Source organism: Primulina huaijiensis, chromosome 9 (assembly GCF_012295235.1).
Source record: "Primulina huaijiensis isolate GDHJ02 chromosome 9, ASM1229523v2, whole genome shotgun sequence".
NCBI classification, from domain to species: Eukaryota; Viridiplantae; Streptophyta; class Magnoliopsida; order Lamiales; family Gesneriaceae; genus Primulina; species Primulina huaijiensis.
In genome coordinates this window covers 3,473,689-3,545,777 of record NC_133314.1, presented here as the reverse complement: position 1 = coordinate 3,545,777, position 72,089 = coordinate 3,473,689, and the positions used below count along the sequence as shown (strand labels likewise).

The 72,089-nt window shown below is 34.0% G+C and overlaps 6 protein-coding genes across 7 annotated transcripts; 5 read left to right on the top strand and 1 right to left on the bottom strand.

The window, feature by feature from the left end:
• Positions 1-2,593: 2,593 nt before the first annotated feature.
• LOC140984574 (uncharacterized) lies at positions 2,594-7,385 on the bottom strand. 2 transcript variants are annotated; one of them, XM_073452103.1, is made up of 8 exons: positions 7,210-7,385; positions 5,375-5,853; positions 4,737-4,902; positions 4,602-4,652; positions 4,324-4,506; positions 4,090-4,189; positions 3,178-3,911; positions 2,594-3,092 (listed from the first exon to the last, which is right to left on the bottom strand). In XM_073452103.1, exons 2-8 carry the CDS (start codon positions 5,836-5,838, stop codon positions 2,730-2,732), a joined length of 2,061 nt encoding a protein of 686 aa, XP_073308204.1. In that variant the 5' UTR covers positions 5,839-5,853; positions 7,210-7,385; the 3' UTR covers positions 2,594-2,729. The 2 variants fall into 2 exon arrangements, with proteins under 2 accessions (XP_073308204.1, XP_073308205.1); XM_073452104.1 differs by having other exon boundaries at positions 5,375-5,850; positions 7,210-7,373.
• A 7,057-nt stretch (positions 7,386-14,442) lies between these two features.
• On the top strand, positions 14,443-17,146 carry LOC140985370 (uncharacterized). The gene is made up of 5 exons (XM_073453214.1): positions 14,443-14,916; positions 15,039-15,240; positions 15,527-15,595; positions 15,730-15,862; positions 16,048-17,146. Exons 1-5 carry the CDS (start codon positions 14,685-14,687, stop codon positions 16,666-16,668), a joined length of 1,257 nt encoding a protein of 418 aa, XP_073309315.1. The 5' UTR covers positions 14,443-14,684; the 3' UTR covers positions 16,669-17,146.
• Positions 17,147-29,657: 12,511 nt separating this feature from the next.
• On the top strand, positions 29,658-32,950 carry LOC140985034 (O-fucosyltransferase 20-like). The gene is made up of 6 exons (XM_073452766.1): positions 29,658-30,486; positions 30,638-30,806; positions 31,522-31,611; positions 31,693-31,976; positions 32,111-32,369; positions 32,449-32,950. Exons 1-6 carry the CDS (start codon positions 29,897-29,899, stop codon positions 32,683-32,685), a joined length of 1,629 nt encoding a protein of 542 aa, XP_073308867.1. The 5' UTR covers positions 29,658-29,896; the 3' UTR covers positions 32,686-32,950.
• Positions 32,951-45,783: 12,833 nt separating this feature from the next.
• LOC140984079 (thioredoxin-like protein Clot) lies at positions 45,784-47,717 on the top strand. Its single transcript, XM_073451247.1, has 2 exons — positions 45,784-46,002; positions 47,267-47,717. The coding sequence occupies exons 1-2, from the start codon at positions 45,858-45,860 to the stop codon at positions 47,518-47,520; spliced, it is 399 nt and encodes a 132-aa protein (XP_073307348.1). The 5' UTR covers positions 45,784-45,857; the 3' UTR covers positions 47,521-47,717.
• A 1,624-nt stretch (positions 47,718-49,341) lies between these two features.
• LOC140984815 (chaperone protein dnaJ GFA2, mitochondrial-like) lies at positions 49,342-60,047 on the top strand. The gene is made up of 18 exons (XM_073452454.1): positions 49,342-49,592; positions 49,695-49,788; positions 49,898-49,975; positions 50,624-50,706; positions 50,807-50,890; positions 50,976-51,014; positions 54,958-55,065; positions 55,855-55,899; positions 55,978-56,065; positions 56,256-56,320; positions 56,434-56,508; positions 57,148-57,220; positions 57,756-57,847; positions 57,951-58,022; positions 58,300-58,356; positions 58,645-58,693; positions 59,347-59,413; positions 59,690-60,047. The coding sequence occupies exons 1-18, from the start codon at positions 49,518-49,520 to the stop codon at positions 59,784-59,786; spliced, it is 1,341 nt and encodes a 446-aa protein (XP_073308555.1). The 5' UTR covers positions 49,342-49,517; the 3' UTR covers positions 59,787-60,047.
• Positions 60,048-61,384: 1,337 nt separating this feature from the next.
• LOC140984981 (histone H3.2) lies at positions 61,385-61,942 on the top strand. Its single transcript, XM_073452694.1, has one exon. It carries the CDS (start codon positions 61,448-61,450, stop codon positions 61,856-61,858), a length of 411 nt encoding a protein of 136 aa, XP_073308795.1. The 5' UTR covers positions 61,385-61,447; the 3' UTR covers positions 61,859-61,942.
• The last annotated feature ends 10,147 nt before the right edge of the window (positions 61,943-72,089 follow it).

Below are 72,089 nucleotides of genomic sequence, written 5' to 3'. Positions count from 1 at the left end.
TTCATCATAACTGAACTGATATATGCAAGAATTGATCCCTTGCTTTTCAGTTATTCAGTTGCACATGAGATAAAACCAATCAGTTTTCTTAACAAAGGATTACTTCGAGTATTTTCCACTTGGTATTAAACCAAACTCAATTTGATTCATCGATGTATACATTCTTAGAACATGAGCTATTGTAGCTCATGGAGAATATTGCGTTTAAAACACCTCAAGGTGCCCAGCACACGATCCTTCAATTGGTATCAGAGCTAGATGTTCTAAGAATGACATTTGAAAACTGATTTTTTAAAATATGTTTTAAAATGGTATTTAAAATAGATTTCAAAATCCGCTTAAAAATTTTATATGGATTTACCGTAGGAAGAGAGAAGATCTTGGCACCGCAACTAACATTGTAGCCACTTCTCTCGACCCCTTAATTTTAATGTTCTAGCAGCTTGCAGGGTTCTTGAGTTCAGACTGTCAGCAGAATAGCTAAGCTGATCAGTTGACAAGATTTCAATTGCAAGTTTATCAGTTCAGCTGATCAACAGACGAAACCTAACTACCAGCTGAAACTGATGATTTAAAGTGGAGCTTAATCATCAGAAGTGTCGTCGCTTCATTGTCATATCAGATCAGAGTAGATAATCAATGCGATTCAGCATCAGTTGAGTCCAGTTTGAGTCAGCTCAACCAGTTAGACTGCACAAAGATCAGGTTCAAGGCAAATTAGTTGCTCTTCTAGCAAATAGACTCAAGATCGATACAGCATTCAAGGCGACTAGTTGTCAGTATATCCAGTTCAATTATGTATAAACTAACTGATATTTGATGTTATTTAAAAGTTTGCTATTGTAGTAGCAATTTTCCTTACATTTGCTGGTGTGCATAAATGTATGATACAAAGGACGCATATTTGATTAAATAAACATCATGTTTATCCAGTTAGCTTTCATGTAACTGAACTGTTTTCTTAAGATTTGTTGCCTAAACTGCTTGAATGATGCTAAAACTTCATTAAACGCGTAAACGATTATATTTTTGAGGGGGAGTTTTTAATTCAGTTCTTGAGGGAGAACTTTCTTATCCCTCGAACTAAAAATATTTTTAAAATGTTTTTGATTCTGACAAGGGGGAAAAAGTTTAAATTTTAAAACTTTCAATAACTGCTTTAAAATTGCTCAAGTATTGTGATCATCAAAAAATGAGAGATTGTTGGAACATTTTATGTCTACAATCTTGATTTTGATATTAACAAAACTTGTTATTTTGTTTCTAATAATCTATCGAAGTGTGTAGGAAGCTGAAACTGATCAGTTATCGAGCCGAAACTGATCAGTTATCGAGCCGAAACTGAAGTTATTGAGACGCTAACTGAAAGTGGCAACTGATTGCCCAAACTGAACCAGCCCAACTGATGTGTCAAAGACCAGTTCAACTGAAGACCAGTTCAGATGACCCGTTAAGAGCATCATTTAGGAATCAATTAGTTTACAGAACACGACACTAATGAAATCCAGCCGTGAAGGTCGATCTTGAGAAGTTTTGCTGCTCTTCCCTCGAATGAAGCGGTGAAGTCTCGGCATGCAGAGTATTGAAATCGGCAGTCAAAGAAGATCTATGGTCATCGATCGTTTTATGGCAGCAAGAAGTACTGGAATTTGATTTTTCGTTTTGGTTGTCTTAATTGTATATATATGTTCTGATTCAATATTAATGTTGTGATCGATACTTAGAATTATGTGCATGCATGAGATTATTACAATTTAGAACAAGTAGTTTATTTTTCTGTATGTGTCGAAATCGACTAATTTTGTAAATATGTTATTTTGTTAACACAAATGTTTTACTATATCTAACATATATAGACCTTAAAAGAACTTGATACATGAAAATGCTAGGTCATGCATGATACTCAACAAGAAATTTTTTTTATGAACCACTCTCTTCTTATTTGGTTGCTAATGTTGAGTACCTATAAATGGAGTTAAGAAAATAGTCGATAAGCGGTCAAAGTTGAATTCCTATTACCAATACTTTTTTTAACAAGTTTATCGCACATAGTTTATTCAATGCAGTTTACCTGATTAACGTAATTTACAGACTATTATATTGAACACACCCCTTTATCCAAAATCCATGAATTTCTTGAGTTGTAGGAACTCCCACCTAATGATGAATTCAGCTATAAACCCACACATATCGATAACCGAAACGCATGCTTTGATATTTCATTGGCAAACTAAAAAGGATATGAACTTGGAAATATTAAATCTTTCCCTCGGTTAAAACTATACAGAATTTTGGCTTATTTTTCAATCCCGTTGAGCCCCGAGAGAATAGTACAGAGAGTGTAGCCCCATCAACTTGTATCTCAATATACATGTCATGCTCGAAAATAAAACATTGGAATCACTTTATAAAATACGATCATTTGTGCTTAAAATCGCGTTACTAACGTCAAATTAGTTTCACTACATGGTGAAAATACAACAGTTGATCGCGGAAAGCACTTCTTACCATTCACAATTCATTTGAGCACTCGATTCTTTATATGTTCCATTAGAATTTATTAAAACATTCGATTTTCATATGTTTCAAAGGATTGAAGGGGGAGAAACGAACATGTTAATGCTGATAAAATAATATAGCACATCCATATATCATCCCCCGATTGATTCAAGGAAGTCACTGAAGTAATATATTGGAATATGTGATCAAATTTAGCAATATATGTTGAGCTAGAAACCAGCCCACCCAGCAGGTTGGGGATCCAACTTATTTTCCACGCTCTTCGACTCACCAAATCGTTGAGACTTGCTCAATCCACCGATGGGTACATTTAGCTTTGAGGAATCCAAAGGATCCGCCTTGAAATTCTCGGATCCAAATCCCCAAGCATTGGTACCAGAAGATGGCTCGGTGGCCTTTTTGCTCTGATGACCATTTCTTGTTCTAACAGATTTAGGGTTGTTGTTCGGAGGCAACGTCTGTGGCCTGGAATCATCGGTGAAAGCCTGCCACTGTTGAGGGTCCGGGCTCATAGAACCTTGGTCAAATAAACTGCGTTGCAATTCCCAATCCGTTCCTTCAATCTTCTCATTCTGTATTTCAGTCACACATTAAAGAATTTAGTTTACACGAAATTTGAATACTTTATACGCACATTTATTGGATGGACGAACATACAGGTGGAGTAGTGGATGATTGGATTCTGGGCTGATCTTTACTCGGTGATGGAGTTCTTGCAGCTAGAGCTTGCTTAAGATCCTGCATTTCTTGACGCTGCAACCGACAAATTGCAGAGAGCTTTTCGTATTTGGAGGTTATTTCTGCCTTCTCTATATTGGCATGTGCAAGCTGCTCTCTCACCTTTTTGAGCTCTGCCTCCAAGAACTCTTCCTTTTCTGGTCTCTGACCATTGATGCTGGGACTTTTCTTGTTACCACCAAATTCTGCTACAAAAGCATTGAATGCATCATTTTGAAAGGTGGGTGTTCCCTCTGGTTTTGGGGGTCTTGATCTTTCAGTACTTTGGTTTGAATCATCCGAAAATGGTGAACTTTCAAAACTTGTTCTATCGACTGATCTACCTGGTGTGGTCTTTTGGACTGTAGAAGATTGAAAATTTTGCTCCTTAGATGGAGTTAAATGGGAAGCTGGATGCTTTTCGGGACAGATCTTTTCATGTCCAGATGATGTATGATTGGTTCCGTCTTCATCATATTTAGATCGGCTCTCGTCCTCATTCAATACTGAACATTTTGCATGTTCGGAGGTCCAGAAAGCACCAAAAGGGCCTGCGTTTTCGCCTGTTCTGAGATTATTTGGAACTAATGATACGTTTCGTGCTCCAGCCAAGGGAGGAGGAGGTGGACTTCTACGAGGCATTGGATTGGACTTATTTGCAGGCTTTGGCATGCCTGAAACCAGCCAGTAATTAGAAGAGATCACTAAAAGCAAGGGACCAAAAAATGGAGAAAAAGAAATAGCCTTATCATTCGACCACAAATTTTATTCACACTCGAATACCGTTTCAGCTAACTGATTCGAGGAGTTCATATTTCTAATCATGACATTAAGTCCTGACAACATCGTCACCTGCAAGAACATCAGTAGTCTGTTGCGGCATTTCCAGAGGTCCGTCAGGTAATGATTTCTGTGACCCTTCAGGTAAAAGGCTATTAACACGGAACCAGACCTGCAGCCAAAGGAATCAACAAAAGTAATTGATAAGTATGCGTGCAAGCTTAGCCCTCGTGATAGTCCCGGGCACAAAGAACTACAACTAACCTAAGTTCATGGAGATGAATCAGAATCAAGCAAAATGCTTGCCTGCGTGATATCTGGTCTGTCATTGGGGGAAGATTGAAGCATGTCTCTTACAAGGTCTGTCAGTGATGAGTTATACTTGGGTAAATCTGGGATGCGATAGTTCCCATTCAAAATTTGGAGTTTTGATTCACCATCAAATGCTAACTTGAAGTAACATATGTGAAAAAGGAGACATCCGAGCGCCTGTAAATTAAAAGCTCAGCCCTGGGTGATTAACAAGCTTAGGGAAAGCTGATCCAAAGTTCTGCTGGACCCATTAACAGGATTTAAGAGCTTACCCATATATCTACTTTCTCACTTATAAGTTCTCTGCGAAAAAGATCCCACATCTAAAAATGAGAGGGAGAAAACACATCGGTGGACAGTCATAAAAAATGTATAAGTGAGATATCTGTAGAAGTAATCCATCCTACCTCAGGAGCTCTATATGCTGGTGTTGTATATTTCCTAATATTATCCTCCTCGATGCCCATTTCCTCGGGTTTCTCGAAGCATTTATGATTTGTGCTAGTACTACCAAAATCACACAACTTCCACAATCCATCAGACCCCAGCAAAAGATTCTCAGCCTTCAAGTCTCTACACAATGCAACTCAAGAATGATGAACAGATAGAAACTACAAAATGAGTGGAACAAAATCAAGTGATCAATGCCCCTTAGCAAAGAAGAATCGTGTGCTATTCTATATATCATTTAAACTAATATATAAAGAGCACACAAAATCCATGACCGAAATTTCAGCTATTCTTATTCAGCAGGTCTAAAGGAAAGAAGTAAAGCAGAGAATTTCAGCATTCTTGCCTCACATAAGTGCAAGCAGAAGCAAAAATAAGATGTGAATAAATGCCTGCCACATAAAAAACAGATGAACTACTTTTTTCCAGATGAGACTCAATAATTTTAACAGTCCTTTGGATGTGATATTCTCAATAGAAAGATGTACTATTGGGGTGTTTAAGAAAAGGTACATGCAACACTTGTTGAAAGCACAAATATTATATCAAATCGCAAAATCATGCAGTGATAGATAAGAAAGATAAAGTGCAATACCGATGTGCAATAGGTGGACTGTGGCAGTGCATTGCAAAGACAGCATTGCACACATCCCGGAAAATTGTTAGAACCTGTTTTTCCTCAAAGAACCCAGCCCCCCTGCTCTCAAGCACATTAACCAGAGATTTCTCACAATATTCCATGAGAAGGAGGATCTCCTTGGTACGTCCCATATCAAATACAGCATGCGCACAAAGAGTAACAACATTGGGATGCTCTTTGAGTGATTTCATGACTGATATCTCTTTCATCGCTAGCTCCAGTGACTCTTCATCATTGCATATAATGTGCTTTAAAGCAAATGGCTTGGAACCATGTATTGCATCTCTAGCTGAGTAGACAGATGAGAATCCACCTTCTGCGATGACACTACGAACCTGAACTTTGAAATTGCCAATGTCAATGATGCGACCTTCCAGCCCAGTTTGTTCTTTGTGCGTAAAGGGTTTGAATCTCCACATGATTGGAGGTGACTCCTTTAATGCAGAAAAGGTCAATACATGAAAATAGGATACATTTTCTAGAAGTCAGCTACATGTAATATGAGACAAAGGTAAACCAAATCCAAAATCAAAATGAGCTAAATTAAATCATACGAATCTGAATGAAGTCTATACTGCATTACAATGATTTTTTTATTTTTAATAGGGTCAATAAAATGAAGTCATTGCTACAAAAAGCAGTTATTTAAAATAAGAAAAGGTCTGGATTTGTATGTCAATAAAACTAAAGCTTCAAATGCTGCATGCCCGAAAAACAAAATGGGTAATCACACCTTCTTCGAGCATCAGTATCATGATACCATCCCGCCAAAAATCACCAAATAGCTATGTCAAGAACACTAATTTGAGAAAGAGTCATAACTATGCAGATTTCTTTAATTCAACTAAAGGCAGAATGAACCGGCAGGAGTCCAGAAATTCCAGGTAGAAACAAAGAGGTAAAGATGCAAAAAGAATGTTCTTTCAATTTTTGTATTCAATGAACTGAAAGGATGGAAAAATATATTCAATTTACAAAATTATATCTCAACAAATATGCAAATATCCAGGTGTCCAAAATGATGGGCTCTCAACAAGATCCTCAATGATCATCAATCAACTTCACCAAATACATGCATATTTCAAAACTACCACAGCAGATCAAAGCAATGATTGTGAAGGTTCCTTTAATGAAATTTCGAAAAATTTACCATTTGAGTGGGACGGATCCCAAAATGATCACTATAACCACTTCTACAAAACAATATTCCCAGAAAACCCAGATCAAGGCAACCAAGACAGGTAAGCAAATACCAGCCATAAAATGAACTAAAACAAATTCATGATCACTCTTCTGATTTCAGTTTGATCTCCGAAAGAAAGACCACTACAACTGTCAGGATTAACACAATTAAAGAAATTAACGAAACTCCAAACCAACCTACCGCGTAAATACACATATTCTTCACCTATAATTGTATTCGGCAGAATCTACGAATAGATCACGATTTCATAAATACATAGCTCAACATAAATTTAAAACCAAGAGAACTTTATCTTAAAATTCCACTCTTTCGCCAGATCTAAACACCTTTCGAGTACTTCCAAAACGAAATAAATAACAACATTCATCCTAATAGGTTCCGGTATCAGATGACGCTGATTGTGGTGACGATGGAAAGGACGGGAAGTGGCAGCAACTGGGAGAAGACTGAACTACTTAATCGTTAAAAATAGATACAACAACGATTTGGAACAAGAAAATTTCAGATCTTGAGCTGTGATTCACATGATCGACCAAAAACATTAAAATGCTATCATCAAAATTCACCAACTAAGATTTCTTTATACCTCGTAAGAATGGAATTCGATCCGAAACCCAGGCACGATTCAACGAAGGAGATATGGGAAATGGTGGGTTTTGGATTTTGATGATTGAGTCGTGGACAGAGTGAATTGTTGTTGGGAAAGTGTGCGAGAGGTCATTTAGCTAATTGCGATATCTTTGAATCGTATGCTGACAGTATATTGGGATGGCCGCCTGTATAAAATGAACCAAACCTTATTTTGATGATATTTAATTTAATTTAATTATTTGAAGAACAAAAAATTATATAAATGTTATAATTATTAATGGGATGAATCGGTTTACCTATCAGTATCATTCTTATGCTTTATCAGTTTTGTTTTGTAATCAGTTAAGCTTCTTAGAAAACTTCTTTTTTATGAAAATTCAGTTTTCCTCCTTGAAATCAATTCGGTTAGACATTGTAATTATTCGTTGGATTGTCAATCTTATTCAATCACCAAAACTTAAAATGTTTCAACAGTGTTGTTGTTGTTATAGATAAACCTTGAGAGAAACTATATATAGTCATTTAATACATCTCCAAATTTACGGGAAATTGGACTTCAATCCCCAGCCGTCGTTTTTTTTTTGTGTTCAGGCCCTGGGTACATTTTTAGTACCACATTTTCACATGAAGTGTACCACAATTTGTATGACATAGTACCACAATTTTGTGGGTAGGGAGTGAACCCAAAAAAATGTTTTGATTGGGGATTTTTCACCAACTTCCCCCAAATTTACTCTTATTATTTTTCTAATATATTTAATAATTAATCACTTAAAAACTTATCATATTCTCTTCTCATTGTCTTATTATCCTACGTCCTAATAATATTATAAATTCTAAACTCTTTAGAAAAATTGTGACTGGTATATAATATATATTGGAAATAGTTAGTGATGACTATATAAAACAAATCACATATTGGAAAGGAAATAAGATATTTGAATGTTTATGAGTTGAAATGTATCAAACAAATTGCATTTGGGTGTTGACTAACGTGGAGGAAAACTTTATTATTATATTTAATAGTCAAATATAGGCATTTGAGCACTTATTAATATTTTAATAATTAAATAATAAATTGTGCCATAATAAATTAGAATGAATTAATACAATTTTTCGAATTGAATCAATGTCTATATATAAAGGATTCAAATGAAGAAATGCTTATTTATAAAATGTGTTTGTCTATTAAGAAAGTCGCATCATTTAGCAAAAGATGTTTATATATTATAAATATAATTTTTCTCTAATATGTTACGAAATATATATGTATTGTTATCTATATATTTTTTTTAAAGTTCCTGGTAGGCATGCTTAACGGTTCGGAACCGGTCTGTTAATCTTGGAACCGGACCGAAAACTCTGTTCAATTCATATTTTAATGGATTGAATCGGTCCAGCATGTTCTGAATCGGTTCCGACATGGTTCCAGCCCGTATCCGAATCTAATCCGGAACCAGATCTAGAACCCGAAAATTTAAAATAATATTAAAAGGCCTTGGGGCCAACGGCTATTGCAATTGCAGCCAACTGGCCCAAAGGAGGCTGCAAGCTACAGTTCAACTACTACTGAATCCAATATTTAATTTTTGCGATTTGGCCCCAAAATTGCAAGTTAAGAAGCTGGATATTGGAATCTTTGTCAGTCAGACAAAGTACACCAAAGAATTACTGAAGAAATTCAGAATGAGGTCATGTTCAGCACCACTGCCCCCATGAGCTCATAAGTTATGCTTGATAAAGATGAAGGAGGAATAGCAGTCGAGGTAACATTGTATCGCAGTTTAATTCGTTCTCTTTTATACCTAAATGTCAGTCGACCTGATATCATGTTTGCAATTTGTATTTGTGTTCGTTTTCATTCTGATCCAAAACAATCTCATTATTAGTTTCCATGATAATTTTCAAATATCTTAAAGGAACGCAAAATGTTGGATTATGGTATTCTAAGGACTAATCGTTCAATCTGGTTGGATATTCTGATGTAGACTATGCAAGTTTTAAGCATGACAGGAAGAGTACAAGCGGATCATGTCAGTTTCTTGGAGACTGGTTGATTTCTTGGTTCAATAAGAAGCACGGAAATTGCAACTTCAGCTGCAAAAGCTGAATACCTAGTTGATGGGAGCTGTTATGCTCAACTGTTGCGGAATCAACAAAAACTGAAAGACTATGGAATTGATGCCAAGGAGTCACCAATATTCTGCGATAATACAAATGCAATAGCTATCTTATACAATCTAGTCTTTCGCTCTTGGACTAAGCATATCAATATTCGTCATCACTTCATCCGATATCATGTATTGAAGAAGAACATACAGTTGGAATACGTCTCAACTAAACAACAAGCAGATGATATCTTCACCAAATCCCTCACGGAGAATAAGTTTTCTTACTTTAGAAATATTTTAGGACTTACTAATTTATCATGAATGCATGAATTTAGATATAATACTAAATCATGAAATTCTAATGATAAGACAGTTGTCAGACATGGGGTTGGCCTTCTTCAGAACGAGATCCCCGATCTAAAAATCCTGAGGCTGGATTCGCTTGTTGTATTCCCTCATGACTCAGCCACGATATGCTTCCATCAAAATAATGGTCATTTCTCTCTTTTTTTCAATGAAATCCAACTCCTGAGCCCGGGATTCATCATTCCCCTCCTGATAACTCCCACTCGGGCATAAATCTGACCTATTTTGGGTGGTATCATTGCCTTGAACCCACATACTAAGCTGAAAGGTGTTTCGCCTACAGCTCTCTAGGGAGTATTTTGATAAGTCTACAAAACACTTGGTATCTCCTCAACCCAATCTTTCCTGACTCCATACAACCGGGTTCTGAGATCTTTAACAATGGTGCGATTGGTGACCTTGGTCTATCCATTAGCTTAGGATAGGCGACCGAGGTGAAGTATTGTATAATCTTCATTTCTTGGCACTGGGCTATCATTTCGCGCCCCTGAAACTACTGGACATCATCAGATATCATTTTTCTTAGCACACCAAATCGACAGACTATATTCTTCCATAAGAACTTCAGCACTTCCTCCTCTGTGATTTTGGCTAATGGTTCAGCTTCGACCAACTTAAAGAAGTATTCCTCGACTACTAGCAAATATTTCTTATGGGTCTAGGCTATTGGGAAAGGTCTCACAATGCCCAGGTCCCACTGATCAAAGGTTTAGGATGCCCAGATTGGCTTCATGATTGATGTCGGGCTATGCTAAAAATTATTGTACCTTTGGCACCCTTCACATGACTAGAACACTTGGGTGGAATCCGTGTTCATAGTAAGCCACCAAAATCCTCCCAAAAATGCTTTCCTGGACAACACAATTCCTCGATATGATATCCACATGATCCTTCGTGAATTTCCTTAAACACATATTCGGCCTCCTCCCCTGCCACACATTTGAGCATCGGGTCTTGATAAGAACTATGGTACAGTGCTCTATTTATTACCACAAACCGAGGGGCTTGTATTCTTCTGACTTTTCGAAGCTGGTCCAAATTTTTGGGTAACTGGGAGGTAAGGATGTATTCACGTAGAGGAGACATCCAGGTAACCTCCCTGGGAGTTGATTGCCCAATATCAATTGCGGTGACCAACTTTGTATGGTACAACATCTCCTGCTCATTTATCTTGGACAGGGATGCTACAATTTTTTCCAAGGAATCAACCTCTATTTTTCTTCTTGATGGATCTGTTCCATACTCCGATCAATAAAATTATATAACAATTCTTGAATGGCCCTTGAGTATTTTGCCAACCTTTCTTTCTGAGCTTCGTAGCTTGCCTGTATTTGTTGGGTGACTAACTGTGAGTCCAAGCAAATAATAACTCGAGTTTCACCAGCCGCTTGGGCTACTCTCATCTCAATAAGGAAAGCTTCATATTCGACCACGTTAAGCCTGGAAATCCAATCTTACAGTCAGCTTTACTTTTTCTCCTTGTTGGGAGATCAAAATAACTCCTACGCCACTTCCTTCTTTGTTGAACGCCCCATCCACAAATATTATTCATAGTTCTTCCTGCCTGAGATCGACCATCTCAGTCAGGAAATCAGACAATTCCCGAGATTTGATCGCAGTCTTGGGATGATACTCAATATTGTATTCCCCTAACTCCATTGTTCATTTCACCAACTATCCGAGATGTCTGGGTGAGTCGTGATTCTCTCGAGTGCACTATTAGTAAGGACCACAATAGAGTGAAACATGAAATAAGGCCTTAGTTTTCTTGCAATGGTTACCCATGCCAAATCCACCTCCTCCACCTCTGTATACCTGAGCTCGGGCTCCTTGAGAGTGTGACTAACATAGTAGACCGGTATTTGAGCTGCTTCTTTTTCCCGATAAATTACAGAGCAAACAGCATGCTCGGTTGCCGATAGAAGTCCAATAATTTCTCTCCGGGTTTGGGTTTTACCAAGACAAGTAACCCAGCCAGATGACCTTTCAAATCCTGGAAATTATGTTCACATTTGTCATTCCATCCAAACTTTTGAGATTTTCTTTACACTTGGAAGAAAGGACGACTCCAATGTGCTGATCTAGAGATGAATCGGGACAGGGCAACAATCATCCCTATAAGCCATTGTACTCCCTGACATATTTAGGCAAAGCCATGTTAATGATAGGTTTCACCTTATCTGGGTTGCCTTAACCCCAAAAATACGCTTAGTCGGGTTTAGCTTCACCCCATATTCTCAAAGACTTGTGAATGTTTCCTCGAGATCGGAGATGAAATAGACCTTCTCCCGAGACTTGATGAGAATATCATCTACATACACTTCGACGATTCTCACGACTTGTTTCTTAAAGATCTTATCCATCAACTGCTGGTAAGTGGCCCCTGCGTTATTTAGCCTTAATGGGATAACCACATAACAAAAAGTTTTATCCGAAATGAAAAAACTAACCTTTTCCTGATCTTCTCGAGTGAGGGATATTTGATGGTACTTGACATGAATCTGATCAGGCGTGGTGTGCAAATGGTTGGAAGGAGATTTAAGAAGCCTCGTTGTTTCGGACCTTCAAGCTTGATGGTGATTAATGATGAAGAATCAAGCATATTCAAGCAAGTGAAGGAGTTCAAAAGAGAATATGATGAAGGAATGCCAAGCATGCGAGTACAAAATGGCCCGAAAGGACAGAAATTGGCACGCACTTGCACAAAAAGACGCGCAGCCGTGCGCGCACCGGCGCCAAAACAGGTGCCACCGCACGCCCCCTGCATGCCAAGGACAGAACGCAGCGCGCCTGGCAATGCAGAATTTTCTTAGAAACCCTAAACATTCAAAGTTTTGCTTTGTTATTAAAAATCAAACTTATCAAGGATTTATTTTTGTAGAGTTTGTCGATTGATCTTATACGGTTTGTCAAAGACAAATTCTTTGAAGGTTCGTCGGAAATTCGATTGTTTCATATCGTGGATATTTGTTGTTAAGTTTTCATCGCTTAGAAGTGAATATCACAAATCGTTGCTTGATTCAAAAGATAAGGACAATCCAACGTTCTTTGTTTCATCGAATCGAGGGCGTGACTCTGTTTTTGAACGGATTTGCTTTTCGTGATTGAAGAATCGCATCATTTGGTATTAGAACTATTGGTTCCCTTTTATTTAAGTAAGTTTATCATTTTTGTTATCAGATCTGTGTTTATCTATCGTTTGTTATCAGATCTGTTTATCCTACCGTTCTTTGTCTTTTGTGAATCTTGTGATTCTCGAAATTTTTGAGTTTTGAATATTTTTTTCTTTTTTCTTTCGATTTTGCACAGCTATCCTTTGTGCAAAGCCAAAAAAAAGTACCAAAAATTCAAAAATTTGCCATAAATTGGTTTTGCTATTCTATTATATTCTCTTGTGGGAGTCATATTCAAGTGTCTCTCACAATTTAAAAAAATTTTGATTTTATCTAGCATTGAATCTTATTNATTTCAAATTTTTTGACTTTGAGCAGTCTAAGTGAGAAATTTGCGAGTGTCCACAAGTTGAATCTGGTCAATTTGATATATACAAATACAAATTAAAGCTTGAGCGCACCTTCGAGGGAACTGTCAAATTCGAGTGAAAATACTTGAATGCGAGTGAATTTCTTTGGACTGACTTGTGAGTATTTGTAGTGAGGAAAGAAAACAAAACAAAATAAAGAGGAGAATCGAGCGAATTTTCGTTGGAATGACTAGTGAGGATTTGTGGTAAAGAAACTTTATTCTTTATTGTTTTCTACTAACTTTTTCTTACAAGTATAATGTTAGACGATCGTCAATTTGAAGTGTCCAAGGGAATGCCCGAGTCTTATTTGCAGAAGGTCCAGCAGAGATCGGGCCCGATTGAGAATAAGCATGCTTCAGTTTTCTACACTCGCTGGTGTCATGGGCACACTCTTTGTGAAATGTGCACAATTTGGTAGCCATACGTTGGTCCGGTGGGGGCCAGGAGGGCTGTGAGACAGCCATGTCTTCATCACAAATATGAATCGTCCGTTCTCAAGAGACCTTCAAGGGCGCGTATTGAGATCTACGCCCGATCTTCTGTCCTGTCGGCCTTATCTCCTCTTTCTTTTTTGCAGGGCCTCTTTTTTTGTCTCTGGGGTGCCTCCATATTGATATTCTTTTTTGCCCAGGACAATAAATCTTCGAAATCTTGTGGCAACTTTTTCACAAGTGACCGGAAGAAATCCCCTTCCCGGAACCCCTGGGTAAAGTCCGTAGTCTTGATCTCAGGAGCACGAGATGTTACTTCCAGATCAGCATTATTAAATTGGCATATGTACGTATGCCCTTAATGATTCATCATCGGTCTGCTTTACTTCAAACAAACTGAAAGCAGTCTTCTTGTATCTCTTGTTGTTGTTGAAGTGGTGCAACAAAATGCAACTGGAATCCTTGAAGGAACAGATGCTCCCAGGCTCAAGCTTCTCAAACCAGCGCTGGGCCGAGTCCATCAGAGTGGTGAGAAAATCCTTACATTTAATATTCTCTTCATAACAATACAATATGTCTACATTCTCGAACCGAGCCAAGTGCTCCTCCGGGTCAGTATTTACATCATATTCTTTGATTCGGGCTGACTTGAAGTGAATGGGCAAGGGCTCATTCACTATCCGGGTAGAAAAAATACATCCTTTTGACTCGACCCGAGTGGTATAAGAAGACTCGGTCCGTCTCTCAATTTCTCTAGTTCCTAGGCTATGGGGAGGGCCTTAGAACCGACCTGGTTCATTCTTTTTAGTTTGATACCGCGGATGAGATTCATTTTCGACTCCTCTTGTTCTCGTTGGGATTCTTTTTAGGGGTATATTTATTTATTGAGATTAAACGCTTAAATTCGTTCTTTCCGATTTAGATAATCCCTGGTCTTTCCTCCTACGACGTCGTTTATGCCCACCTTATAACCCTACTTTTCTTCTCGAACCCTATTTCTGTCCCGTCCTCTCCGAAATACTCGGAACACACAGCCATGGAGGAAAAACGAGAACCCTCAATTTCAACTTCAACTGCGAAAGATCAACCAATTCTGTGTGAGGAGTGCAAAACAAAACCATCAAAGTATAAGTGCCCGGGCTGCTCTCTGCGTTCGTGCAGCCTCCCATGTGTCAATGCCCATAAACAACGTACTGCATGCACCGGAAAGAAACCAGTCGCCAATTCTGTCCCGTTGTCGAAATTCGACGATAATCTTATCCTCTCCGGTAATTGTTGATTTTTCGTCGGGCCTCCAATTTGTGAAAATGTTTTTTCTTTCAAAGCAACTAATCTGTAATTAGCTACCTTTTAATCAATGGAATCATTAGTTTTCTTTTTTTTTTTGTAGATTATAACATGCTTGAGGATGTTAAACGAATTGCTGAATCTGCTCAGAGGAAAAGAGTTAAGTTGTGTGGTGATTATCACTTTAGACTGCCCTTTCCCCTCAAAAGTCTTCGGAGTGCTGCTGGTAGTAGGAGGACGAGAATCTTATTTCATTCTAATGGAATGTCAAAGAGAGAAATGAACAAGACTTATTACAACAACAGGTATTTGCAATCTCATCAGTGCTGTGGGATACAGTTTGTTTTGTTGTGGGATGTTATGGTTTATTTTAGTTTTTGTTCCTGTTTAATTATTTCAGGAAACTGTTTTTAGAAAATAACTTCTAAAAGTTTGTACAAGTTTACATGTGGTTTATCTTGTGTCATTCTTTCAACAGAGTATCTCTTTTCTCGGGTGACTATATATGCTGCCATTTTGTATCTTGTTTGGTGAAACTTTTAACTCAGTTTACCTTAAGAGTTTATGCTAATGTTGATGTTTTTTTTTCAGGAAGAAATTCATATCATGGACCATTGAGTGGCGGTTTCATTCGACGGGTGTTGTGCTAATTGACCATGGGTGAGGATCTTTGTGATCATAATTCAAAGAATTGTCTGTGAACTCTATATTTTTTTCTTTTTGTGAGACTATTTTTACCCTGTGCAGTTCATGCATATAGTTTTGTATTTCACATACAAGTTCTTCCACTGCAGAATACACGAGAATAGAGCTTTCTCTTCGGTGATTGAAAATCATCTAAAGCCTGGCCCTTGGAACCATAAATTGAAACAATTTTGTGACGAGACACTGGATTCTCTTAAATTTTTCATCCGCAAATTTCCAAAGGTTTTCTTTCTTTCGCATTATTTGCAACTCATGCTTATTTCATATCTGTTGTTAAATCTTGGGTAACTTTGCTGCTTGATTCATTTCAACTATTTTCAAGTTAAAAGATTCTTGATATTGCAATACAACTTACCTTGGTAGACATATATTTGTTATTACCCCTAATAATATTTTCTTAACTGCAGGGGCCGAAATCACCATTTTGTCAATTGAACATGAGAGCTCCAATTCGTGAGCAACTAGCAAATATGGTCATTTTAGAGTACCCCGTTGTCTATGTGTTCTTACCTTCACATAGCTACGATTTTGAAGTGATAACTAATTCAATTCCAATTAAAATGGAGATTAGAGAGTCCGCCCGTAATGGTTGCCCGAGTCCTAAAGGCATGACATTTAATGTCGAAGAAATCGAAGATGGGGGGGCTTCAGAACCTCATGTTTCCCATCTCACAAACTGTGCCTATGGGAACAGTAAGACCAAGAAAGAACCAAAATACTCAGTTAAGAGCCCATTAGCTGTAAGAGCGGTGAAGCAAGCCCAATCAATCTTCCAAAGTGATACATGCACTAGGGCCACTCAAGATGGTAATGAAGGCAGCAGCTTCAGCACAATGCAGTTGGCTCCTTATGATGATATAGATTTTGACCTCGAGCCAGCTTTACTCGACGTGTACTCAAATCTTATTTCAGAAACCAATATTGACAAGTTGCTTGATTTTGGCTCTGTATTAGCTGATGAGCCCAAAAATTTTGAAGTTGAAACGTTTTTGTTGGAGGAAGAACTGGAAGAAGGAGAGATAGCATAATTGCAGACTATGCCTCCTCGCCTTGCAAATCTAGAAATGCTCTGATGTGCATAAATGATCGGGGTTTCCGTACATAACAGTCCTCTACATTAACACTGCAGCAGACTGAAATTTGACTCTCTGTGAACTGAAAGTGGTAAACCTTTTAGTGTCTGATTGGCATTCCAAAGGCTGAAGGTTCGGCAACCTGGGGAGACCATTTTGTGGCTACAACGAATGATTGCCGTTATGTTATAATCTTTCTCGAGCTTTGGTAATTAATCAGACATGGTTCTCGACAAGTAATTTATGAATATGAAGTTTTGCATGTAATCAATCCCTCATCGCTGATTTTTTTTAAGGAAGAATGCCCTGTAATATCGTCCGCTAGCTTCATTTTGTTTTAGGGTGGTATTACTGAGAAGTTGGCCGCTGTTGAGGGATGTTCAAGTGTACCAAGGCTTTCCTTGCAACAATAGTTTCAGCTTTAAAGTGATTCCACGTTTGTGTTATATGCAATCCATGATCAAATTTATCCCTCGAATCAAATTAATCAGTCTAACTTGAATCGTACTGTATTTGTTATATTTAGTGAAAACAAGAACCTCCTTATATAATCTTTTAAAAAGCTGTGTTTTTAATTTACAAAATAAAATCCATGATGTTGGTGGTTTCATGTACGTGTTCTTTTGATTGCAACTTGTTTTGCATTATTGGGGTTTTAATGGTAACTCTCTATTTAGAAGTATAATAAAATGTAAAAACATAGTGGGTTTTGTGCTCTGATCCAAATTCAAGTCCATCAATTTTAAATGCTTAATTGTACAGAGCAAATACGTTGTTTTTTTTTTTTGTGGGTGTTTCATTATGATATACTACAAATTCTTCAAAATTAAAGTCAATCAAAATCCACAATCCAAATCAGTTTGTAAATACAAATCCTTCAATATTGACTTAATCATATTGCGTTTGGATTGAAAGATTTGGAAGTGATGAAATATTTAAATGAAGAATTTGAAATGACTATATATGAATTTAAAATCGACACATTGACTAAAAAATAACTATTTAAGATTTGAAATTCAAATGTCAAGTGGATTTAACCAAACAAATTAATTGATTTGTTGTTATATATTTGAAAACTCTATCCATCAATTGAAATGTAATATCAATGCATTTGGAATAAGAAATTTAAAGTGACAGATTTCAAATTTATTTGATTCATTGAATTCATTTAATCAGGTACATATCAAATTCATTTCATATCAATCAATCACATGCATTAATAATTATGAAAAATTTCAAATCCAATCACTATGAATATATTGTGGTATGCAATAATGCTCTCTGTTAGATATAGCAATCGAAACGTGACGTTTGGATGTCATATAATTTAAAATATTTGAGTTACATCATTACTACTAGCTATTACTTTTAGTAAAACAACAAGTGTTTTCCTATGATATCATTTAAAATTCATCTATCAAAGTACAAGAAAAGGTGTTTAAAATTACATCTCACTTATCGAGTGTTCAATGCAGACAATGAACAGAAGTGACCAAACTAACTTAGGGCATCCACAACAGTGGATATTATCCAAGCCATGTCATCCAAATATCTTCTCCATTGAAATATTCACCATTGCACACCATTGATTTGTATGCAGCTGGATTCCAAGAGGGAAAAAGTTCATACGAAAAATAATTTAGCATTTTGTGAAACGATCTCACTTATTTTTATTCGTGAAACGGGTCAACCTTGCTCATATTTACAATAATAAATAATATTTTTGATATAAAAAATAATATTATTTCATGAGTAATCTAAATAGGATTTTGACTCGTGAGAACGTCTCACAAAAATTTTTGTATTAAAAAAAAATAGGAATTAGTTATATATATACCCCACAACACATTCAGTACTTAGACACTTGACAGACAACAAGGCCCAAAGAGTAGGGCTTTTACTTTGAGAATAAAGTTTAGAGTAGGCCCAATATACAATGAGGCTTTACAATTAATGCATGGCATTATGGCAAACAAAATGGATGGTTATTGGTTAAGATGCATATCAGGTGAGATGTTGGCAATGGGATGGACAATTATTTAAACAATTGAAATAATTAAATGAATAATAATATAAATATTTTCAGAAAATTAAATTTAAATAACATTAACTGTTTTATATATATACAAAGATAAAATTTCATCCACTTGAATATTTAAAATTTTAATTTTTTCTCTTGTAAGAAAATTATGGTTCTTCTTCTTATTATTATTATTTTTGTACATCAATCTAATAATAAAATCATTTTTAGGGTAGATGAATATAAAATTAATGTATTATGGAATGGGAAAACCGATTAAAAATTTGTTATAATAGTGTAACTCAAATATTTTAAATTGTACAGCATTTCAAATACAACATTTTGATTGTTTTATCCAGCAGAACAATGATTACATCCCATTAATATTATACAAGTTCATTGTTACAAATATAACCCCTTATGAATCATTTCAAATATCTAGTTTTTACAGATACGAGACATTACGAAAAATAATCGATTTATGTTCTCAAAAAAATTTTAAAATAAAATCATGTAAAAAGATGAAGAAATATTTCCTATGTTCATTAGATGTATGTGGTTTTGTTGCAATAATGGAACGAAAATGGGAGAAAATAAATGCACATGGGGGAGGGGACATTTCCCATATGAAAATAACATGGCTCTTGCTTTGCTTTGTACGCCAAAATTAAAGTTCAATAATTATATTTTTACATATGTTCATATCGACTTGTCCAACAGCTAAATATTCACAAATATGATAAATCATTATATAATATAATATAAGATAATATAATAATTGATACTGATATGTTTGAATTATTGGGGCCGGCGACCATAAATTTATTCAANATAATCAATATATATATATATATATTTAAAATTGTCATTATCATTTAAAATTGCACAACGTGTTACATAACGCTGCATTATATTTATTATATAAATAACCTTGCTTGCAAATATTTTATGTGCACAATGGGGCTCGTCTTTTAAAAAAATTTGGGTTTTGACCCGTTCATTTTTAGGATGTTAAGAAATATTCTTGAATATCTAAACTTGTCGTATCACTAAAAAATGTAAGTGCAAAAAAACAATTCGATTTGAGTAGTGATATAATATTTGACAATTGAACAATAAACAAATTGAAATGAGATTTGCAGGAACGTAAGTGTGTAATGTAATAGCATAAGTATTTTTATGGATACTTGAAGATAAAACTCTTACGTCATTCATTTTTTCATTTAAGAAGGTTTTCACTAATAGACTTTGATTTTACAATGTCTTATAACAACCTACTTCAGTTAGGATGTTAGGATGTATCACTGCCTAAATAAAACTTTTAGTGATATCTTTTACATTTCTAGATATTAAATAACCCTCCGTTCTTCAGAAACTCAACGGTCAGATTTGACGGCTTGAGTTATTGGTATAACACAAATTTGATAATTGATGATCTGATTTAATTCTAATAAGAGTGTGTTGTATGAGCAAGCTTGAAGTATTTATTAAAAGAGTTCTCAGATATTTTGATAATAATGATTTGAAAAATGCATAAGAGTTGTATATACCTTGTTTCTTGAAACTGAATCTTCATCTAGATATAGTTGAAAGCATCAAATAGTCGGATAAAGTTTTTCAACGATCAAGTGTATATTTCATTAAATGTACACTTTTAGAAAATTTTAGACAATTTAAAAAACTTTATGTCATATCGAGAGTTGGTGGGATGCCGTTCATACTATAACTGGCAGTTTTCATAACGAAGTAAAATATTAACTTTGCTTTGCAAATTTTTAACCGGCGATTAGAAAATAACGGTCTATATTTAAAGTAGTGCGGTCTGAAATTAGATGATCTGAAGGTAGTGAAGAATAAAGCACTTGAGTGTCTGGATTTTCCATCGGCGGTTGGGAACCTGAAATACAAAACAATTTGACAGCTGATTTTCTGCAACAACTCAATTCTGTTATTTGTCACTCACAAAAAATTAATGTGTGTAACATTACATATGAATAGTATGTATGACATGCACACAATATTTTTTAACTTTTAAAGTATTTAGATATAGATTAAGTATCTTGTGACATGGTATCATGGCTCTATATATGCGAGATATGTCAGTCTTTTCTATATTTGCAATGAAAAGTAATAATTTTGTCATAAAAATTAATATTTTTTCAAAATTCAGGTCGAAAATTGTTTCATAAAATTGATATGTGAAACAGTGTCATAAAAGTTGTTTTTTTATTTTCGACTTATTTCATTTTTGACATAATTGGTTTAACAGCTTCAAACGATTGAATTGAGTTAAATCCAGGTTGAACCGTGATTGAAACTATAGTAATAATCGAAATCAAATCGTATCCAAATAATTCGGTTTGATTCTATCATCTATCGAATTCGAAAACTCAGAACCATTACTTTGAGAAAAATCTTCTTTTTTGTGAGTGAAAAAAGAAAAACTTGGGCAAGTAATCTTTGTAAATCGGAAGTTTATTTTGTGAAGGATGGATATATGAGGCCACCAAAACAATTTAACATAGACTTTAACTTGGAATGTCTTGTAATACTAAAAAATGAGCTGTTCCCAGAAAAAATATGAGGCATGATTTAAACTTGGGTAGGTGATTGCTTAAATATGAGGATTTCTTGATTATGACATCAACATTTTTATTTTAATTTTTGAGTTGGAAGATTATGTATTTTGTTATAATCATATATCGAGCTCGAAAACTCATCTTAAATTTTAGGATTTTGGTGTTATATGAACTATGGACCATCGGAATGACACCGACTTTTTTATTTACTAATAATTAGTTCATTTATCATTATAGGCGTCAGAAAAAATAAAACATTATATGTTGAATAAAATTTATTGATTATTCAAATTTTTATTTTGTATTATTAAAAGGAACTTTATTAAACAATTCCCAAATGTAAATAGATTTTTATTCATCATTTTACTAATAATTAGCCCTTATGCTTCTATTTGATTGTCAAAATTGATTGTTCAACTAAATTGAATCTTCCAAAAATAATTTTTTTTTAAAGAAATTTATTTTTTCCTTCTATTCATCTAACATATATGTTGTCGAGGTTGAAAATTTTACAAATTTTTTTACCATAATTTATTCTATATTGATGAATTTTCTTATAATCAAATGAATTTTTTTATCGTTCCAGAAAACTTTAAATTTAATGATATTGTCTTGATTTTCTGTTTTAATTCATATTTGAGTTACGATTTGATGAAATCATTTCTTTATTGTAGGTAATATGTCTAGTAAAACTATATTAGTTGCAAAAAATAAAATCATAAACAAATCGAGATAAAAAAATATTTATTCTTTAAATATATTGTTGGAGTAATCGATTTTATCGTGTCCAAAACGCAACGAATGTTTTAAATTTTTTTATTTGACATTCAAATAATGCTTTTGAACACTTGTATAGTTTAAACAAAATTTAATCATTCATAGGGTGTTTATGAATTTATTCTTCGTAAATAAATCACTTGGCACCAACTATTTCGGGATTAGCGAAGATAGCTCTTGAAGTGTTCCCTACGAACAATCTTCTTGAATCCTTCTTTTTCCAATCAAGTCCACGACTGTAATATTTGTTTTTCGACTAAATTGCAATAGAAAATTTAGATGAATTTTAGAGTTTGAGATCAAAAATCAAAAGACTGATCACCCTTATTTTCTTTGAAATGGCCGAAAATTGGAGAATGGAGGAGAGGGATTTTTCGAAAATTTGAGTGTGTTGGAGACTAGGGTTTTTGTGGCCTCTTTACTTAATTATGAATCTTTAACCTAATTACCTCAATTATGGATTATTCTTAATTAAACTTAATGAGGTTAGTTAATTAATTGGACTATTCCAACTAATTTAATTAATTATTATATTAAAGTTCATTAAGATCTTTAATTATTTAGCATATTAAACTTGTACTTCTACAAGTCCAATATACATAGTTCTCATTACATTTAATTTATTCTTTAATAAACTCAACTTTTGAGTTTAATATTTTAAATTCTCAAATTTTCACAAATTCAACTCCTTGAATTTATTCTTTCCAATTTTTAGTTATCATAAATTCAACTCCTTGAATTTAATATATCGTAAGTGTATATAAATTCAACTCCTTGAATTTATTGTCTCAACGAAAACAAATGATCAAGTGTTTGTGTGATCCTCGATGGTTCAAGGATACAGCTAGCCGTGGATTCACAACTCTTCGTGCTTCAGGACATTTTTTTTTAATCGGGTTTACCCTAATTTGCCTCATTTCATGCACCAACATTTGATCATGGGAATGTCAGAAATCATTTTTCTGATTAAACACATCGAATCATGGTAAGAGCGTCTAGTAGCATCGCCCCATGATTCCCTAAGTATCACTGATAGTGCCTACAAGAACTAATCAGTTATGATTAACGTACAGTACGGTCCTTTCATATCATATATCCTGATTGAATCTACAATCATTGGTTCATTGAGGGTTACATATTAGATTCGATATCAATGTGACACATTCCTTAAATATTCATAGTGTCATCGTATGCACAACTAGATAATCCTTGTCCCTAATGTAAATCTTACACTCTAGCCAGAGATTTAATGCACTACTATTTCGTTAGATCACATAGGATATCAACACCCGTAGGTGAGCGGTGAATTCCCGACTTCGATGCACTGGATCCTACACATGTCGCAATTGCACCCAACCTCGCCACCTTGTGACCCTCGCGGAGTCGGTAAACGAGTCAAAGCACAATCCTAGTATGCAGAGCCTCGATGTTGTCCCAGGTCGTAAGGACCAATGATGTACGATCACAACCACTTTTCCTCTCGATGAATGATAACCACTTGAAAAGTCCGAAGTATGGTTATTCGTTACAATCATCATATGATTATTCATCTGCATGATTGGACATCTCTATACCCTTATCATAAAACACAGTACACAACATTATATATACTAGTGTCAAGTTCAAGCGACATTTATTTTCGTTTTTAGACGGCTGAATCAACCAAGAACAAATTTAAAATATATACCAAATACGACATACATTTCAAGCAAGCATCATCCTCATCTTGTCATAGAAAAGGGAACCAAATTGGCCAAATTCTTAAACCACGGTTTTGTAATTGAGCCATCAATGTGCCTCGATGAGACATTATCAATATAAAAACCAGTTAATTTACTACTTGTCCGATAATATTTCATATACACCCCTTACGTTGGCACATATTCCAAAAAGTCCCCCCAATATTGAACACTAACGTTAGCAGATAGTGACAATGACTTACTTAAAATGACAAATCACCCCCTCATCGAATACGAAATTCGAGGTGACCACATGTCAAGTCACTGTCTGCCACGTGGGAAAGTCTGCCACGCTGTACTGTCATGTCACCACTTGCCAGCTTTAATTTCTAGATTGGAAGTGTAATAAATAGCTGTAGACATCCACTTTTACCGTGTGATTTACTTTTTAATTTTTTTTATAAATTGATTTTATTTATTTTTTAATAGTCTTGTCCTAGATATTATTATAAATTCGAGAATTTTACGTTAGATGAACTATATAACTATTATAATTATAAAATATAATTTATGATTTTAGAAAACATGGATGACTTCAAATATAATATATTAAAACATTTATTTTTAATGAAATAATATTTTTATCATTAAAATATATGTTTTTTTTTTTATAATTTTTAGCAACGTGTAATTATTTAAATTATTTGGTTAATTAATTAGAAAATCGTTATCGAATAGTAGTTTTTAAATTAGTTTTTTTTATAAAGTAAATAAGATTTCTAACCAATAAAATTTTAGACTAATTTAGTTAGATTTATGAGCATCTCTTATGTTAGACCCGTGGATCCAATTAATATCTAAATAAATTTTTTTTCTCAAATCTAAATATATTAAAGGATATTTCTTAACAATATAACTAAAAAAATAATTTTCGATGGAAAATATTACTTTGAATATAAAAAAATATTTTTTTTAAAGATCGGGTTGGATCAGATATATATTTCACAAAATTGATGTGTGAGGCGGTCTCATAAAAATTTTTGTTGGATCAATTAAGTTTTGATGATTTAACAAATTGAGTCAAACTAAACTGATAATATGCTAAACTAAACGATCCAAGTCTAGGGGTGATCAAATTTTTTAATTAACTGCTCGAACCGAATTTCACCGCACCGTTTTTCATAATATTTTATAAAAACCGCGATTAAAAATAGTAATCATAATCGTATCGCATACGCGGTTCGGTTATTTTTTTTTGCCAAGAACCGCAACAAACCGCAACGTCTAAACCACTTGCCATAATATTTGGCCTAAGATTATAATAATTTGTAAACAACATAGTCAATTAAAGAAGTCGTCATTCATTATATCTCAACTCTCTTCAAAATTATTACTCATAAAAATAAAACTTATCTTCTTCCTAATTATTCTCCATATTAGTCTTTTATTAGAGTATTTATTTCTTTTACCACAATATTTTGTTTGAAGTTTGAAAGTAAAAAAAAGATAAAATAGTGTTAATGTCATTTTTGTTGCGAGTGTGCTGTGTTGTTAAATTATTAACTTAGTTTTGAATATTGATTATTGTTTTATCTAGTTTTATTTGTGTATGATTTGAACTATATTTTATATTTGAAAACACTATATTTTTGTTGTTTTCAAATAAATTAGAATATATGTTCTAATATTTTTTATTAAAAAAATCGTAAACCGACCGCAACCGCCTGAAACCGTTCAAAATCGTAAGACTAATTCTACATATAAAACTGCGATTATTTTTTTAAAATATTAACCGACCGCATATGGCAATTCGGTTTGAAATTTTTTTTGAAAAAACCACAAAACTGCACCATGATTAGCCCTATCTAAGTCTATAAATATATGAACTTGTAAATTAGTTAGACTCTCAGAAATTATCGCATAAGTTCTCATATTCAAGCTTTCAATAGCTCAAATATTTTCAAGACTTCTTAGCACACGTTTAAGTATTATATCATATCGTTAAGTATCAATTTGTGCTTAATATCTTTCATTTCGAAATACTTGTAAACTGACAGTCAGTGTATAGTTCAGTGTTGTTTAAGTATGTAAGTTAAACTATGAATTTTCAGTTAGACAATGATAAAGCCTTATTGAACCGCGTTGTTACAAAATTTGTAATTTCCAAAGTTTTTCTAGTGAACATCTTTATCGCAAGGAAAAAGAAGTGACGTATGAATAGTTCAAATATCCGAACATACAGAAACATCTTTGTGTTATTTACATTTCGGTCAGCTTACTTATTTTTGATGATCCAATTTTGTTCTTACTTAGCAATTTTTTTAGTGTTCAACCTATCAGGCTTGCTTCTTTCTGCACAGAACTTACGTGATTATGCAATTGATAGTGACTTGACGAGAATCCCAAAAATAAAAGTTGTTAACTCAATGAAATTTCGAATAAACTAGTGTTATTGTTTGTTCAATGCTTTCTAAAATCAATCACTAGATCATAGCAGTTTTTTGTAATTTATAATTTTGTAGTGACATGGGACGAGCATCTTGTACCCTTGTGAAAACTTAAAATTCATGTAACCCTTCTATAAACTTAATAAGCTTTTAAAACATTCAAAATTTTTCGAGAGAATGTAATATATCTGCCCTGTTCTAATCAAAGAAATTATATTTGAAATTATTCTCATTATAATAATTAATTTCTATGATGTTACGTTAGTATTCTACAATAAAATATCTATAAATAATATTCGATAAATTAATAATATATCTAAGTAATATTTTTTCTCGATCCCGACTTGGTTCAATGTGCTAAATTAATAATTTTGATAAATTAATAACATACTAATTTATTGAAATACGCATGTATAAAACTATGCTCTCATCAACACAATAAATTAATAATCATTTAAAATTAAAATATAACCAAGACAATTTAGTAACATATGATTCTATTTTTTCATGAAAACTCTAGAGAAAATTATTGAAAAAAAAAAGAAATTTAATTTTAATTTTATTTGATTAGTAAATATAATAAATATATTTATTATAATTAAATTCAAAGATACCGACTTTGGAGAAAAAACAATGATTTTTTTGTGTAATTAAATTTAAGCTAATGGAATCAAGAAAATGCCATTTAAATAATAAATTTTTAATTCATAAATTAATTAATATATCTCTAAATTAATACAAACTTATGATCTTAATAGTATTAATTTATTGAAGTTTTACTGTATTTTTAAAATTAATTAATAAAATTGGGCCAAAAATATAATTAATCACAGCATCTTTTTTTTTTAATTTAAAAAATAGCATTGTTTTTATAATCCCCCTTTTGTGTAAATCTATGAGTAATATACATTGTATGAACATAAAATATATAAAATACAGAGGAACCAGGCTGTCTGAAATCCAAATGACGGCGTCAAATATATATATATATATATATTAATTTATATTTTATTTATTTTAAATTTAAAATAAAGTTTTCCTCACAAAAAGACAAACTATTCCCAATGTCTGAGACGATCCAACCTTTTTTTATTGGTTTTTTTTTTTTTTAAATCTTAATTAGAATAAAATATTCAGGAAAAATATTCAAAACCAAGATTGTATCTCTCAGCAGAAATTTTTTGAATGATTACTGTCGATCCCTTTGGTTTAAATTTAAAGTATTTTCCTAGAAGTTTTTATATAAAAAAAAAAGCGGAAATTTTTCAAACATTTATTCAAACATCAAAATCACTTTTATTTTTTAATAATTTTTTTTTAAAGATTGAACTTATTTAAGTTTTTTTTAATCTATAATTTCTTACGACCACTAAAAAATAAGATATATATTTCGGAAACCTGAATAAATATGAAATTTCTGGTCACCACAATATTCAAAATAATTTTTAGTTTTCTACTTTAAAATTTTAATTTAACCTGAAATCGTTCCTCGTATATTATATTAAAATTGATATTATTCCACTTTTTTATGGAAAGTGATATTTTAATAAATGTAACGAAGCTTTGAGGGAATGGCATGATGCCATTATTATTATTAAAATAATTATGTGTCAAATAATTAATTTCCAGCTGTTTTTTTCCTTTTCCTTTTTCTGGGAAAGGAGGTAAATGAATAGCTAAGCTGGATACAACCAGCTTGTTCAAAAAAGACTTTTCCCTTAGTATAATCCTTCAATTTTAAAAATTTTAAAATAAAAACCTACGTACTTCGTTACGTTACGTTATATTATATTATATATTATTATATTATAGAGTAAGTTTTTTGTGAGACGATTTCATGAATCTTAAACAGTGAGACGCGTCAACCCTACAGATATTCACAATAAAAAGTAATATTTTTAGCATAAAAAGTAATAATTTTTCATGGATGATCCAAATAAGAGATACGTCTCACAAAATACGATCCGTGAAACCGTCTCACACAAGTTTTTGTCAATATTATATTGTTAGTTTTCTTTTTCAAAAAATCCGTTATAAATCTTGAATTTTATAAAAAAAAAATGTGGTGTTGTTTTTAATTTTTTGAAAATAAAATACTTTATAATTCATGAATTTTCATGAAAGAATACGATGCTTTGTTTTGATTGTGTCATCTTAGTCTTAATTTAGTGCACACTTACCCCCCGCCCCCAACATTATATGGATAAATTGATTAATTTACTCCTTTTAATTATTGATTACACAACTTATTCAAGATTTTGGAAATAATTTCATTAATTTAAAATCTTAACATTCACATAATTATAATTCTAGTGACATGATTATATTTTAGGTATGTAATTAAAACATCCATTTAGAATTTATTTGACCGAACTTAACTTTAAAAAATAGCTCCAGAAAAAAGATTATCCAAGTCCATATATACAATCTTTCAAGACTTAATTCAGCGAATGTGAGACAATTAACATACTCTCACGCTTAAGAATGAAAATCTGGAACGTGGAGTTTACACGATATTATCTGATGGCCCATATGACAGTCTAAAACTTAACGGTAGGTCTTGAATATGATATTATGTTAAGATTGAGACTTTGACCTAATTCAATCCTAAAAGCTAACTCAAAATGGATGATTGTCCAAATCTATATATACAATTTTCAAAAACTTATCCGAGCCGATTTGAAATATTTAAATTAAATCCTAACATTAAGAAGATAATAAGAACACGGTGGGTTCAAACCATCTTAGAAGGCAAAATCAATTTCGGAAGACAAGAAGCGGTGATTTCAACAGTTACTCTGGTTACGTATAAAAACCATCCAAATTTAACTGGTGAGGGAATCCGCGGGGAAGGCTGTTCCCTTAAAAGATTAATTAGGCGAAGTCAGGACATTTGAGTTTAAAAAAAAAAGTAATTAAATATTTGAGTTGTAATTTTTATGATCATTATGCCAAATTTTTTTTTTTTTTTATAAAAATGACAATTTATTTTTATGAAACGGGAAATCACACCAACTAATTTTCAGCGCGTATTGATTAAATTTTTAAATTAATATAATAGTTTGCAAACAACGCTATCCAGATAAATCATAGTATAGAAGGGTTATACGATATATTCGTCCGATAAATTGTTGATGGAGAGAAGCAAAACATGATCATTATATGGATACATAACTAGTATCAATTAGCTAATTAACAATCTATGTGGATTAAGTATGGATTAAATATGTTTGGGGTAGATAAACTTATGTTAAAAAGTAAAGAAAATTAAATGAGAATAAATAACAATTTAATGTGTTTAGTGCAACTAATTAAAGTACCAACCCTCGAATAAAATAATATGAAATATTTTCAATAATTTTTCTTCAGTCAAACGCGGTCTATAAAGATGACAATTTACATACTTGTAGCCTCAAAACACCCAAAAAAAATAAAAAATAAAAAATAAAATTCAAAAACACTGACGCAAATTCCCATCTTCTGCCTAAATATTACAGACATGAACCAATTGCTTCAACGCGCTTGAATGATTTTTCGCCTTTTCTTCTCTCTTAAATCTTCGTTCCAAGAAAGCTAGATCAAAGGAAGAATCCTACTTCTGCATTTATTAATATATATCTCTGTGCAACACTCTCTTCTCCTCCTGTTTGTCTGTGGTTTTGAGGTACTCAAATTTGCGAGATGGCCGTCTCCAAAAGCAGCAAGAAGAAGCAGCAGAGTTACATTTCGGTCCCATCTCAAATAATCAGCTCAATCTCACAATCATCTCTCGAATCGTTGTTGGTATCTCCCAAGAAAAAGCAGTCTCACCCCTCGAAGCTCAGGGCTCTGCTCCACTCCCCAAGATTTCTCATCTTCTTGATTTTTCTGCTTGGTTTCCTCTGGATGTTTAGGACGTATGATTTTGATCCTTCGATGCCTTTCTCGAGAAACCCATGTGCGGTTTCTAAAGAGAAAGGTGAAATCTTGAACGGTCTGTCGAGTTCTCAGCTGAGTATGGAGGGGAAGGAGGGTGAAACTTATGAAGAAAGTGGGTTTTGGAAGCAGCCCGATGGGATGGGATACAGGCCTTGTTTGGATTTCAGTGAAAGGTATAGAAGAGAGGGTAATGAAATTGTTAAAGACAGGACAAAGTATTTGATGGTTGTGGTTTCCGGTGGGATGAATCAGCAGAGGAATCAGATTGTGGATGCTGTGGTCATCGCAAGGATTCTTGGAGCAGCTTTGGTTGTGCCCATCTTGCAAGTTAACGTTATCTGGGGTGACGAAAGGTATGTTCTTTTGGCATTTTTCTTTTCGTTTGCAGCCTTTTAGTGTCAACTTCCTTGGTTCAAAAAATTTTTTTTCGATGTTTATTCTTGAATTTTTTCCCTCTAACCGAGTTATATTGACGTTGTTTCTGTCTTTGCTGTATTTTTGCAGTGAATTTTCTGATATATTTGATTTGGATCATTTCAAGAATGTTTTGGCAAATGATGTGAGAATTGTGTCATCTCTTCCCTCAACTCATTTGATGACAAGACCTGTGGAAGAGAAGAGCACCCCTCTTCATGTGTCTCCGGAGTGGATTCGCTCTCGTTACCTTCGACGGGTAAGAATTGGCTCATAAAGCAGGGGTCCTCAAAAGGGTCGGACGTATGAAGTTAAATTTATTAGTAAATTTGTCAACAAAATGAAAGTTTTATATAAATCTGCATTATAAATGTGTGATCCGATTTTAAGCAATTTATAAGCTTTATTAAGGAAAGTAAATGCATCAATACTTTAAGAAACACGAGTGCCGAGTGCGATTTGAAACAAGATTAAGACAGGAAAATTTTAGGCTATCATTTTGTGGGTTCGAGGATGGCTTTTAGCACATTTTCATTGACCTGGAACTATGTATGTGATCGAAGAATCAATTCCTTAGCAAAAAGAAGTCAGCATTTTGCTGCAAAAACACTGTAATGACTCCAAAGTTTGAATCTTTGATGTGTATCCAACTTAAGACTTCTCGGAGGCTAATTCAAAGCTTTAATTCTTTGACATGGTCAGACTTGCGACCATAAACCTTAAATCTTACATTAAGATAAAATGGAAAAAGTAAACAATTCAACTTTTTGTCCGGCCAATTTTGAATCCTTGTACAAATTTTTTTAGCTGATTAGAGTAATGGATGGGTTCAACAAGCCCGAATAGTTTAATTCCTGAATTAGCTGTAAATTATCATGAGTAACAAGCTTACAAGAAATATTATTGAATAATGAATGGAGGGAAACTCTTATATCTGTTGATTCTTATTTGAATCAAAATGTTATTTTCTGCAGCTTAGGAGGGATGGTGTGTTGCTGTTACGTGGTTTGGATTCCAGGCTTTCTAAGGATCTTCCTTCTGATCTTCAAAAGCTTCGTTGCAAGGTATATTGGTCCCATCATCTTTATAATACAAATTTTTAATACAAATATGTCATTAACCAAGTTATTCAATTTGACTTGCAGGTGGCTTTTCATGCTTTGAGGTTTGCCCCCCATATATCTGAAATTGGCAATAAACTTACGGAAAGGATGAGAAACAAGGGACCGTATCTTGCTCTTCATTTGCGAATGGAAAAGGACGTATGGGTTAGGACCGGGTGTCTTCCTGGTCTAACACCCAATTACGATGAAATGATCAATAATGAGAGGAAGGCACAGCCAAAGCTCTTGACATCACGATCCAACATGACGTACCATGACAGAAAACTTGCCGGACTCTGCCCTTTAAACGCTTTAGAAGTCGCGAGGTAAACTCTTCAAAACACATGCCATTTAAAATCTCCATGATTTCCTCTCTAAGTTGTCATCACCATCATTCAATATCTCACCCCACGCTCAATGTTGAGGTTTCTGATCTATCATTCTGTTGTGTATTCTTTAGGTTGCTTAAATCTTTGGGAGCTCCGAAAAGTATGAGAATATACTGGGCCGGTGGGGTTCCTTTGGGAGGAGCAGACGCTTTGTTGCCACTGGTGAAAGAGTTTCCTCATTTTTACAGCAAGGAAGATCTTGCATTACCTGGGGAGCTCGAACCATTTTTAAAGAAAGCTTCATTAATGGCAGCAATTGATCATATAGTTTCGGAGGAAAGTGATGTATTCATGGCATCTCATGGAGGAAACATGGGGCATGCAATTCAGGTAAGAAGATTTACTTAACAATTCTGAGTGATACCATTTTCAGCGTTGATCGGTAACTGTAATTCTTCTCCTACAACAGGGGCATAGGGCCTATGCAGGACACAAAAAGACTATAATCCCGAACAAAAGACACATGCTTCGCTACTTTGTTGATTCTTCGCTTCCTGAGGCCAAGTTCAACGAGATCATGCTCAACTTGCACCAAGATTCTTTCGGGCAGCCAGAGATTAGGACTAGCAAATCTGGGAGGGACGTGACAAAGTATCCTATCCCAGAATGCATGTGCAATAATACTAAAGCCAAGTTTCAGCATTGAGATGTTAGAATGTTACACTGCCATTGGAGTAGGCAGTGAGGAAGTTCTGAGGTTGCACAGAAATCATGTCCAAAATTGGTTGTTCTACTTCTATAAGCAGAAGAGAGAGTTCATTTATTTTCCCCCCTCATCTTTGTTGATAAATTTTGCAGTGGGGAACATTTATGTAGAAAATAGTGTATATTTATTTTTTTATTTCATTCATTCATTTTATTCTTGGAGATCACATTTATAACATGTGAATATACGTATTTTACTTGAATAATTTGTGTTGCATTTTTCAAGATTGCTGATGCTACGTACTTAAATTGGGATGGCGAGTGTATGATTCTAACTAACGTGTAACGAGCGATATGTGTACAAGATAAATGGTTCCGAGTGCCACCATTTTTGGTCGGGATTAGGGGTGAGCATTCGCTCGTGATCTCATTAACCGAACGGAACAAGTTAAAAGCGATTAATTTTTTTTCAATGAAACTAAACGGATCGAATTTTTTTCGCTAAAATCGAAATGAAAATTTTAAAAATAGAATGTACCCTGCGGTTTTCTATAAAGATTCATGCTATTTCGTTAGAAGAAAGTATGATTTTACTCTAATCTATAGAAAACATGTAAATTAATTATAGACATGTATTTTTGAATTACGATATTATTGTAAAAAATAATAATATCGAAAATATTAAATAATTATACATATAATACGAAAGCTTAAAGTCAATAAAGATATGAAATTAGAAAATTTGATGCCATGATCATGCACGCATTTCAAATTTTAGGAAGGAAAGGCAATTCAATATGCCATTTTCGAAATTAAGGAGAATAAGTTGAGATTTTGAAACCACCATTTTGCACTCAAAGAAAGTTTTGACCAACTTGGTAAGCCTCATCAATTTCGAAAATATAAGGCCTCTTAGGGCACCCGCATTCGTTATTGTTATAACACACACCACCTCATCAAAAATCGTAGGGTTCACATACCACATACACATTACATTAACACATATATCCTCTCACATTCATTTTAACATTCACACTCATTATTTGTAGGTCCCGTTGTCCACTCATTCATCTTATTCTTACTTTAAATTAAATAAATTCAATTTCAAATTTTTTAAGAAATTTAAATTATGATTATTTTATATTAATAATAATATGTTTTTATATATTTAGTACGTAAAATAATTTAATTTTATGAGTGTCATTTATTTAAAATTAAAAATTTATTATAAGAAATTTTTTAAAAAAAGAAAAAATTTTTGGAGTGAAGAATAATATGTTTTGATGTTTGAAATAATTTGTGAAGTGTGTGAATATTTATAAATGAATATATTATTTTTTTATTAAACTAGTCGTTAACTAAGCGTTAATTAGCCATTAAAATAATTTTTTAATTTTATAAATAAAAACAACCGTTAGTTTTTAATTTAACATTATTTTTAATTTATTTTAATATCCGAATTTCTTTCTAAAAAATAAAAATTTGAAATTTAAACCAATACATTAAATAACATTAAATAAGGAAACATCATCACGTGTGTGGGGCCCGCGTTCAGCGACGGTTTGTGAAAATCCGTCGCTAAATGACCAATTTTTTTTAAAAAATAAGCGGATAGAAGGGCGTTCAAACATATGAACGCTCTCCTTAACGCCCACTCACAATGGAGAAAGGGTGTTATAACACCCATTTAACATCCATTGTGGTTGCTCTTATGCATGCTATATTTCGAGAATAAAGAATGAAGAATTCAAGAGGGATTTGTTGGACTTAGAGGCCTATTGGGCTTGTATCTTTTGAATGGAAAATTGGACAAGCAATGCCTAATAGTTGGTAAGTGGAAAATGTCTCACATAAGAAAATAAACAAAGCATTTGTGAGCTTATATTTAGTTGCACTTTATGGAAGTGTAACAATGATGGGTCAAGAGGTTCTCTCTCGCGCACGTCGGCACAGGGGGTTGCAAATCATGAGCCCGATTTGCAGTGGAAAAAGGCTTGACTTGTGTGCAAGCGTACGAGCGCGACCTGGGTGCGTCGAATGTCGGATCGATCAAGGCAAAATTTCCCACCAAGAACACCTGGCTTTTGCTATTTTTTTATTTTCGAAAATATAAATTATGGACCAAGACCTTTGGTATTTCAGTTGACCTTTGGTGTTCCAACTGAAGTGACCTTTGGTGCTCTAGCTGGACTGACCTTTGGTGTTCATGCTGGACTGACCTTTGGCCTTTCGGATGGCAAGCCGTGACTGACCATATGGAACAAGAGTGCCTATATATAGAGGCAGCCTCAAGTCCTTCACACACACTCCAGCACACTCTCCTCCAGTCTCATATTTTCGAAAGCTTTACCTTGTTGTCTCGGCTGCTGCTGCTTCCACCGGCTGCCGTTATTCTGCCATCGTGATAAAGTTCGGGTACATTTCAGTTCGCCGTAGTGGTGCCTCGTGCTAAGGTACTACTGGTTGTTCCGTTGTATCTTGGGAAACAGACGTCCGAGTTCATCCTCGAAGCACATACCGGAGGGGACGAATCTGTTTTAAGAACACTGTATTTCATACAGGCCTCGGTTTGATTTATTTTGATCATTGTGCTTCTGTTCTGTTCACGATATTGGCTCGCTGGTTTCTCGTATACTTTTTGTTTCTTCCATATATTTTGTACAACAGGATTTTCGAACCAATCGAGGAGGAGAATTAAGGAAAAATGACATCTTTTGGTAGCAGAATAATCAGCCATCTAATGGCTGATTTTGTGGCCTAAAACCGTGAGTATTTGATGAAATTAACGTGCATGATCCAGGCAAAAATAGGTTCCCCAATCAGTCTCTCCTCCCACCTATATATAGTGCCTCATTCCAAGACACAACCACACCATATTTTCAAACTTATGTGCTACCATAATCGAGAGTTTCCGTAGCACATCTAATGCTAAACTCAGCTTAACTTCATCCAAGAAACATACCAGAACGTGAGTCGAAGCACTGCCCAAGGAAGGAGCAAGGATTGATCCAAGTTGAGTGTAATTCAACCCTACCTTCTGTTGTGTACGAGCAAGCCATCATCCCATTCGACCTTTTTAGTTTTCTTAAGTTGTAAATACAGTAAATGGGCTTTTGTAATATATATTTCATAAGTAGACTTAATCTACATTTTAGACAACGATATTTTTATTTTAAAAATTCGATCATACATCATGTGTTTCTTGTCTTCTGATTTGTTTTTGTTTCATTCGCTCACTTTGATTCATTCAATACACTTGAAATTTTAAAAGGGCACTGTTATAATTTGATTTTGAAGTAGAAAGTTATTTGATAAGATATGACCCCATATGATGGGTATAAAACTGTACTTATGACCTAGTCCTTTGGAGGAGTGACATATAGGAGACATAGTAATGAACCATGAATGATGAGATGAAATTTTAATGCCTTATATATGTTCACGTTCTGTTTATAACATGTTTTAACGGTTCGTTTTCGTTCGGTCTATGTCATGTCTCGATTCATGTCGTAACTATTAGAGTAGTGTCCAACAAGCTAATTTATGCACGAAAAAAATTAATGGGCCACAGTTTCAAACTCACCTTTGCAAAGCACATACGATTTATCTTCAACAAAATCAAACCGATCTCGAGTAAGGAGTTTAGCATGCACAAAAAACCAAAGAACAAAACGGTGCTTAGGGAGAAAGAAAGACTGTGCCACCAGAGGTTTCCAAGGCCATTTACCAACTCTATTTATAAAGAATTCATACGCCTTGCGGACTCCTGCAATGCCATTGAACCAACATTCCATGCAAGAAATTGTGTCATCAACAGAACCAAAGTTAAGAATCAGCACACCACGAATGTGGAGGAGCGGCTTATCTTGTTCTCATTGTAATCAATGAGATTCGAATCGAACATGTGACATTTATTATGATACTAATTGTAAGATTGAGTGTTTGTAGTTTTACCAAAAGGTATAACTGATTTAACAATGAAACTCAAATCTTTTAAACTGTACAACATCTCAAACGTCACGTTTCGATTGTTTTATTCAGTAGAGACTATTATTACACCGCAAAAAATATATCACTAAAATTTAGGGACACTTCTTTATCTTTTGAGTTGTTCTACCAGATCGGTCCCTCAATATCTCTAGTCTCTATCTGACCTAATGAAAAAATAGAAATCACTTCTTATGGAGTACTCATTGAAAATAATTCGGATCTAGTTCATGGCCTATCAAAAGTATAAGGTAATATATTTAAATTAGGGTAGTCCAAAATAAATATAGGTTATGTGTTTTTTTATTGGTATTAGCTTTTAGAATTATATCAATGGGCTCTATATTTATATTTGAGCTTTAAGTATATTGTCATATATTTTCTGATCTATGGAGAATTTGGCTACAAGTTGAATATATTCAAAGCTAATCTATAAGGTTTGATGGACAAAAACTCATATTATAAATTAATATATTATAATGTCTTTTCTGAGAAAAAAATATAACTTATTGATTGTTATAATAGTAAATTAATTATTTGTGTATGATATATATTGATTGGCACTTAAATCTATAAAACAAACATCCATACAAGTGACATTTCAATTAAATCTCAGTTTTTACGGTTTTAGTTATGGATCTTTGTTTTATTTTTTATAATATACAACGATAATAACATTAATTAAATTTTAAAAATTATAACAAATGTATGAACATAATATAATTACCTTAACTATTCAATACTATAAAAAATATTAATTTGTCTAATCAATTTTTGAGCAAATGTTTTTCAAAACAAAAATTCATGACTAAACTAAAATCCAATGTTCTTTATTATATTTAGATAATATTAAAATTATAAAATTTCATATGTTAATAAAAAAATTATTTTTTGGTTGTAATATTTTTTTAAATAACACAAAAATTAATAGAATAATAACTAATATTGATCAATAATATCTTTTAACGTAAAATTTAGCTCCTCTAACTCGAAGTTATGGTTCCACCTTGTGGATAAACAACTGATATTACAAATTTTTTTATTTTTATTTTGGAAAAATTAGAATATTAGGGTTTATATCATGTGAACTTAATTATTTTGAAAAATTATATGTAAAAATTAATTTATATTTATTTTCTTTAAAATGTTCAAATATTAAGAAAGCATTGAAAAAAAATACATAACACTCATTTATATATATAGAGGAACCATAATTACAAAAATCATAGCCTCAATTGAACAATAAATCGACATTGAAACCAAAATTATAAAAGGGAGGCTCGCGAGTTCAATGGGAAGTAAGAAAGGGGAATAGGAGCTTTTGTCGATTTCTCGTCACTCTCCGACTTCTTGGGAGTTCTTGTCAATATCTTGTCACTTCCCGACTTATTGTGAGATGATGAAGCAGAGTTATGCATGTTCGTATCCGATGTATCGGAAGATGTTGATACAAAACAACGGATGAAGTTTGAGAAAAAACCCATGATCGAATCTAAATTTTCAAGTACTATAATATATATATTTATTATGCTACCTATCAATGGTGCCTATATATATCAATATGTTTTTAATGAGTATTTATAGTGAACAAATTTGAAAACAATCTAATGGTTTCGTTTGGTAAGCAAGGAATTGGTTGTGATTGGTCGGGTTGCATCATATTTAATTTGACCTATCAAGGGTCGAGATCTTTCCACGTAGCTTCTGAATAGACGATCTTGCCATGGGGCCGAAATCGATTTTCTTTTTTAAATATTTAATCAATAAAATATTAAAAATATAAATGTAGTATCCAATATTTACTTAAAAAACAAGTATAATGGTAATTAATAATATTTGGGATATATTAAAAAATATGACTGTAAAAAGATAAAAAAATATTGCTTCAAAATATATTATTTGAAAACTATAAGTAACTATAATACCAAAGTTTTTAATATTTAAATTATAAAATATTTAATATACAGAAAAGGGATAAAGTTAAAAATATCATAATTACAAATCAAATTCGAAAATAATCATGTATATATTTAACAAAATATTAAATTTAAGATTTAAAAAATTAATTTTTCAAAAAAAATTAAAAAATTTGGAAAAACCGGTTCATAGCTGGTTCAATCGGGTCTTTAGTGTGTTTCGGAACGAACTCATTACATGTTCTCGATCCAATCAGTTTGACCGATCGGTGATCGGTCTGATTTGAAAACACTATTAACAACTATGTCAAAAACTTCGACTTAGTTTGGAAGTTGACAGAGAAAATAAAGAAAGTGAGAAGAAAAGAAAAATACATTTCTTTCCATTTCTTCCCACATTTCGAAAGAAAATTTTCTTCTAAATTTATAACAATTTTCTTATTTTGGACTTCGTTAAAAATATTATTTTAACAATAACATATTTATTTAATTTATTGTTTTTGTTTTAAAAAACATATAATTATAATTATTTGAGTATATAATTATTTTATGGTTAATAATTGTGTATAATAATAATTGTAGCATGTGTATTTTCGGTATTTAGTTAACGACAAAAACTTGTTTGATACGGTCTCACGGATCGTATTTTGTGAGACGGATCTCTTATTCGGTCATCCATGAAAAAATATTACTTTTTATGCTAAGAATATTATTCGGTCCTACTTGCAGTAATTTGAGATAATAAAACCCGAAAATAAAGAATAAACTGGACACCGAGATTTACGTGGAAAACCCCTAAAAATTATTAGGGTAAAAACCACGGGCAAGATTAAAAGAATTCCACAATAATATTTTGTGGTGTACAACTCACTCACTATGTTTCAAAAGAGAACACACAGTCTCTTAATACATGAGAACAAACACCTCACAGATATTATAAAATGTTATAAGATTAGAGAAAACTCTAAGAAGAGATGATTTCATAATGAAGGGGGATCTCTATTTATAGAGCCACTTGTCCGTGTGAAAACGTGTTTTATACGCGTCTTCCGTCAAATATGCCAACCCCGTGTTTAAATTCTTTTCAAATGCTGAAAAATGCGGTGTCCCTACTTTCTTTGACTATTCCTCTGCCGACATTTCTCCCACTTGGAGATTTGATTGAGAATCAAACATATCTTCACACATCATTTCAATCTTTCCATTCCCTGCTGCTTACGTTTCCGCTAGACCACTTGAGGATCTGCACCACTCAAACTTATCGGTGTTTACTGGTTTGGTCAGAAAATCAGCTATGTTATCCTTTATATGGATTTTCTGCATATCCACACTTCCTTCTTTTACTACTTCCCGTACAAAGTGAAATTGTACTACAATGTGTTTCGTCCTGGAATGAAAGGCTGTATTCCTTGCGATGTGTAAGGCACTCTGAATGTCACAAAACAAAGGAACATTATCTTGTTTGTGCCCGATCTCTTCCAATAACCTTTTAATTTATATTGCTTCTTTGCAAGCTTGAGTAGTTGCCATGTATTCTGCTTCTGTTGTAGATAACGCCACAACTGTCTGCAGTTTTGAAATCCATCTTACTGCTCCCCCTGCAAGTGTAAAAACATAACCAGTAGTAGATTTTCTCTTATCATGATCACCTGCATAATCTGAATCGACATAGCCCCTGAGTGTAAAATTTGATCCTCCATACATAATACAGCATTTGAGGTACCCTTAATGTATCTAAGGATCCTCTTGACAGTGCTCCAATGCTCTCGTCCAGGATTCGCCATATACCGCCTAATTGCTCCCACTGCTTGAGCAATGTCTGGTCTTGTACAGATCATAGCGAACATCAAACTTCCCACCGCTGATGCATATGGTACTCGAGACATCTCCATCATCTCTACTTCACTGCTAGGACACATCTCGGAGGATAACTTGAAGTTAACAGGAAGAGGGGTCGAAATTGACTTATGATCTTGCATGTTGAAGCGTTGCAAGATTTTCTTCAAATAATTTTTTTGGGAAAGCCAAATCTTTCTGTTACTTCTGTCTCGGTGAAATTGCATTCCTAGAATCTTGTTTGCTGGTCCCAAGTCATTCATATCAAATTCCCTAGACAACTGTGCCTTCAATCCTTGGACATGATCTTTGTTGGGGTCCGCTACCAACATGTCGTCCACATACAACAGCAAAATAATATAATCATCACCAGACCCCTTGAAATACGTACAAGGGTCTGCACTCAATTTGTTGTATCCAAGGCTCATGATATAGGAATCAAATCTCTTGTACCAACATCTCGGTGCCTGTTTGAGATCGTACAGAGATTTGTTCAACCTGCAAACCAAGTTCTCTTTGCCTTTTTCCGCAAAACATTCTGGCTGGAACATATAGATTTCTTCTTCAAGATCCCCATGAAGAAATACCGTTTTCACATCTAGCTGTTCTTGATGTAGGTCAAACACCGCACACAATGCCAGCACCACTCTGACTATTGTAAGCCGAACTACAGGAGAAAATATCTCATTGAAGTCAATGCCTTCGTTCTGAGCATACCCTTTTACCACCAATCTAGCACGATACCGCTCCACTTGGTTATTGCCATCACGCTTGATCTTATAGACCCATCTGTTTCCAATGGCTTTCCTTCCTTGTGGTAGTGTAACAAGATCCCAAGTTTTATTCTTGTCTAATGCCTCCAATTCTTAATGCATTGCTATCATCCACAATGATACATCCGAGCTTTGAGTAGCCTCGTGAAAACTCGATGGCTCACCATCCTCTGATAATAGACAATATTCAATATTGATTTCAGTGACATAATCTGAAAGCCAGCCTGGTGGTACTCTGTCTCGAGTTGACTGCCTCACATTGGAAACTTCAGACTCAACATGTTCTTGTTCTTCGTGCTCTGGTACTGCTTCACAAGAAATTTGACATTCGTCCGTCTTATTTTCCATCTGAAATATAGTAGTTTCTGTATTCAGCGTGCCTTTTTCTTCCTTTACTTTATCTTCCTCGAAGATAACATCCCTGCTAATGACAAGCTTGTGAACAGTAGGATTCCACAAGCGAAACCCCTTTACTCCATCAGCATAACCCAAGAAGATACATTTTCTGAATTTCGAATCCAACTTTGATCTTTCTTGCTCATTGTACATAACGTACACATGACTTCCAAATTTATACAAATGAGAATAATATGTCGGCTTCTCAGTTCACATCTCCATCGGAGTCTTCAGATCAATCGTCGCTGAAAGAGAACGATTGATAATATAACAAGCGGTTTTGACTGCGTCCGCCCAAAATGACTTTTCTAGACCTTCAGTCCTCAACATAGCTATTGTTCTATCCAACAAGATCCTGTTCATCAGCTCCACCACTCCATTCTGTTGAGGTGTGTAAGCCGTCGTGAATTGTCTTTTGATGCCTTCATGTTGACAATATGCATCAAATTCTTCACTGATATATTCTCCTTCATTGTCAGTCATCAGACACTTGATTTTCTTTTCTGAATCAAGTTCAACCCGCGCTTTGAAATCTTTGAAGATCTGGAAAACATCTGATTTCTTCTTGATTGGATACGCCCAACATCTCCTAGAGAAATCATCAATAAACGAGACAAAATATCTCGCTACTCCTAGAGATACAACCGGTGCTTGCCAAACATTCGAATGAATGAGCTCCAATATACTTTTGCTTCTGGCAGTAGAAGTGCCAAACTTTAATCTTTGTTGTTTACTGGTAACACAATCCTCACAAAAGGGTAGTGACACTTTTGTAAGTCCCGACAACAGCTTCCGTTCTGAGAGAATTTTCAACCCCCGTTCTGACATATGCTCGTGATTTCTATGCCATAACACTGTTAATTCTTCCCCTGAACCAATTGATGCAACAGCTAGTTCCGCCTCTTTGTGTGCTTTTCCCAAAAGTATATATAGATTTACATCAACTTTTTCCGCCTTCATAACAACAAGCGCACCCTTCACAATTTTCATGATCTCGTTCTCGATACGAGTTTTTGCACCAGATGTCATCCAATTGCCCCAAGGACAAAAGATTTTTCGTCAGTCCCTTCACATGTCGTACCTCTTGTATAGTGCGAATGGTGCCATCAAACATTTTAATTTTGATAGTACTGAACCCAGCGATTTCCAAGGCATAATCATTTCTCATGAATACAGATCCTCCTGAGACTGGTTCATAATGATCAAACTATTCTCTTCGAGACGTCATGTTCCACGTCGCTCTTTAATCCATAATCCATGTGTCACAAAATTTGTGCCTGCCTTCTACAACAGTTGCTGTTTCGCTGAATAATATTTCACCACTGCCTGAAGTACTGGCCACATTTCCTTGAGAAATTTTCTCGATACTCGTACACTCTTTCTTGAAGTGTCATTTACCGTCACATTTAAAGCAGTAAATATTTTTCTTCTTACTTCTCGACTTTGATCTACCTCGTCTTTGGCTCTCACTGGAATCACGGTCCATAAATCTTCCTCTTATCATCGGTAAAGCCTCCGCCTGCTTCGATGTTAGCAATCTATTTTCCTTATTCTTGCGTCGGCTTTCTTCTCCGAGAACCGCAGTTAAGACATCGTCGAATTTTAGAAAGATCATAAGAATATTGTTGGTAATGTTGATGATAAGTTGATCATATGAATCTGGTAGACTTTGAAGTAGAAGCTCCGCACGTTCATTTTCCCCTATTTTATGCCCATGGAAGTGAGTTTGGGCAAATAGAGCATTTAGTGTATTGATATGGTCGGTCATCGATGAGGATTTCCGCCATCCGAAGAGTATAAAGCCTTATCTTTAAGAAAATCATGTTGTGCAGCGACTTGACCTCATACATCTTTGTCAGAGTATCCCAGATAACTTTTGCTGTTTTTATCTCAGAGATGTTTGACAATACTTCGTCTGCAATAGTCAAGTGTAAATTGACAACATCATTATCATTCATCTCATTCCACTTTCCATCATTCGTAATTTCCATCGATCTATCTCCAATAGCCGCCAAGCAATTCTCCTTTCTTAAAACTGCTTGTATCTTTATTTTCCACAACATAAAATTACTTCCGTTGAACTTTGTATCTCGTACCTGCCCGCCATTATGTCTACAACAATTTAGTAGACTGAACAAAATAATCCCGCCTTAATAAAAAAATCTCAAAAAGTTTTTTCTGATGTGGAAGATTGTCTAGGCTGCAACCACAGAGAATACTCATAATTTTAAGAAATTTTAAACCAATGCTCTGATACCACTTGCGGTAATTTTAGATAATAAAATCCGAAAATAAAAAATAAACTGGACATCGAGATTTACGTGAAAAAACCCTAAAATATGCCAACCCCGTGTTTAAATTCTTTTCAAATGCTGAAAAACGTGTTGTCCCTACTTTCTTTGACTATTCCTCTGCCGACAGATTTGTAAGACCGTCTCACAAGAGACCTACTAATAGTTAACTGGCACATCATACACCAAACTTTTTTGTTCTATATCTCTCAACTTGAATAATATACTAATAATCATAGCATATGGGTTTCACGTGTTCACATAATTTAGTTATTTAAAGAAAGAAGTATTTTTTAAACAAAACTTATGATAGCAAAAACCTTGTGAAATTTGAGATAAAATAGTAAGAAGTTGGAGAAAAGATGGAGAGACGTACGAAAATAACTAATAAATCAACGCCATCAAAATTATATAAAAAATATTATGCAAATCAAAAATTGCGTAATTGATAGAGAAAATAAAAAAACGAGAAGAAAAGAAAAACACATTTCTTTCCATTTCCTCCCACATTTCAAAAGAAAATTTTCTTCTAAATTTATAACAATTTTCTTACTTTCCCCTCCACTAAAATCTCCCATACCCTTTCAAAAATTCTTTCATTTTCCTTATTTTCCATCCACATCCCAACTCCCAAACTAAGACTAATTGTTAGTGGAGATAACTCCATTTTCTTATATTTGTGATAGCGTAAAGGCTCATATTAAGCGACAAATGAATCTGAGGAGCTGCACCTATTTGGGTGCCAATGAGTACGTCGAATTGTTAGAATCATGATCAAGAGAGAAATTTGCATACTATTGATATTGTCTCATATTACCCAAACTTCAGTCTTATCCAGGGATGTAATGTAGTGACCTATACCAGGTCACCTATTGCAATCTTAATATTATGCACTTAATAACTTAATCAAATCATAAACATGATAACTTAATCAGCGGAAACATAAACAAAACTTAATCGTTATACAATTCTTAGAAACGAAACGACAATAAATCAAAATATAATACAAACATATCGAATGATAACGAAAATTCAACAATTGCATTAATAAACCTCCTCGATCCTGCTATCATTGCTCCTCTCACCGTCTGCTCCCACCAGGTCTTTCCAACCTAAGACCTATCCCGTGGAATGAGGAATCCAAGAACATAAAACCGAGGACGTAAGCGATAAATTGCCGTGTTACAGTGTTATACATGAATCCGTCGTGGGGATGATAAACTTGATTCTCAACCCTGCCAATTATTTGGATTACTGTCTTATTGGTTTTGAGGTCTTGCACTAGGATAAAGAAAAAACTTCTCCCTCGAATTTCCAGTTGCATCCTCGTCAGGCGAAGAAATAATTTTTGAAACTTGTACTTCGGTTTTTTCGATATATTCGCGGGGAGAAGTTTTTTTCCCTTTCTTTAAGATTGTCAATTTTTTTTTTCGTATTTTTTGTTAATATTTGCATGCAGTTTAATTGAAATAGAAGAATTATATATGTAAAAATTAGTTTGATGTCACATTTCATTGCTCAAAATTTAATAAATAGCATAGATTTGTTTTACTAAACATTGTTTTAGCAATATTTTTATTTTTATTTTAAAATATGAATTTTTTTATTATTTAATTGGATTATATATATCAGTTTTGATATCCTGCACACCTACCATGCACACCTATGTGAGCACCGATGAGGTGTCACTCATCTATTGGATGCAAAATTTTTCTATATTTCATCACATCCAATAGGTGAGTGACACCTCATCGGTGCTCACATAGGTGTGCACGATAGGTGTGCAAAATATCAAAACTGTATATTATATATATATAGTCGTTGGGCCTGGTAAATGAACTGGACCTGGTCCAGCCCAAATATTTTGAAGGCCCATCAACATTTTCCTGATAAAGGAAATTCCACGAGCAACCAGAGAGTGGCTTTCGATTTCACACAAAAATCTATATATTCGATCGGACGGAGAGAACAAAGATGCCAATGAAGGTGTTAGATGCAACAATTTCGACATTTGAAGGTGTCTTGGAGAAATTCAGAAGCGAAGGAGCAAATAACAAAGCTAATCTTATCCTTTTCTTGGCCGACAAAGATCCCTCCACCAATCTTAGTTGGTGTCCTGGTACAATTTCCACCATCCTGTGTACATTTTTTGTTCATGTATCTTTGAATATATTTCTGTGGGATGAGATTTGGTGCAGATTCTGAGTATCCGATTGCGGTTAAGTTTTCAATTTAGGGGTGAGAATGGGTTTTATGTGTTGTACCTAAATCGGGTAGAATTATGCGGCGGAAGGTGTTTTTTAGGTTGTTGAACGGATATTGATGGCTGAATTTGTTATGTTTTTGTGTTCGATGTTAAAGAGGAGTTCTGAAATTGTTGGCTTGTTTCTGAATGTAGCGGTGAGCAGAGCTAAATTTTGTAGTAATCTGTGTTGGCTGTGTTTGTGGGATTTGTTGTGTTTCTTTAATTTTCATTTTCTATCTGTGGAGTTTGTGTGATCCTACTGGGGTAGATAGGTTGCAGTACCGAACACGAAATTACATGTTCTTTATTTTCGAATATTGAGATTTTGAGGTAATCAGCCAGTTATGATAGAAGATGATAAGACAGTAGATACTGATCTCATTGAAAAATTTGTATTAATTTGAAATGGAGGATTTCAATAGCTCTGTGATTATGAAAAATAGTAGAATATCTCGTGTTTTTATGATGTAAGGCAGACCAGACATCGAATTCCATGTACATGATTGAAAAAACTGAGAAATTAATCAAACACGAGGATATGAAGCTGGTCAGAATATAAGCAATTGAGTGGAAAGTAAACGTATAGAATGTTTAGTAGCTAAGTAGAACCCATTCAGCTGAATGATGAATTTTTTTATGTTCGGTTTTGGTTGGCTAGAGTCTGGTTGTGGAAGTACAAATACTAGAATTTGTGGAGTTTCAGCCACTCGAAGTGCTCGGTAGGACTCCATTCCTATTATCATATCATATCATGGTAATGACTACAAACTTCTCTTGTACCTGTAGACAAGATAGGCGTTCAATAAAGTATACAAAACACGGACATTTTTGGAAGTTTTTTCATCTCCAAACATGGTTTTTTATTTAGAAAAGCCACACAGCTGAACTCTAAAATGAGAATTGGCCCTTTTTGTCTGTCATTGTAGATAATAGCACCTGTAAGAGCGCTGGGCAATAATTTTAAGTCGAGTGGATAAAGCGTTCCAATAGATACCATCTCTAAAATTTCCATGGTCATCCATTTTTATAGGTTATTTTTGCTCTTCCTCATCAATTTTGAATTATGGCACCACTTTTCTCGTTTGATTTGCTGAAACAATTTCTTTAGTGCAAATAATACTTGGTTTTCCTTCTTTAGATTGTGTGAGAGCTGAACCTGTGATATACAAAAAGCTAGAAGAGTCGTCTGACAATGTTGTGCTTTTAAGAGCATATGTTGGAGATCGGCCAACTTGGCGAAATCCCCACCATCCATGGAGAACGGACTCGAGGTTCAAACTCAAGGGAGTTCCCACATTAATCCGTTGGGAAGACGGTGGTGTAAAAGCTCGTCTCGAAGACCATGAAGCCCATCTTGAGCACAAAGTCAACACCCTTTTATCTGAGAATTAATCTTAAGTGAAGCTTATATGATCTGGCAAGAAAAATTGTTTCAACTTGCAGTATTTGTTATCGCAATGACAATACTACTTTGAAAAAATGTCAATGTATTTTCTTGAATGTTTCTCTTCTCAATCATATGTTTATTCTAGTGGTGACAAATGCTTGTTATTCATCAACTAATCATCATAAAATTTGGAATTGTGTTAGATTTCGCTCGACAGTTGACACCAGAACTTTTTCCCCCATGAAATCGAATGAAGAAGACATACAATGAAAGATTTTCTAGTTTGAAACAAATAAATTTTAGGCAAAAACTTGTGTGAGACGGTCTCACGGGTCGTATTTTGTGAGATGAATCTCTTATTTGGGTCATCCATGAAAAAATATTATTTTTTATGTTAAGAATATTATTTTTTATTGTGAATATCGGTAGGGTTGACTCGTCTCACAGATAAAGATTCGTGAGACCGTCTCACAAAAGACCTATTCTAAATTTTTTTATAAGACGCTACATGGATGGGCGGAAGTATTTGATGGATTTGGATTTTAAATCTTAACATCAACTTGTTTAAATTGTTTGGTTAATTTTAAATTTTTTTTTTGTATTTTAAATCCAACGAATTTGTTTAAACAACAAATTTAATTAATTTAAACATTCAATTTTAAGGTAACACTTAATTTTAGAAATATCTACTTTACCAATAATCAAATGAAAACATTTACTTCGCTACAATAATTTAGCGAGACGACAATTACTTTACATTTTTAAACAATTAGCTTAACAATAATTAAATATTAAAACTAAAAAAACATAAATAATATATTTATTCTGTTAGAGAAGGATATAATTTTGGTGTCATTGTTATTTATTCTGTCGTAAACCTCAGTGAAGCCTTATAGTTTGGCTTACATTTCTGTCTTTCTCATACAAAATCAATGTCAATTATAATATATTTCAAGTGAATTTTGGTTATAATTTAAATTATTCGAAAACCTTAATTTCCCAAAACGTGAGGAGGCTTAAATAAATTATCCAAACGAATTTATCATAAAAACAATTTTCAAACAAAACTTGTTAAAATATATTGTGTATTTTCAAATATCATCACTATTTGCCTAGAACAACCAAACCAATACCTACCACGACTTGGATGAAGAGGCAAAAACTTGAGAAAACATCTCATGTTCGAGGGTGAAATACAAATCCACATAAATGCGAAATCTCGAGTTTTTTTTGTGTCAAACTTTCATGTGAAGTATCGAAAATGCATACTTCTCAAAATCAAATAGACATCTTAGACCTTAATTTTCTATAAAAGTGGGACGAACAACCTCTACACAAGTTGAAATTTTGACGAGCTGAAATATTTTAATGATATCTGATATATTAATGATTAAAACGGTTAGAAAGAAAACTCAATTTGCTAAATTCATATCTCAGGATGACTAGATTAGTTCAGACGTTATTGACAATTATTGTATTCGTGTCATCCAGCTCAAGCTTGCAGCGTCAAGTTAGCATTGATAACGTCCGAACTATTCTAGCAGGTCTGAAATATGACTTGTATCAAAATGAATTTTTTTTATCTGTTTTGTCCGTTGATCATTTTGATCACTTATCTATGAGATATCATCAAAATACTTCAACTCGTCATATTTTCAATTGGTGCAGGGACGTGTTCGTGCAATTTATATAAAAAAGTTAAAGTTTAAGATATCTATTTAGTTTTTATTACAAGATTGAATTTTCAATATTTTAGAGGGAAGCTTGGTAAAAAAAATCACGGAACCTAACCTCAATATCATAACCGGAGAAAAAAACACAACCTGACCAACCTCACCGGTTCATCTTGTCGGTTCGGTTCCTTGGACCATTTTCAGCATATCCACTCCTCACTAGAACCTTCTATCGGCTTACTTCTTCTCCAAATTGAATAATAATTAGGGTTTCTCTAGGGTTTTAATGATCTCTTGGGGGTCCTAATTGATTGTAAAGATACCAACCGATGGTACGGTGCCACGGCTGCCGGCTTGCGCGCCGCTGCCTCAATTCATTGCTCCTTCACAGTCCCGCTCCCTCCGTATGCATCATTTTTCACATTGTCTTTATGAATAATGTTACATTTTGCTATGTAGTTGTTGTTGTTTTAATGGATATTTATTTTTATTTGATTGATTTGCAGTTGTACGAATCTTTATGGAAAGGGGACCGCAGGAGCTTCAGCTCCGTGTTGTGCGATCGGTCGAGGGCCCTTTTTAATTCCGATTTTAGAAATGGTACTTGAAATTATCTCAGAGGTTCCATTTTCTTACTCATTTTATTTTTATTCCCTGAACAATGTGGTTTCTGATGTTTTCGTTTTGCTTTTTGGTTAATGCAATGCAGAGTGTGGTGAAAAACACTGGCTGGGGCTAGGATTATTCAATGGCAATCTGGGAGCAGCACGGTTGATTCATGCCACTGGTATTATTAACATGTTATCTTGTTAGCTTTTGTGTTTTTCTTTGTTGAGGTTCTGGGATTTTCTTATGATTATTTTCATGTACTTGGAATTTGATTGTTTGGAATGAGGAATTCATGACGAAAAATATAAATTATGTAGTGTAATTTATATTAATTTATTACAAGAAGCTACATATTATTGTCAGCAGTTAGCCTAATATCAAATTATTGAAGAAAATGATAATTTTTGTTAATATATCGATGTTACCTATTTGTATCAATTAAAAGTTTGATTGACTGGATAATGCACTAGCAGCATTAATTGATCGTTCCTTAATGACTCAATCTTAGTTTCTGGGTCTTTTTTATCTCCTTCAAACCACGAAGAGATTGCCTAATAAGTACGCTGGTTAGCCGAAGATCAGCTACCATAATATATTGATTAAGTATAATAAGTCTACTTATTTCTTTATTATGTTTATGTGATAAAACTCACAGTGAACCTTTAAGTTGCTCAGTCTCCAATTAGCTTTTGTCATTAATCATTATCCTGTTCATGTTGGTATTAATTTAATTTTGAGAGTCCATATTAACTCTTTAACTGCTGGGTTAACTGACTGACTTATTATATTATACTTTTCTTTTTCTCTGTCTACCTTTGCTGATTAGCGCAATTGTCAAGAGATTTTTATGATATACTCGGTGTAAGTAAAAACGCAACAGCATCCGAAATCAAGAAAGCTTATTATGGGGTATATTCTTGTTTCTTCGCCTTTTTTCTTCTGAGCTTCCCTCCTATTTTTCTCATCTCTTTTTACGCCCGCAATCTTAGTTGTTTCCTCTATTTTGCAGCTTGCGAAAAAGTTACATCCAGATACAAATAAAAGTGACCCTGAAGCTGAAAAGAAATTTCAAGAAGTTCAAAAGGCTTATGAGGTACACTCTGAAAGCAATGGCATTTATTGGCATAAGCTCCTAGATTTGTGTCTTTTATTTAACTTGTTATCCAAAATTTTGGCAGGTGTTGAAAGATGAAGAAAAGCGCCAGCAATATGACCAGGTCTCAAATATATATTTATCTGCAAGTAATGTGTTTCTTTAAAATTGAAAATCTTATAACTTCATTAGTCTGCATTGATGGCTCCATTTACTTCAACATTCATATTATTCTTTCTTCTGCTATATGGTAAATGATTTAAGAACCATAGTTTTTACTCAGCGTAGGATCTAATTTTAGAGTTCTATTTTCTTGATTGTCATTCCCAAATTAATTAAGATTGTCCTTTAATCGAACTCCTCTAAACAAAATTGAATCTTAGAATTTTTTTTCGATATAGAGAGGAAAAGAAGAAAATTAAATGATGAAAAGTGAAATGATATAAGTGCAATTATGTACATGGTAAATGCGAAAGTTGTAAACGGCTAAGTGTTTTCAATTATTTTTGTGATGTGGCTAGAAAGTGAAAAATTGATTTCGTAAACATTAGGAAGTGGTGTTGGCTAATGCTAAAGTTTAAGTTAGAAAAGAAGTGAATAGCATATTAGGATAATAAGACTTGGCTTGGAATAAGATAAAATTTTGAAGACGTGGATGCAATTAATGAATATATTTTTTAGGCTTCTTGTACAAACTGATAGTATGTGATAAGAAATTTACCCACACTTAATCAAGATATATTTAATTTATACGTTCAAATACTTTACCTTATTTTTTAGCATGATTAAAGATGTGTTTCAATAAAATATAGATGAATTATTTTATGTGATTTCTTTAATATGAATAGCATAATTGAATTATTTATTTATTGTCTCAATTTTTTTCTTATTTCTCATAGTTGTCTCCAACAGTTTTTTATGCCATGTTAAGTCTGTATTTAATATTTATTAATGTCTTATCTCGTAAAAGTAATATAGCAAGCCCAATAGTCATTATGTGTACTCCACATGCATTTCAAGTGACTTTTCCTGGCATATTTAGGAGTATTGTATGCTTGATGCATATATCTAGGGTTGTAAACGATCCAAACCAAATCAAACTGTAGCAGGCTTGAGCTTGGTTCGTTTAAGATTGTGCTCGAGCTCGATTCAAGCTTTTATTATCAGGCTCGAGCTTGGTTTGTATTGAAATTACTGAGCTCGAGAAAAGCTCGAGCTCGGCTCGTTAAAAGCTCGTTTATCATGTTAATCAAGCCGGCTCGAGCTTGATTCATCAATAGCTTGTTTATCATGTTTAACAAGCCTGACTTGAGCTCGGCTCGTTTTCGAGCTCGTAAAGCATATAATTGAGCTCGGGTTTGAGTTTGAGTTTGATTCGAGCTTGTTAAAAATTAAATATGTCTATAAACTAATTTTAAATCAGACATAAAAATATAAATTCATTCATAAATAACCAAAACGACACAAATAAGAGCTAAAAAAACATAAATCAGTATATTATTGAACATTCCAAAATCATACATATAGAATATTCATTATACACTAATATCACCATATAAATAACAATGAAATAATTTCACCCTTTTAATATTTCAACTAAGTCTGGTGAGAAAGTAGAGAGGACGTTAGAGAATCCATTAAAATCAGGAATTACAAAATCATCTCCAATAGCAACTAGTCAACTACCCTGCAAAGTCCATAATAACAATTTTTAATAAAAATGAGTTATCAATTTAATCAAGAAGAAAACAATATATTTAAATTTAAAAAAGAAATAAACTTTACCAATTTAACGGCAAAAAACTTCAATATTACTTCATAATTCACACAAGTAATTCAAGTGGCAACACTAAAGAGCAATAGTTTTCGAGTGATTCACTATATAAAAACAGTGACTTGAGCATCCTATTTCTTTTATTTCTCTTTGGGCATTTTAAAAGTTTCTTTGCCTCATAGATCAAAATCATCGTTTCTTCCACCGCTACTCTTAAAAGTTTGATAACCACGGGTTACAAAAAATGAAAAGCCAACTCTGATCACTTCACTTCAAATCAACAAACGTAATCGAATGTGCATATCATAATAATGGGATTTTGTGGAATGAATCAGGATACCTGATGACAAGTTTTCGAATCATAACCAAGAGGTGTATGTTAAAAAAATGCATACAAAAATGTATGAACAGGTTTGACCTGCTTTTATAACCAAGAGGTGTATGTTAAAAATTGTGAAAAATTTACCGAGTGTGAGAGCGCGGCGTAGAGAAGATTTTTTCGTTCTTCAATGGAGAGGCCAAGCAGAGGAGGCGGCGTAAGAGATTAGGTCTGAAGTAGAAGTGTTTTGATTAGGTTTGAGTGTAGCAACGTGTCAGCCACTCAATTCATAAATTTTTATATAAATAATGTAATTAAGTAATAAGATAATAAAGGTGATATAAAATATATAGATAATATAAAAACTTAAAAATAAAAATAATAATGTGTTTCTCAAATTTTAAAAAATATATGTTACATGTAATGATGTAAATCATTTTTTATATGAGTATAATTATAAATAGTGAGTAACATGTTATTAAAAGTCAAATATTAATAGAAGCTAAAATTGGGTGAAATTCAAATAAGATCTTAATAGAAGTCAAATATTAATAGCTATATATTATGTTATATAAGGGTATTTTTAAGATACTATAAAATACACAATTCTAATTTGGTGAAATTCAAATAAGATCTTAAAAAGTAAATTGGGATTCCTACAGGATACATGCTCATTGATACAATTTTGTGTTATTTTGTTGTACGGTGAAATTTTATGAGCGTGGAACAAATTTGAACTAAAAAAGTGATTTTTATCATATTTGAACTTGTCAATATGAAGCTTTAAAATAATATCTCGTTTCCTATGGATTCAACCGTACTCACCATTATACTCTTTATATTTTGGAAGTAGAGATTTAAATATAGTAGATCGATGACATCACATCATTATGAAATAAATTCGACATAATTAACCTAAATTATTGATTAATATCAAATGACATATCAATTTAACATGTAAAATTTTTAATTAACCTTCATAGACTAATAGTAAATGATCCAAACAAAGTCAATTTAATATAATATTTTAGTATAATAATTTGTAAAGTTACTCAACTTGTATATGACTTGGTTATGTAAATTTTTAGAGAAAAAGAATAAGTTGGTGTATTTCTGTTAATTTATTTTATTTATTGCATTTTAAAGAACATTTTAGTATAATGATATGCAAATAAGATTAAAAGTGTAATTGTGACTAAATGGTGTGAATTCATCATTTTTTCAAACATGTCTTGTGTTCAATTCCTTCAATTGACATTAATACTAATATTTTTATTTGTCAACTCAACAAATGAACCAAACTCAAGCTTACGAGCCACCTAAACGAGCCGAGCTCGAGCTCGCGAGCCTCTTTTCAAACATGTTTGCGAGCTCACGAGCCGAATATCCTTAAGCTTGAGTTTGGTTTGATTAAATTTTCGAGCTCAAAATCGAGCTTGAGCTTGGATTGATTTGATTAACAAACAAACTCAAACGAGCTTTTTATCGAGCCGAGCTTCGAATAGCTCGCGAACCATTTGGTTCATTTACATCCCTACATATATCTATATCTGACAACATTTGCAGCAAGCCTTCCTTAACTTTTCTTTCTGTACATATAATTTTCCAAGCAAAATTCAAAATGAAAATCCCTTGTGCGGATATGCCATTGTATAAGTCCTTTAATTAAAGAAATTTTGTTCCGTGTATTTTGGTTACAATCCAATATGTCTTACTTAAAACATATAATAATAGCATCCTAATGCCCACATGGACTCTTAAGTTTGCAAGTTTTCTGAAAATTATATTAACTGAGCTCTATGTTTTACAAAGTGCATAGTTGCATATGATGACAGAAATCTACTATACATGTGATGTAAAACAGTTGCTTGTGTGCACGGTGGAGGAAGACTTTATTCTCATTTTTTCAGTTGCATCTAAAATTTCTTTATTTGTCTTTTACTGTTTGAATCTGAAAAAATGTCCCTTTAACAGCTTGGTCATGAAGCTTTTGAGCAAGCCAGTAATGGTGGAGGTCCTGGATTTAATCCATTTGAAGGAGCTGGTTTTAATCCTTTCCAGGACATCTTTAAAAATGCAGATGTAAGCTTATGATCTTAAATTATATCTGTTGTTAACGATGTTTATAGCTATCATTGTTTTCTCAAATGTCTTGGACTCGTAATTCTCTCCCAGTGCTAATAGTACGAGAGTTGCAATTGATCGAGTATTGGGATGTGTTAGGGACTGAAGCTGCTGTAAAATAGCGATACTCTGCTGCAGTCTTATAGGAGAAATATTAGAAGGGTAGTATCCAGAAATTGCAAGAGCATACAATGGTACAATGCTGAAGCATACAGAAGAAGAATCTAGTTATTCTGCTCCAAAAACTAGCTTTTCTAGGTTGAGATTTTTTTTGGAGTAACTAACTTTTTATACGGGAGTGCATTGTTGACCATCACCCCCATCTATTCTTCAGAAGCCTGATATATAGTAAATATTGCAAGTGTGGAACTCACCGACCAGTAGCTTTTGGATGCTCCCGCTCCCTCATTTAGGCTGGAAATTGGTTTGCGGTGATAGAACCTAAATACACAATACAGCCACGGGAACTTTGATGCTTTCAAAGTCCCTTAAGTTGTATGGTCTAATTATGAGAGTTACTGAACTCAGTGGTACTTATGATGAAAGAGGATGTACAAGTTATTCATGGACATGGGTTCAAGCGTTCAACTGGTAACAGGCGACTTCAAGGCAGTGGACCTTAACATATTAACACTTGAACTTTTCATCCTAATCTTGACCTTTTTTCCTCGGTTTTCCTTATGGTTTCTGCTCATGTTTGGAAGATCTAATCTCTGTGTGTTTTGGTATGATTTATTGCAAGATCAGATTTTCAACATCTTCAATAGGAACATGGGTGGTGAAGACATCAAGGTTAGAACTTTTTGTCTAATCAACTATCACAAATTTAGTGATTTTAATACGTTCTCTTAATTTGAGACATTGATGCAGGTTTCTGTTGAGCTGTCGTTTATGGAAGCTGTCCAAGGATGTACCAGAACTCTATCAATCCTGACTGATTTGGCTTGCGAAACTTGTGGTATTGGCTTTCATCTTTCCTTCGACCACTTCAGAATCCATGAAGCTCCCTTCAGGATTCTATGGCTTTGTTCATTTTCTTTGAATCCTAAACTTTGTAAAGTTGATTGTGAGCTACATGACTAGAAAGTTGAGGATTCGACTATGTTTTCTCATACCTTGACTTTAATAATTCTTCTTGTGTGTGTTAGGTGGAACTGGTGTCCCTCCTGGGACTAGGCCTGAAACTTGTAAGCGGTGTAGAGGCTCTGGCATGGCGAGTCCCTTTGGCCCACTACCTGAGTTCCTGAATTCATATTAACATTTGAGTTTTTTTCCTATGAAAATTAACTATGACATTCATATTACTATTTTGGTTTGCCAACCCAGATTATATCACAAAATGGTCCTTTCACACTTCAATCTACTTGTCCAAGTTGCGGAGGAGCTGGAAAAATTGTATCAGTATGGCATTTCACTTGTCCTATGATTGTTATTTTTTAACTCACCCACTATATAGTTTTTTTGGTTTGTTATTGTGATTTGATGTACTTGGCGCTCATGAGGATTTGTAGTATCCCATTTTTCCTGTGATTGGGTATCATTTATCTGGGCAGTTTATAAAATGGCTTTAGAGGCTGAGGATGATCGCGACGTTACTAGATTTATTATATACCCTAGGTTTGTCTGGTGCATTCATGGAAGTACATTGCATTGGATAAAGGATAATGTTTTCTCATACTGGCATATACTCCCTGGGTTATAGATTTAATAAATTGTACTGTTTACCCTCGTCTAGATTATGATATCAAGTCAGTTGTTTACTTGTTTATGTTAACGTTCCTTGTGATGCCAAATGTTGAAAGATATTGACAATATCGTTTTGCTGTTTGTTTAAACTTGAATCGAGTCTAAAGTAATTCTAAATTCTATTAAGAGATATCTGCTTATATCTATTCAAAGCTGTTTCTGGCTTGAAGTTATGCACATGCGGCCATTACTAATTGCTGTTATGATAGCTTTTTTATTATTGTTGGTGAAATAGAGATAATTTAAACGAATTATTTTGAATAATTATATCTTCTGACTTCAAATTTCAACCAGAGCTTCTGCAAGTCCTGCAAGGGTAAGCGAGTATTGAGAGGGCCGAAAACAGTTACATTGAAAGTCATCGCTGGTGAGTCTATAATAAATTTAGTCATTATTTATATTCTACGTTGTCTTTTTAACAGCAGTTATGGCTTCTGGTCAGCAGTTTCCTGCTGTTTTGGAAACTCGATGTACATTATTTTCATCAACCTCAGTGTTAATGGATATTTAATAAGATGGACCTTGATATTTTGCCCGTTAAATCAGTTAATGTAGTTTAACCTACTGCTGTTAAGGAGAGAAATATCAGTTATTTTCACTAGTAATTAGCCAAATTCAGTTTTTCTCTTTGAAGTGTACTCCAATAAAAAGCTTGTGAAATTTGCCACTATGTTAGAATCTTTCTTCATTTTGGAATTGATTTCCGGTTGTGGCTAACTTTCAATAGTATTTCGAACTTGGCTCTTTACTTGTTGGGTCTGGGTTAAGAATGCAGTTGTAACAATTAGCAAAATGTGAGTTGAGGAGTATATGGTTATTCATTGTTTGTATTTATTTTTGCGTGTGCCAAAGGTCCAGCCATGAGAAAAATTTTCATTTGATTCTACATTGTTGATTTGCAGGGGTGGACAACGACGAAACTATCAAGGTTCCCAGAAGTGGTGGCGCAGATCCTGATGGGAATCAACCTGGTGATCTTTATGTTATGATCAAGGTCTCTTGCTTAGATATATCACTGCATTTTGTTTCTCTGCATAAGGTAGCTCGAATGTGGTTGGAAACTTACACACTGAGTTCTGGATGGATGCATTTTTCAGGTCAGAGAAGATCCAGTATTCCGTAGAGAAGGGGCTGATATCCATGTTGATGCTGTTTTGAGCATCACTCAGGTAATACCTCTCAAGTACTCTTTTCTTTCATTTTGGTAGTTGAACAAGAAAATTATTTCTTTACCCAAACTGCTAGTTGTTAGTGGTTTGATTTGCATTTATCTTAAATTCGTGTTGATAGCAAGTTACCTGCATAAAGATGTATTATGCTAAATGATTTAATTTTTTTAACTTTTACATGAAGAACCAAAATTGATGGTTGTCCTGATGTCTATTTTTTCTTGCCTGATGACCTGTTCTTTTAGCGAGGTTAGCTAATGAACAATTCTATTTGCAGGCAATTCTTGGAGGAACCATCCAGGTGCCCACCCTATCGGGGGATGTTGTTCTTAAGGTCGGTATGAGGTTTCTTTAGTTATTTATTTCTTGTTAGTGGTGTCGCTTCTATCTTCATATTTTACTCTCCTTTTTCAGATGAGATTTTGGATTTACTCAGTTTTTCTGTCTTCTTCTGTTTTGGGTTTAGATTTGGAGAGGGGGTTGGTATTTGGGTTTAATGTGTTCTAGTCCCAAATGCTTTTTTGGTGTAGGACGTTTTACTCTTACTGTTATTTATTACTATTGCTATTAACCTTTCATTGGGTGTTTTCCCACTGAATCTCGTTCTACTTCTGGTTTGTAGGTTCGCCCTGGCACTCAACCTGGCCAAAAGGTTGTCTTAAGGAAAAAAGGTAGGAGTTTTCCTGGGTATATAAGTCTGGCTCCTCAATTCTAATCAATGAGTGCAGATATTATAACCATTAGTTCGTACTTGTTTGCCACCAATCTTGCTATTTTCATGTAGTTGCTGGCTTGTGAGTTGTGTCTATTTGGCATCTGAGCGTGATATATGTACTGGCATTAGAATGAGTTCCAGTAGCATTACTGTAACAATCTATTTTGGTATTACTGGAATAATCTATTTTGGTCGCATGGTCATGTTGCGTTTCATGATAGGCATATCTGTGTTTTCGAAAGAAAAAGACCAGCCAAGTTATGGAGGGTTTAAACCATCCAAACATGTATATACCTCTGGCACTCGTAGGTTTTGGCTTTTGCTAAGATATTGCGTAGATATTTTGTTGTAAAGCCCATTAGAAATAGCTTTTTGATGTCCGTAAGTGCCGTTGTAATTTGTGAGGAATTTACTGTGTTTAAACATTTACTTTTTCCCCATTTTATGTGATATGGTTCAAACCAAAACCACTGGGCAGACAGATTTTGTAAAAACATAAAATAAAAAGGTTAATAGATTGTACTTGCCTTACCATTTTTTCCCCATTTACAAATTTTGCATATGATGCTACCCATCCAGGACTGAAGATTGTTAATGCTTTTTATTCAGGTATTAAAGTCAGAAATTCCTTTTCATTCGGAGATCAGTATGTTCATTTCACTGTCAGCATTCCAACGTAAGTACCTCTGATGTAGTAGGTGTAACTCTTCTCTCCTTTTCTAGTGTGAAATTGTTTGTTATCTACCACATATTTCAAGCACGTTCCTTTTCTTTTGTTTGGAAATGTTTCATTCTCTAATCTACAAGTTCAGTTCCTTTTCATACAAAAAATTCATATTCTACAAGCATCTAAAAATTTGCATCAGATACGATGAATATGTTATGTACTCGTGCTTCCTCAAGAGGATGCTATCTATTTCGACTAATTTGTCCTTCTACGCCTTCTCGTTAGAAACTTGACCCAGAGGCAGCGCCAATTGATCGAGCAGTTTGTGAAAGAAGAGCAAGGGGAAACTGATAAAGAGGCTGCTGCAGGTGCATCAGGTTGATCCCGATGGTAGCGCAAGGTTGTTGGAATCTTTACAAAGGTAAATGGAAAAAAAAAAATTATTGCCCTTAAATTTCTGGAGCTAAAATGATTTGGCTGAGCAATTTTGAGTTAGAAAGTAATTACATTATTTTGTCCCTTCCCTTTGCTGAGGAGGGTATGTAATATTTCTGGTAGCCGAGCTATGTTATAATAGATAGATAGATCATTTTACTGAAGATCATGTTTGGATTAAGAGAATTATTGACATTAGAACATAAGTTTATTAAGCCTATTCATCCGCTATATTTTTTTAATGCCATATAGTTCAATTTTACATTTGGAGCATGCCTGTATTTGTTGATCTATTTTGTATTCTTTTTTGAAATCTATATATTTTGATTATAGTTTTTTTTATTTAAAATAAACAATATATCAAATTTAAATATACATTTTACTCGTTTACATATTAGTAATATAATACAAAATATAATGGATTTCAAATGACACATGTGAATTTAGAGTTTATCATAATTAAAATGAAATTTTATATAAATATGTGAGGTTGAAATTCATCGATCTAAATAAAATTTAAATTAGTTGTTTGAAGAAATTAGATTAATTATCTAAATAAATATAAGACAATAAAAATAATGCATAAACTTAGCGTACCTACTAAGTAAGCAAATTACTTTATGTAAAATCCGAATAAATAAAAATAAATAAGGTTTTACGGCACTGTACGATCGCTCTTTCCTCTATGAAATTTTTTGGGACGAGAAGTGGAAATGATCGATGACCGTTCGACTTTTATTCTTCGTGTACCTTATTTTATAATAAAAGATTTTAAATTTAAACAGAAATGCATATTAATTTTTTTGGGATTTATTCTTACTAGTTTAAGCTAACAAATAATATTACTGCTAAATAAATATTTAATTATTTCTCTGTGTCATTGATCTTTATTTGGATTAACTAATTTTCTTGGGCATCACAAGTAATTATAGTAAGATTAACCAAGAATCGAATGATACTAATTTCTTTTTAATTTTCGGCATTTAATGAACCATTTTTTTTAAGAAAACAAAGAATAATGACAAATAATTATTTTTTTATTAACTTAATTTAAAATAAAAATATTTTTATTTATAGTTGTTTCACTTTTTAAAATAAAATTTGGATAGAAATGCTAAAAAAAAAAGAAGAATTTTTTTGCTTAAATTTTGAAAAAATATAAATTGTATATAATCATTTATTTTTAATAAAATGTTTTATGTTTTTTTGTTTGTTTTCACACGAGTGATTAATTTTTTTCATAATAAATTTTCAATCATTTCATCAAAATCATCATTAAAAGAATTAATAATTAAATAATAGAAAAGGGATTTTGCAATTTATAACAGCGAAGATCTTCCCGACTCACAGTCACGACGTGGCAATATTCAATTGGCTACTAAAATCATCACCAGGATTACAATACAAAACCCTTCGTTTCTTCAATCTCAACCGTTGAACAAAAACCCAATCAACGGTTTTCCCTCACCCAAATTCAAGCCTACCTCAAAATTTCCCGTCTCCCGCTTATTATAAAAAAACACACCGCTATCGCTCAATCAAGTCGCAGCAATTTCCACTCCTAGATTTCAATTTCTGCAGAGATTTTTCCACCAAAATCCATCTCCAATGGCGCGTACGAAGCAGACTGCTCGGAAGTCCACTGGCGGCAAAGCCCCAAGAAAGCAGCTTGCCACCAAGGCCGCCAGAAAATCAGCCCCCGCAACCGGCGGAGTCAAGAAGCCCCACCGCTTCCGCCCCGGAACCGTCGCCCTCCGTGAGATCCGCAAGTACCAGAAGTCCACCGAGCTCCTCATACGCAAGCTCCCGTTCCAGAGGCTGGTCAGAGAAATTGCTCAGGACTTCAAGACTGATCTGAGGTTCCAGAGCTCCGCCGTGGCGGCGCTGCAGGAGGCTGCGGAGGCATACCTTGTTGGGCTTTTTGAGGACACCAATCTTTGTGCTATTCACGCCAAGAGAGTCACCATCATGCCCAAGGATATTCAGCTTGCTAGGAGAATCAGAGGCGAGAGAGCTTAGAATTGGTGATTTGAAACATGTTCTGGGTTTGATGATTTTCCTATAGTTCTGGTGTAAATCTGTCTGTTCCGACATTAATTGAATGAGAAAGTTGTACTTGCTTTCAAAATATCATTATATAATTATATGTGTATCCATATTTATCGGTTTTTCATTGTTGATACCACATATCTATATAATCAGAAAAATTGCATATCGTTCAAAATATGAAAAATAGATGTCAAAATTGAATGCCTTAAACGATTAAGCTGGGCTTGGGTGTCCTTGTCTCCGGCAAGCGTGCCTCAACTTCTCCTTCATCACCTTCATCACATTCCTACATCCATCATCTCTTGTCATAATATTATTTGTCTTAGAGAATGTTGTTTAAGAATGTGGGGATAGGTGTTAGAAGTGTTGGTATGAGAATGTGGGGACAAATAAGAATGAATCAGATTTTTTTTATCTTTCAAAGTAGGGATGAGTATGAGAATGTTATTCACATTTTCGAACTTGTTGCGAGATTTTTGATAATAATATTATCATTATTATTAATAATAATGACTTTTCTTAATGATTAACAAAAAAATTAAATTCATAAAATTCAATTGTCATTCATGATCTAATTCGTCATCACATGATAAACATGTAGTTTTATCTATTTTGTTTATTAAAACTAGAATTACAAATGTTTGTATTGTTTAATTAAAATTATTATTTATACATGTAATTGAATTATTGTATCAATAATCTTTAAGCAAATTTAAAGATTTTTGGTTAATTCGAACGATATTTGAAACGATGATGATAGTGATTTAATTCACATCAAGTCGAAGATGGTGTTGACAAATCCAACTCATCTCGTTATCATTTTTAGATTATTAGAAATGAGGACGGGGAATAAGATGAAGATTTAATGTCCGCAAATTCGAGATGAGAATGTTCACGCTAAGTAGATAAAATTGGGTATGGGGTTTGATGGGGACTTGATCTCTGTGGAGATTAAATGGTGAATCCTCGATTAGTAAAAATGAAAATTGGGGCGAGGATGGGGAACAATTGATCACCATCATAGACTTTAGATCAATTGCCACTGAAGTAGAACGAATGATGTTATAATAATTGGTTTTGACTGATTTCACCCAAAATGACTTGGCTAGACTCGCAATCCTCAACATGGATCGTGTTTTGTTCAATAAAGTTACGTTCATTCGCTCTTACACACAATTGCGTTGAGGTGTGTAAGTCGCCGTAAATTGTTTTTTGATGCCATCATGTTGGCATGAAACATCACTGGTATTTCATCCTCTATTGTTAGTTCTCAAACACTCGATTTTATTGTTAGAATCAAGTTCAACCCATGCTGTAAAAAATTTGAAGACTGAAAAAACATTCGATTTCTTCTTGATTAGATACACCCAACATATCGTAAAAAATCATCAATGAATGAGACAAAATATCTCGCTCTTCCTAGAGATACAGCTGGTGCTTGCCATACATTATAATGAATTAGCTCCAATAGGCTTTTGCTTTTGGAATTAGAAGTCTCAAACTTTAATATGTGTTGTTCACTGGTAACACAATATTCACAAAAGGGTAGAGTCACTTTTGATGCTTCGCCGACATCTTCCGTTCAAAGGAAATTTTCAACCCTCATTTTGACATATGTCCGAGCTTTCTATACCACAACACTGTTGATTCTTCCCATGAACCAATCGATGCACCAAATAGTTCCACCTCTTTGTGTGTTTCTCCTAAAAGTATATATATTTATATGTATATCCATAGTTCTGGTGTAAATCTGTCTGTTCCGACATTAACTGAATGGGAAAGTTGTACTTGCCTTCAAAATATCATTATATAATTATATGTATATTCATATTTATCGGGTTTTCATTGTTGATACCACATATCCATATAATCAGAAAAATCGCTTATCGCTCAAAATATGAGAAATAGAGGTCAAAATTGAATGCCTTAAACGAATAAGCTGGGCTTGGGTGTCCTTGTCTCCGGCAACCGTGCCTCAACTTCTCCTTCATCACCTTCGTCACATTCCTACATCCATCATCTCTTGTCATAATATTGTTTGTCTTAGAGAATGTTGTTTAAGAATGTGGGGATGGGTGTTAGAAGTGTTGGTATGAGAATGTGGGGACATATAAGAATGCATCAAATTCTTTCCTATCGCTCAAAATAGGGATGTGTATGAGAATATTATTCATATTATCGAACTCGTCGTGAGATCTTTGATAATAATATCATCATTACTATTAATAATAATGACTTTTCTTAATGATTAACCAAAAAAATCTTAAATTCATAAAATTCAAATGTCATTAATGATCTAATTCGTCATTTTATGATAATTATGTAGTTTCATCTGTTTTTGTTTATTAAAACCATGAATTACAAAAGTTTGTATTGTTTAAGTAAAATTAATATTTATATATGTAACTGAATTATTGTATCAATAATCTTTAAGTGAATTTGAAAATTTTTGGTTAATTTAAACGATATTTGAAATGATGATGATAGTAATTTAATTCACATCAGGTCGATGATGATGATGACAAATCCGACTCACATCGTTACATTTTTTAGATTATCAGAAGCGAGGACGAGGAGTAAGTTGAAGATTTAATGTCCGCAAATTCGAGATGAGAATGTTCACGCTAATTGGATAAAATCGGGTATGGGGGTCTGATGGGGACTTAATCTTTGTGGAGATTAAATGGGGAATCCTCGATTAGTAAAAATGAAAATTGGGGCGAGGATAGGGAACGATTGATTACCATCAGAGTCTTCTGATCAATCACCACTGAAGTAGAACGAATGATGGTATAACAAGCGATTTTGACTGATTTCGCCCAAAATGACTTTGCTAGACTCACAATCCTCAACATGGATCTTGTTTTGTTCAGTAAAGTTATGTTCATTCGCTCTTACACAAAATTGTGTAGAGGTGTGTAAGTCGCCGTAAACTGTCTTTTGATGCCACCATGTTGGCATAATTGATCTAATTAATCGCTGGTATATCATCCTCTATTGTCAGTTCTCAAACACTCGATTTTATTGTCAGAATCAAGTTCAACCCATGATTTAAAAATTTTGAAGACTGAAAAAAAATTTGATTTCTTCTTGATTGGATACACCCAACATATCCTAAAAAATCATCAATGAATGAGACAAAGTATCTCGCTCTTCCTAGAGATACAGCCCGTGCTTGCCATACATTACAATGAATTAGCTCCAATAGGATTTTGCTTTTAGAAATAGAAGTGTCAAAATTTAATATGTGTTGTTCACTGATTACACAATATTCGCAAAAAGGTAGAGTCATGTTTGATGCTTCGACAGCAGCTTCCGTTCAGAGGGAATTTTCAACCTTCATTCTGATATATGTCCAAGCTTTCTATATCACAACACTGTTGATTCTTCCCATGAACCAATTTATGCAACAAATAGTTTCATTCCTTTGTGTGTTTCTCCTAAAAGTATATATATTTGCAACAATTTTTTCTGTCTTCATAACCAAAAGTGCTTCTTCTACAATTTTCAAGATCTCATTCTCGATATGATTTTGTACTCGATATCATCCAATTTCCCTAAGGACAAAAGATTATTTATCAGTCCCTTTACATGTACTTCCTGTAGGGTACGAACAGTGACATCAAACATCTTTATTTTGATAGTACTGGCCCCAATGATTTCTAAGGTGTGATCATTTCCAATGAATACATATCTTTCCAAGACTGGTTCATATTTATCGAACAATTCTCTACGAGATGTGATGTGTCACGTTATCCAGAATTCATATGTTGCGTATTTTTCGCTCTCAAGCGACCATTGTCAAGTTTTAATATATGATAAATAAAGTATCGTTCTCAAAACAAGTGTCTATTTGAAAATTAAATCAAGTACTGTAATAAGATTAATCTCAACTTTATTTATTAATTAAATGATAAGATTGTTTGTCAATTAATAACAAATAAATGCGATTCAAGCACAAGTAAATAATGAGATTTCGATAAAAGAAAAGATCTAGATGTTTGATTTCTCCCGGTTTTCCACAACAAATCAAATACTCCTTTGTGAATTTAAAATTATGAATTCAACTAGTTTAATAGCAAGAACAATTAACTGTTTCTATTTCTCTTTCCTAAGTAATAAATAGATTCCACCATTCAATATTAATTTCGATATCAATATAAAAAATCTAGTATTAAATGATGTGTGTGAACAATCGTTTTTATCTCGACTTCGATGTGATTACACGACTATCGAACAATATAAATACCCAAAGATGTGTTTCTTGTGATCCTAATCTCAATCCACTCTCCCGAGTGTGAGATTTCAATTATATTATAAATCAATCAATGACCAAAAAATTGAAAGCATTAAGAATAAGAAAACACAATTAAACAAAGACGAATGCACTTATATAAATAAAAAGTCACAAATATTGTTTCCAACCAAACTACGTTATTCTTTTAAAATAGAAAATTAGTACATAACTAATAGAAATAAAAACAAGGCATGCTTATAGATCTAAACATTAATCTAAAGAATTTAAGAAGAGAAGAACAATAATAACGAAGTCAAAATTTTTTCACTGTCCCCGGATTCGACGTCTTCGTCTTTGTTGCAAGTTCTTCGTCTTCAAAAACTTTATCTTGAAATTCGCTTAACCGATTTTCTCCGTTTTCCTGGGTGTATCTGCGTCTCTTCCTCTATATTTCGCCCCTTCCTTATTAAAAGCCTTTAAAGAGAGATTTTTTGTAGCTTAAAACTCTAAGTTCAACTATCAGAGTCTTCAGATCAATCACCACTGAAGGAGAACAATTGATGATATAACTAGCAATTTTGACTGCTTCTGCCCCAAATGACTTGTCTAGACCCGCAGTTCTCAACATGACTCTTGTTTAACCCAACATGGTCCTGTTCATTTGCTCCGTCACTCCATTCTGTTGGTGTGTTAGATGTTGTAAACTGTGTTTTGATGCCCTTATGTTGACAAAATGCAAAAAATTCATCACTATTATATTCTCCTCAATTGTTAGTTCTCAAACACTTGATGTTCTTTTCACAATCAAGTTCCACCCGAGCTTTGAAATCTTTGAAGACCTGAAAAACATCTGATTTCTTTTCGATTGAATACAACCAACATCTTATAGAGAAATCATCAATGAACGAGACAAAAGTATCTCGCTCTTCCTAGGGATACAACCGGTGCTTTCTAAACATCCGAATGAATCAACTCCAATATGCTTTTTCTTTTGGTAGTAGAAGTATCAAATTTTAATGTGTTTTTTAATGGTAACACAATGCTCACAAAAAGGTAGTGATATTTTGTAAGCCCCAACAACAACTTCCGTTCTGAGAGAATGACATATGTCCGAGCATTGTATGCCGGCCATAACACTATTAATGCTTCTCATGTACCAATCGATGCAACCGTTAGTTCATCATCTTTGTGTGTTTCTCTCAATGTACGTATAGATTTGCAGCAACCTTTTCTGTTTTCATAACCACAAGTGCACCTTTCACAATTTTCATGATCTCGTTCTCAATACGGGTTTTGCATCAGATATCATCCAATTGCCCAAGAACAAAATATTTTTCGTCAGTCCCTTCACATGTCGTACTTTTTGTATGGTTCGAATGGTGCCATCAAATATTTTTATTTTGATAGTACCAACCCCAACGATTTTCAAGGCATGATTATTTCTCATTAATACAGATCCTCCTGAGACTGGTTCATACTGATCGAACATTCTCTCCGAGAAGTCGTGTGTCATGTAGCTCTTGAATCCATAATCCATGTATCACAAAATTCGTGTCTGTCTTCTACAACTGTTGCTGATTACCTGAATAATATCTCACCACTGCAAGAACTACTGGCCAGATTTTTTTGATAACCCTTCTCGATACTCGTACATCGTTTCTTGAAGTGTCATTTACCGCCACATTTAAAGCAGTAAATATTTTTCTTCTTACTACTTGAGGATTCCGTAATCCGAAGAGTATAAAGCAGTCTCTTTAGAAAAATCTTGTTGTGTAGTGACTTGACCTCATATATCTTTGTCGGATACTTGACAGTACTTCGTCTTCTATAGCCAAATGTAAATTGACAACAAAATTATCATTCATCGCATTCCACTTTCTATCGTCCGTCATTTCCACAAGTCTATCTATAATAGCCACCAAGCAATTTTTTTCTTAAAACTGCTCCTATCATTATTTTTCACAACATAAAATTGCTTTAATTGAACTTTGCCACATATCATGCTCAGAATTTTAAGAAATTTTAAACCAAAGCTCTGAAACCACTTGTTGATTCCACGTACAACAACTTGAGATAATAATATGAAAATAAAGTATAAAACTGAATACCGAGATTTACATGGAAAATCCCTAAAATTATTAGAGGTAAAAACCACAGGCAAAGATGAAATGATTTCCACCATAATATTTTATGGTGTACAATAACTCATTGCATTTCTAAAGAGAACACACACTCTCTTAATATATGATAACAAAACACCTCTCAAGTATTATAGAACTAAGCACTCAAATAAAAATGTATTGAATTGAGAGAAGAACTCGAGAATGATATACATTAAAATGTCAAATGATGCAACTAAATTCCAGTGTGAATTCTTCGTCCGAAATTTCAAATTTGCTACCTAACGAAATGTGTGAACAAAACGTTAACGTGTTATTTGATTATGTTCACATCACTCATCTCATTTATTACCACCATCCACATTTACACATTTGCCGACAAGTAAATCAACGATTGTAAAACCAACCATTATTATGCATATGATGATAAAATATTATTAGTAGCAGTGTAGCACTGACCTCTTCTCAAGCCTTTTTTTTATAACTTTTATCTGTCGGCAAAAGTGGGGGGACCAATCAAAAGTGCATTAATTTGACTTTGCAATTTGAAGACGGAAAACGTGGTTGGAGAAATTTCGAGGAAATTTCAGAAGATGTGTTTTATACGCGTCTTCACATTGACAGAAGCTCTATAAATAGAGCTCCCCCTTTCATTCTGAAATCATCCCTTCTTCGAGTTTTCTCTCATCTTATAATATTCTATAATATTTGTGTGATGTTTGGAAACACAATGAGTGAGTTGTACACCACGAAATATTATAGTGGAAATTCTTTTCATCTTGCCCGTGGTTTTTACCCTAATAATTTTTAGGGGTTTTCCACGTAAATCTCGGTATCCAGTTTATTCTTTATTTTTGGGTTTTATTATCTCAAATTCCGCACGTGGGACCAACAAGTGGTATCAGAGCCTTGGTTTAAAATTTCTTAAAATTCTGAGTATGCTCTGTGGTTGCAGCCTAGACTGATCTTCCACATCAGAAAAGATTTTTTGAGATTTTTTATTTAAGACGGGATTATTTTGTCCAGTCTACTAGAATTGTTGTAGACATAATGGCGTGCAGGTACGAGATAGCAAAGTTCAACGGAAGCAATTTATGCTGTGGAAAATAAAAATACAAGCAGTTTTAAGAAAGGAGAATTGCTTGGCGGCTATTGGAGATAGATCGGTGGAGATTACGGATGATGGAAAGTGGAATGAGATGAATGACAACAATGTTGCCAATTTACAATTGGCTATAGCAGACGAAGTATTGTCAAATATCTCTGAGATAAAAACAACAAAGGTTATCTGGGATACTCTGACAAAGATGTACGAGGTCAAGTCGCTACACAACATGATTTTCCTAAAGAGAAGGCTTTTTACTCTTCGGATGGCGGAATCCTCATCGATGACCGACCATATCAACACACTGAATACTCTATTTGCTCAATTCACTTCAATGGGGCATAAAATAGGGGAAAATGAACGTGCAGAGCTTCTACTTCAAAGTCTACCAGATTCATATGATCAACTTATCATCAACATAACCAACAATATTATTATGGGCTTTCTAAGATTCGATGATGTCTCAACTGCGGTTCTCGGTGAAGAAAGTCGGCGCAAGAATAAGGAAGATAGGTTGGTAACATCGAAGCAGGCGGATGCTTTACCGTTGATAAGAGAGATTTATGGACCGTGACTCCAGTGGGAGCCAAAGACGAGGTAGATCAAAATCGAGAAGTAAGAAGAAAAATATTTACTGCTTTAAATGTGGCGGTAAAGGGCACTTCAAGAAAGAGTGTATGAGTATCGAGAAGAGTTCTCAAGGAAACGTGGCCAGTACTTGAGGCAGTGGTGAAATATTATTCAACGAAGTAGCAACAGTTGCAGAAGACAGACACAAATTTTGTGACACATGGATTATGGATTCAGAAGCGACGTGGCACATGACGTCTCGGAGAGAATGGTTTGATCATTGTGAACCAGTCTCAGGAGGATCTGTATTCATGAGAAATGATCATGTTTTGGAAATCGCTGGGGTCGGTACTATCAAAATTAAAATGTTTGATGGCAACATTCGCACCATACAGGAGGTACGACATGTGAAAGGACTGACAAAAAATCTTTTGTCCTTGGCGCAACTGGATGACATCAAGTGTTAAACTCGTATCGAGAATGAGATCATGAAAATTGTGAAAGACACGCTTGTGGTTATGAAGGCGGAAAAGGTTGCTGCAAATCTGTATGTACTTTTGGGAGAAACACACAGAGAGGCAAAACTAGCTGTTGCATCAATTGGTTCAGGAGAAGAATTAACAGTGTTATGGCATAGAAAGCTCGGGCATATGTCAGAACGGGGGTTGAAAATTCTCTCAGAACGGAAGCTGTTGCCGGGACTTACAAAAGTGTCACTACCCTTTTGTGAGCATTGTGTTACCAGTAAACAACACAGATTAAAATTTGGCACTTCTACTGCCACGAGCAAAAGCATATTGGAGCTGATTAATTCGGATGTTTGGCAAGCACCGGTTGTATCCCTAGGAGGAGCGAGATACTTTGTCTCGTTCATTGATGATTTTTCTAGGAGATGTTGGGTGTATCCAATCAAAAAGAAATCAGATATTTTCCAATTCTTAAAAGATTTCAAAGCGCGGGTTGAACTTGATTCTGAGAAGAAAATCAAGTATCTGAGGACTGACAATGGAGGAGAATATACCAGTGACGAATTTGATGCATTTTGTCAACATGAGGGCATCAAAAGACAATTCACAACGGCTTACATACCTCAACAAAATGAAGTGGCGGAGCGGATGAACAGAACCTTGTTGGACAGAACAAGAGCTATGTTGAGGACTGCGGGTCTAGACAAGTCATTTTGGGCAGAAGCAGTCAAAACCATTTGTTATATTATCAATCGTTCTCCTTCAGTGGCGATTGATCTGAAGACTCCGATGGAGATGTAGACTGGGAAGCCAACAGATTATTCTCATTTGCATATATTTGGAAGTCCTGTGTACGTTCTGTACAATGAGCAAGAAAGATCGAAGTTGGATTCGAAATCTAGAAAATGTATCTTCTTGTGTTATGCTGATGGAATAAATGGGTTTCGCTTGTAGGATCCTACTGTTCACAAGCTTGTCATCAGTAGGGATGTTATCTTCGAGGAAGATAAAGTAAAGGGAGACAAAGGCACACCGAATTCAAAAACTACTATATTTCAGGTGGAAAATAAGACGGATGAAGGTCAAATTTCTTGTGAAGCAGTACCAGAGCACGAAGAACAAGAACAAGAACAAGAACATATTGAGTCTGAAGTTTCCAATGTGAGGCAGTTAACTCGAGACAGAAGACCACAAGGTTGACTTTCAGATTAGGTCACTTAAAACAATATTGCATATTGTCTATTATCAGAGGATGGTGAGCCATCGAGTTTCCACGAGACTAGTCAAAGCTCGGATGTATCCTTGTGGATGATAGCAATGCAAGAAGACTTGGAGGCATTAGACAAGAATAAAACTTGGGATCTTGTTACACTACCACGAGGAAGGAAAGCCATTGGAAACAGATGGGTCTCTAAGATCAAGCGTGATGACAATAACCAAGTGGAGCGGTATCGTGCTAGATTGGTGGTAAAAGGGTATGCTCAGAAAGAATGCATTGACTTCAATGAGATATTTTCTCCTGTGGTTCGGTTTACAACAGTCAGAATAGTGTTGGCATTGTGTGCGGTGTTTGACCTACATCTAGAACAGCTAGATGTGAAAACGGCGTTTCTTCATGGAGATCTTGAAGAAGAAATTGCGGAAAAAAAACAAAGAGAACTTTGTTTGAAGGTTGAACAAATCTGTGTACGGTCTCAAACAG

Excerpts from the sequence above, each read along its gene's own strand:
- LOC140984981 (XM_073452694.1), top strand. The coding sequence starts at position 61,448 with ATGGCGCGTACGAAGCAGACTGCTCGGAAGTCCACTGGCGGCAAAGCC.
- LOC140984815 (XM_073452454.1), top strand. The coding sequence starts at position 49,518 with ATGGTACGGTGCCACGGCTGCCGGCTTGCGCGCCGCTGCCTCAATTCA. Across the intron at positions 49,593-49,694 it reads TTCACAGTCCCGCTCCCTCC|TTGTACGAATCTTTATGGAA; the intron begins GTATGCATCATT and ends ATTGATTTGCAG. Across the intron at positions 55,066-55,854 it reads ACATCTTTAAAAATGCAGAT|ATTTTCAACATCTTCAATAG; the intron begins GTAAGCTTATGA and ends TTGCAAGATCAG.
- LOC140984574 (XM_073452103.1), bottom strand. The coding sequence starts at position 5,838 with ATGTGGAGATTCAAACCCTTTACGCACAAAGAACAAACTGGGCTGGAA. Across the intron at positions 4,507-4,601 it reads GTGAGAAAGTAGATATATGG|GCGCTCGGATGTCTCCTTTT; the intron begins GTAAGCTCTTAA and ends TTTAATTTACAG. Across the intron at positions 3,093-3,177 it reads AATCATCCACTACTCCACCT|AATGAGAAGATTGAAGGAAC; the intron begins GTATGTTCGTCC and ends ACTGAAATACAG.
- LOC140984079 (XM_073451247.1), top strand. The coding sequence starts at position 45,858 with ATGCCAATGAAGGTGTTAGATGCAACAATTTCGACATTTGAAGGTGTC. Across the intron at positions 46,003-47,266 it reads CAATCTTAGTTGGTGTCCTG|ATTGTGTGAGAGCTGAACCT; the intron begins GTACAATTTCCA and ends TTCCTTCTTTAG.
- LOC140985370 (XM_073453214.1), top strand. The coding sequence starts at position 14,685 with ATGGAGGAAAAACGAGAACCCTCAATTTCAACTTCAACTGCGAAAGAT. Across the intron at positions 15,596-15,729 it reads GTTGTGCTAATTGACCATGG|AATACACGAGAATAGAGCTT; the intron begins GTGAGGATCTTT and ends CTTCCACTGCAG. Across the intron at positions 15,863-16,047 it reads TCATCCGCAAATTTCCAAAG|GGGCCGAAATCACCATTTTG; the intron begins GTTTTCTTTCTT and ends TCTTAACTGCAG.
- LOC140985034 (XM_073452766.1), top strand. The coding sequence starts at position 29,897 with ATGGCCGTCTCCAAAAGCAGCAAGAAGAAGCAGCAGAGTTACATTTCG. Across the intron at positions 30,487-30,637 it reads GTTATCTGGGGTGACGAAAG|TGAATTTTCTGATATATTTG; the intron begins GTATGTTCTTTT and ends GTATTTTTGCAG. Across the intron at positions 30,807-31,521 it reads GCTCTCGTTACCTTCGACGG|CTTAGGAGGGATGGTGTGTT; the intron begins GTAAGAATTGGC and ends TATTTTCTGCAG.